Source organism: Symphalangus syndactylus, chromosome 10 (assembly GCF_028878055.3).
Source record: "Symphalangus syndactylus isolate Jambi chromosome 10, NHGRI_mSymSyn1-v2.1_pri, whole genome shotgun sequence".
NCBI classification, from domain to species: domain Eukaryota; kingdom Metazoa; phylum Chordata; class Mammalia; order Primates; family Hylobatidae; genus Symphalangus; species Symphalangus syndactylus.
Window position 1 is genome coordinate 71573608 of NC_072432.2, and position 72089 is coordinate 71645696.

Here is a 72089-nt window from a genome sequence, read left to right on the forward strand (position 1 = left end):
ATTTCTACACATCCTCTCCAGCACCTGTTGTTTCCTGATTTTTTAATGATGGCCATTCTAACTGGTGTGAGATGGTATCTCACTGTGGTTTTGATTTGCATTTCTCTGATGGCCAGTGATGATGAGCATTTCTTCATGTGTTTTTTGGCTGCATAAATGTCTTCTTTTGAGAAGTGTCTGTTCATGTCCTCGGCCCACTTTTTGATGGGGTTGTTTGTTTTTTTCTTGTAAATTTGTTTGAGTTCATTGTAGATTCTGGATATTAGCCCTTTGTCAGATGAGTAGGTTGCAAAAATTTTCTCCCATTGTGTAGGTTACCTGTTCACTCTGATGGTAGTTTCTTTTGCTGTGCAGAAGCTCTTTAGTTTAATGAGATCCCATTTGTCGATTTTGGCTTTTGTTGCCATTGCTTTTGGTGTTTTAGACATGAAGTCCTTGCCCACGCCTATGTCCTGAATGGTATTGCCTAGGTTTTCTTGTAGGATTTTAATGGTTTTAGGTCTAACATATAAGTCTTTAATCCATCTTGAATTAATTTTTGTATAAGGTGTAAGGAAGGGATCCAGTTGCAGCTTTCTACATATGGCTAGCCAGTTTTCCCAGCACCATTTATTAAATAGGGAATCCTTTCCCCATTTCTTGTTTTTGTCAGGTTTGTCAAAGATCAGATAGTTGTAGATATGCGGCATCATTTCTGAGGGCTCTGTTCTGTTCCATTGATCTATGTCTCTGTTGTGGTACCAGTACCATGCTGTTTTGGTTACTGTAGCCTTGTAGTATAGTTTGAAGTCAGGTAGCGTGATGCCTCCAGCTTTGTTCTTTTGGCTTAGGATTGACTTGGCAATGCGGGCTCTTTTTTGGTTCCATATGAACTTTAAAGTAGTTTTTTCCAATTCTGTGAAGAAAGTCATTGGTAGCTTGATGGGGATGGCATTGAATCTATAAGTTACTTTGGGCAGTATGGCCATTTTCACGATATTGATTCTTCCAACCCATGAGCATGGAATGTTCTTCCATTTGTTTGTATCCTCTTTTATTTCATTGAGCAGTGGTTTGTAGTGCTCCTTGAAGAGGTCCTTCACATCCCTTGTAAGTTGGATTCCTAGGTATTTTATTCTCTTTGAAGCAATTGTGAATGGGAGTTCACTCATGATTTGGCTCTCTGTTTGTCTGTTACTGGTGTACAAGAATGCTTGTGATTTTTGTACATTAATTTTGTATCCTGAGACTTTGCTGAAGTTGCTAATCAGCTTAAGGAGATTTTGGGCTGAGACAATGGGGTTTTCTAGATATACAATCATGTCATCTGCAAACAGGGACAATTTGACTTCCTCTTTTCCTAATTGAATACCCTTTATTTCCTTCTCCTGCCTGATTGCTCTGGCCAGAACTTCCAGCACTATGTTGAATAGGACACTGAGACTAGTTTTAAACGTACTTATATCCTTGCTTAAAATTCAAGGTTTTCCTCAATTTTGCTTTTTCCCAGAGCACTTTTTCAAATGAAACAAAAATAGCTTACGCAAAATATTTAACATACCAATTCATGTCAGTTTTCATATTTTTGCCAAGGGCCTACATGTTATCAGTTCATACGCCAATGTTATTCAGATCAATAAACTCAAATTTTTCCTGGCAATACTGGTTTTCAAGGTAATTATTGTACAATATAGAACTTATATGAGTAGCTATACGCAATGAGGACAGACTTGGTGAAATCTCACCATTAACATCCCATACATCATGGTACCAGTCCTAACTTCATTACGGTCTAGATTACTTGAAAGCTGTGTCTCTAACAGCTCAGTAATAATTTACCAAAACTAAAATCATGAAGGTGGCCAATATCATGATTTTACTGTTCATGTTTGTTATCCAGGCAGTTAGCCATTCAGTGTCACACTAGATGGAGCAGCGAAGCAGCTTCCAGGATATCTTCTCTATGATATCTTTCCATCTCCGCCCAGAGGAGTCTAACAGGACCATTAGCCATGCATGAACTGTAAACACAGCAGCAGGGGAAGAAAAATATCTGCAATCATCTCAGAATAGAGGTCTGAGCCCCAGTTTAGTTGCATCACTAGACTATACACTAACACCTGGATCTCATTCCCTTCAAGGATTTGCTGTTTGGGAAAGTCTTAGATGGATAAAACCTTTCCAGTCAATTGTTTGAACTCTTTGTTCCCTCCCATTCCACAACACAATTATTTTAGTACATAGGCATGCTGACTGTTTTTAAATTAATTTTCATCCTAGCCTCAAATTTTAAAATAATTTACAATAAATTGCATAGTAACATTTTTCCCATCTTCCCCTTCTTTGTGGATTATCATATCATAATGTCAAGCAAATGGGTGATTTATATTTTATTGTTATATGTTGACATCCTCAGTAACAATGTTAAATAAATATTTGCTTTAATTTGCTTAGAACAAGTACATTGCATGAAGTTTGTATAATTATAGGTCACAAAAAAACAGAATCTTCTTCACATTTATCATAGTAGTTGTTTGGAAATGAAAATAAAGATATATCTTGGCTTCTTTCTGGATTTCCTTAACTTAGTTCCCATACTTCTTAAATGACGAAGTGATTGGCATTCTGCTGTCTTTGCTTGATCATTTCCAATATTCCACTAAGAAAAAGAAAAACACCTAATACTTTTCTGTGCCAATAAAATGTAGGGGATGTTTTTCTTCTTATATTTTCTTTCACTCCTTGTTCTGCACCTTGCAAGTGGATATTTGCTGAAATTAGAGGAGCTGAGGAACTGAAGAAAAGGAGTGCTTTAAATTGTATATATGCATTACAAATTTACGTCAACAAGTCAAAATTCTGACGACAAAACTTCTAGAGAACAAATGAATACAAGCTGTAATGTAATATTGTATTATCTATTTCTCTATGTACATAAAGTTTCAACTATTGCTCACAGATGACAGAGTTGATCTGGCAGAAGCAGGATGCTTATGTGTGGAACAGAGCTGGGAAGAAAATATATGCATCAAGCAAACAGTTTAGTGAGATCCGTCAAATCTAGCTGTTTTGCAAGTCTTCTTCTCCAATTCCGTATCTCTAAAAATGGCCTCCACACCCAAAAAACAAAAAAATGTTGTCTGTTCCATTAGGCTTTTCTCTCTTAGATACCAGTTTTTGAAGTAATCCAGTCCCGCAAGGCCGTAACTCTAGTATAAACACCAGGCTTATTGGGTTTCACACATTCATCTCCCCAGCTCACTATTCCAGCAAGGTACCAGATATCTCTAGCATCTGAACTAACCAGTGGTCCTCCAGAGTCACCCTAAAGGAGAAGACAGAAATTAGTAATTCATAATTCGGTTCATTACAGAGGAATTGGCTATTTTTCTAACTTAAGAATGTAATGAAAGGGGTAATTTTCAGAAGTATTCAGTGTGTTCGCATGCATAAGTGATTTTCTCCATCTATGTCAGTTATCCACCTAAAAGAGGACCTCCAATACCTTGAAAACTGATGGAGCCTCAAGATTCAAAACAATGAGATTGAAGGCTCCATCTCTTTGGAGAACTGTGCTCTTAACTTATGTGATACATACTCTGTATTAGTGTAACATAACCCCCCAAAAAAAGGGAGTGAAGAGTCTATTACTGATTTAAAAAAACAAACAAACAAAATAACAGACATTAGAGTCAGACACCAGGGTTTCTATCTCAAGTTTGGCCTTTCCCTGCTGGCTAAGACCTTTAATTTATTTATCTGTAAATGCTCCTAATAATACCCACCTGTGATGAGTGCTACGAAGATGATGTAAGACAGTGAATGTAAAGTGCTTAGTCTAGCAAAAGGCAGAACTTAGGAAATGCATATATAAAATCACAAATTCTAATTATTTATATCCTGCAAACTCCAGAGTTTTTCTTCCTTATGTGGCTGGTAATAACGAGGTACTGGCTGATTATCCCTCAAGATCCTGGAGCCTCTAATTATCGACCACCCATCAAGTATTCATACTCTATGAAGTTCTTAATTGATTAAAGTATTATCTCGTTAATTCGTGTAATTCTTGTTTACAAAAAACGTAGAACTAGGTTAATTTTTTCTGGGTTATTAAGAAAACTGAAACTCGGAAACATTAAGTAATTTGCCTGAGATCACGTGCTAATCAGTGGTAGACCTTGAATTTGAATCCAGAGTGATCTAATTCAGAAGTCCATGCTTTTTTCCCTACATTATGTTAACTTCCTTGTGAATTTTCTTTTGTCCATTTAAAAAATTAACTAATATAATAGTAAATTTGAAATAATACATTTGTGATTTTAAATCAACTAACCAATAAGCATTTGCTGATACCCTCGTATGTAGGAGGAGATATAAAAAGAGTATTATAAACACATGGATCTTGTCCTCTAGGAACCCACAATCTGCTTATAGAAATAAGATATACCATATGAAGCTATTTGAAAATAAATAATTTTGATAATAAAATCCCAGAGAAAATCAGGATGGAGAAATAGAAGATACAAGAGAAAACAAAGCTTAAATCAGCATAAGAGACAGGAATAAATGAGTCTGAGAATAAATAATTATTTTAAAGAGATAGCAGTAAATAGTAAATAATATAAATAATAGTATATAAATAGCAGTAAATAGCATTACAAGCTGAAAAGTAAGGTGATGTCCAGCAAGTATCAAACAGAAAAAAATATAGAGTCTATTCTACCAGCACTAATGAGTTCACATTTGATTAGTGAATGGCAGAGTTATGTCAGTCGAAGATGGAAATTATGATGGTTTATATATGCTTTTTTTTAGGCAAGGGAGCCAGAATAATGGGAGTAGAATTATAAACTCCAGAAGAAAAGGAAAACTCTTTCAACTCAGCAATTACACAGGCAGACACCTTTGGGGCACTGTTTTTGTTTTGTTTTGTTTTGTTTTTCGTTTTTTGTTTTTTGTTTTTTTCAGAAACTCATGTTTATTTTCCATCGACCATTTTTCCATGTTGCTTAAGAGCCTGTGCAAGAACAGCTTAAGACCAGTCAGTGGTTGCTCCTACCCATTCAGTGGCCTGAGCAGTGGGAGCTGCAGACCAGTCTTCCGTGGCAGGCTGAGCGCTCCAGTCTTCAGTAGGGAACTGCTGAATAGGCACAGAGGGCACCTGTACACCTTCAGACCAGTATGCAACCTCAGGCTGAGTAGCAGTGAACTCAGGAGCTGGAGCAGTCCATTCACCCTGAAATTCCTCCTTGGTCACTGCCTTTTCAGCAGCAGCCTGCTCTTCTTTTTCAATCTCTTCAGGATCTCTGTAGAAGTAGAGATCAGGCATGACCTCCCATGGGTGTTCACGGGAAATGGTGCCACGCATGCGCAGAACTTCCCGAGCCAGCATCCACCACATCAAACCCACTGAGTGAGCTCCCTTGTTGTTGCATGGGATGGCAATGTCCACATAGCGCAGAGGAGAATCTGTGTTACACAGCGCCATGGTAGGTAGGTTAACATAAGATGCCTCCGTGAGAGGCTGGTGGTCAGCCCTGGGGTCAGTAACCACAAGAAGCCGTGGCTCCCGGAAGGCTGCCTGGATCTGGTTAGTGAAGGTTCCAGTGAAGCGGCCAGCAATTAGAGTGGCTCCAGTGGCAGCAGCAAACTTCAGCACAGCCCTCTGGCCAGTATTCCTGGAGGATATAACACTGACATCAGCAGGGTTTTCAATGGCAACAATAGCACGAGCTGCCAGCAGAAGCTTCTCTCAGGTCCTCTTCAGATTTATGATAAAGATGCCATCACTTTTCCTTTTATAGATGTACTGTTCCATCTGGAAGTCAAGATTGGTGCCACCTAAGTGGGTTCCTGCTGCAAGGAACTTAAGGACATCCTCCTCCTTCATTTGCAGGGCATCAAGGGCTCCGGACATTGTGTAAGTTTCCCTTTAAGTTACAACAGGAATCCAGAACAACGCCGTACGGACCCCTCTACAGGTAGTGTGGAAAGGCTGGGGCACTGTTTTAAGAAAATGCCTGAGTTCTAGGCCAGGCGCGGTGGCTGACGCTTGTAATCCCAGCACTTTGGGAGGCCGAGGCGGGCGGATCACGAGGTCAGGAGATCGAGACCACGGTGAAACCCCGTCTCTACTAAAAAAATACAAAAAGTTAGCTGGGCGTGGTGGCGGGCACCTGTAGTCCCAGCTACTCGGAGAGGCTGAGGTAGGATAATGGCATGAACCCGGGAGGCAGAGCTTGCAGTGAGCTGAGATCGCACCACTGCACTCCAGCCTGGGCAACAGAGTGAGACTCTGTCTCAAAAAAAAAAAAGAAAAAGAAAATGCCTGAGTTCCTGTACCCAAAACTCCCTCCCCAGAGAGATGTATCCTAGCTTTGTATCAGTTTTAGGTTGCATTTCCTCTTCTGCTCAGGACTACACTTCCCTGTGTATATTGCCTTAGCACCAGCAAACCTGTGTTTCCACATTATTTTTCTGTGCATTTTTAACATGCCCTGAGTAAGCCACCAGACTTTGGGCATTCTGCCTGCCTATGTTGTGCAAGCTATTTTTAAAGGTACCAATTATTATATTTGTTAATTCTTCAGTTATAAATTTGCACAGCTTTTGAGGGACCGGTCTGTCTCTATCCCTATTTGTCTCATTAATCCTGTTATTTTTAGTGAATGGTTTAGTGAGAAACAGAACAGGAAGTGTATTCGGGAATGTGCATATCGCAACAGAAACTTCTAAAATTGGAAGGAAGGAGCCAAACAGGAAGCCGTGGAAGTATTAAGACACAAAGAAATGAGGGAGTAGATTAGGGTGTTAACAGAAATAATAGGGGTATAAGAAATACACATAAAAGATATGGTAAAGTGGGAAAATAGTCTAGGACTTAACCGAATACATGTGGAGGAAACATAAGAGTAAAAAAAAACTCTAAGAATAGTGAACCCCAATAATATTAGCAAGAAACTTAAAAACCCAGGCAACATTTCATGATGCCTGTTGAGTTTCAAATGGCACATACACAGATTTTCATTTCATATTAAGAACTTAAAATATATAAATAGAAATCAGTTTGAAGTATGTAGAAATGTAAGACTAAATATGGGCAAGAGTTGAATTCTGGAGACATAGGTTTGGCACTCATTAAGGTGATAGCTGAGTTCAAAGAAAAGATGGCTTCTTTGAGTGAGAATATAGACAGCAGATAAAAATTTTATCTGAGATCTGAATCTTGAGGATAGCCAGGTTGAGAGAGAGAGAAAGAGTAATCAAAGGATAGAGCCAGAAATGAGTAGATGGAGGAGGAGGAAAGAAATCAGCAAATTTCAGAATTATGAAATTCGAACAAGGGATATGTTTTAAGAAAGACAAGGTGGCCAGATACCACTGAGATGAGAAACAGTAGGAGATTCGAGGAAAAACTTTTACATATGAGGTTATTAACGGTTTTTGTGATATTAAAATATAAAGAACAAGGCAAGTGGGAAAAATTGTGGATGCTAGACATGAACATTTTTTAAATGGAGGCTGGGCACAATGGCTTACACCTGTAATCCCAGCACCTTGGGAAGCTGAGGCAGGTGTATCTCCTGAGGTCAGGAGTTTGAGACCAGCCTGGAAGCTAGGAAGGAATTTTTCACCAACATAGTGAAACCTCATCTCTACTAAAAATACAAAAATTAGCCTGGTGTGGTGGTGGTTGCCTGTAATCTCAGCTACTCAGGAGGCTGAGGTAAGAGAATAGCTTAAACCCGGAAGGTGGAGGTTGCAGTGAGCTGAAATCGCACCACTGCACTCTAGCCTGGGTGACAAGCATGAAACTCCATACCTCCCCTCCAAAAAAATGGGTGCCATGTCTTTCCAGAGACAAGAAAGTAGAATATTGTAATCATAGGGCAAATTTGGCTTCACTTCTGTAGCTCACAAAGTTTGTAAAGAGTATATATCTCTAATGTCACCATCAAGATAGTATTTTTGAATGGGGACATTTTAGATGAAAGTATATAACATCTGGGATTAACTTCAAAATAGATTTGATACTTTGGTGGGGGAAGGGGATAAGGGGATTGTATCAGGGTATGTACGGATAACGTAGGGTTGGCCATGAGTTGTAAATTTTTGAACTAGGTGATGAGTACATGAAAGTTCATTATTTTATCCTCCCTATTTTTGCACACCATTGAAATTTTTACAATAAAAATTATAAAATAAAAGGTTAAGAGGGCATACATCTGTTTCTCTGAAATTTTTAGGAAGGACATTACTATAAAGACTATAGAAACCGAGATAGTTGAATAAAGAACATAATGGATGATCATAAATGTAAAAGTGCACGATGTTTTCAGCAGTTTCAGGAAAGTTGGAGGCAAGTAGGATGATGATGATTAGGACAAAAGAAGGTCTAGCATAATATCTAAACCATCAATGATTCCATGACCGTCAAGAAGACAAATACAATACAGGTTATTCTCATTATTCATGGTAGTTCTGCGAAGTCACCACAAACACTGAATTAATGACTGCTGAGTCCTTGTTCTTAGGAGAAATACAGAGTTGGTTTTCCAGGAGACTCTGGTCGCGTTTTTGTCAACTGCCCAATACATAAACAGATTTAGTGTGTGTTTCTGTTTAAAGACATTCTATTTAATATACATCGTTGATTCATTAACATTAAACTCACAGTAAACACCGCTAAAACTTATAACTAAACAAAGCTTACCAAACATACATATTTTCTCCATATGGCACATCACAACCTTCTTGCACTATACTTTGGCACTACACTTGGGGACTATTTTAAACAGCAAAATTGCCAGCAAAGATAATAAAAATGTGAAAAATGTAGCACTATGTAGACCAAGAAAAGGACACTTATTTACAGAATGAGAACTGAAACAAAAAGGCACAGTATCACATTTTTCAACCTCAGGTAAGAATATGCTCATTGAGTAATAAGATATTTTGCCACTCTGTGCATGCTTGTGAATGATCGTAAAAGTGCCTTGAGTATGGATTTGGGGGTTACAAATAAATTTTAGTGAGTAGGTGAATTTGCAAATATGGAATCTGCAAATAACAAGGATCAAGTATATTTTCAAGTCATCTTTTAAGTTGAATTCATTTCAGGAGATTGAATTACAGAATCAATTTCAATTGTTAGGAAGGAATTTTTAGTAGAGTGTGGTAATGAGACCAATCTACTTTGTTCCGTGTGTTCCTCCAGGAGCAATTAGGAAACACAGAAAAAGAAACACAATGAAGTGAGTCTAAACTTGGGCATTTGCCAGAGTATAAACAAAGGTCAACTGAATAAAAGAATTTAATGTAGCAAACTGAACATGGCTAAAATGACTAACCCAAAGGTAAAAGTTGGGAAAGAACTATAGTGACGCCAACAGTGAATTAAATGAGGTGGAGAAAATCAAGGCAATACAGATACAGTGTTCATGTGAAAGCATGAAGGGAATAACATTAAAAATTGTAAAAAAAAAACCTTAGAAATTAATGGTACTATTTTATGAATACAGATTAGAAAGCACACAGAGTAACATGGAATTCTGAAGAGAACTATAGGGCTTAGAAAGCACATTAAACAAAAATTCTGTCAAATCACAAAATGAAAATTATAATAGCATTTAGTGACACACAGAAGGAACCAGTTATTGGCCCCCTCCATGATTTTGTCGGCGATGCACATGAAGACATAGAGGTCAAAAGTTTTGTATCCACCAAAGGCACAAAATTGGTGGCAATAGCCAAGCACTGGGAAACAAAACCCAGCTTCAAAATATGTAAATGGTCCAGACCAATATGGAACAGACTTACTTATTCTTTTTTCCCCAGCTAAATACAGCTAAAACAAACAAAAAAATACGTGGGCATTACAAATAAAACAAACATAAAAAGACTCTGAAAATTAGAGAGAAGAAGACAGGTGGGCTCAGAAATGCAGGACAAAAGGAATGATACATCAGTGAATTCTCTCAATTTTTTTTTTTTTTTTTTTTTGCTTCATATATCACGGATTTGGAAGAAGCCAGCAACCTGGCAACCTGCCAACAGGTGCAAGTTTTTTAAAAGGCTCCAAGAAAATCCTGCTCTCCCTAGTAAAATAATCAATAAGAGGGCAACTTGGGAAAACAGCAAATCCAGGAAGATAATAAATGCCAACTGAAAAGACTTCCATGCTTACCAGTCTGTAACAAGGCCCAATTCCCTACTAGATTGGTGTCAGAATATGCTGAATAGGGAGCAGGTGCAGTGGCTCATGCTCATAATCCCAGCACGTTGGAAGGCTGAAGCAGGTGGATGATCTGAAATCAGGAGTTTGAGACCAGCCTAGCAAACATGGCAAAACCCCGTCTCTACTAAAAATACAAAATTAGTCGGGTGTCGTGGCACATGCCTTTAATCTCAGCTACTCGGGAGGCTGAGGCAGGAGAATCGCTTGAACCTAGGAGGCAGAGGTTGCAGTGAGCCGAGATGGCACCACTGCACTCCAGCCTGGGCAACAGAGTGAGACTCCAACTCAAAAAAAAAAAAAAAGAATATGCTGAGTGGGAAGCATGAATAACTCTCCCCATCTACTAGAACCATGTCTGAAGAGATGTAGTGGGAAGTCAAGTCTTTCACCACTGCCAAGCAGTAATGAAATCACTACCCCATGAAGTCAGTGGAGGCCAAAAGGGGAGCAGTAACAAAGTACCTTCAGCCAGAGTGTTATCAGAGGAGGCCTAACTTCCACGCAGTAGTAATGAGGCATTAGTCCCTCACCTGAGTATCAAAGGAAGCTGAGTGGGAAATGAGGCAATTCTTTCATACATCCCCCTCCCTCTGCATCACAATGTCTGCTGAGGCATCGTTAAATAGAAAATTTAAATAAGATATAGAGTTTTAAATAATAATAATTTAGTTTTTTCAAATTATTATTATTTCATTATTTAACAAATACTAAAACAAAATGGCTGACTAGTCACAGACAAGAAGACCTTCTCCCAGTGAGGGACCAGACCATCAAGAAGACTGGCACACTCTGAACAAATTTTCAGAAAGAAGGCATTGAGAGTTGATGGAAGGAGAATGCGGACCCCAGGCTGAAAGGGAAGGAAGCTGGTAACCCTGCACAGGGTTGCCAAGCACCAGAACTTGTTCCTGGCCTGGAGAGGCTCCTGGGGAAGGGGTAAGTTAAATGGTCATGGAGTGGCCAACTCACACCACAGACCTCCAGAATCTTAGCTGCAGGAGACCCCTCATCCCCCATGGACAGTTAAGGTGGCAGGGAGAATGGCCTGGAGAGTTGAAAGAGACAGAATTCTAGCCTGCACAGAGTCCACAGGGTTTGGCATGAGAATGGCTACAGCAGAGCATGGCATGGGTGCCTATCCCCCAAAGCTCATCATACATCTCTAGGTGGCTTTAGCCTTTGTTTATGGACAGACCTGGACATCACAGGGCTCTCTTACTTGTGGGATGGGAACAGTCTGATCCGAGCACTCGCTTGTCTGCTGGCCTATTCCAAAGCCCTTGCCTGGCTACGCAAACTTGCAGCACTGCCTCAGCTGCCCAGCCAAGGCATTTTTTGACAGCCGCAGCCATTGCTATTTTGGTGGCAGACCCTGCCTAACAGCTGGAAAGCTCCTGAAGGCAGGTCCCTGTCAGTGAGCACCCACCAGCATGCACTCACTGGCAGCCTCTACCTGCTGCTTTGCTATCACGCCTTTGCCTGCAGCCTCCAGCCACTGACTCACTGGTGTATGCATGCACACTGACCCCATCACCGCCCCACCACCAGCACACATGCCTGTGCAGGACTTGCCACTACCCCACCACCAGCACATATGTGAGCACAAGGACCCTCACTGACCCACTGCCACCCCGCCAAAGTGCCTTTGCCAGCACAGTTTTGTTGCCAGTGGACCAGGAACACCTCATTCCTTCCAACACAGGAGGTACTTAACTGCTAGGGGCTAGAGAAAACAGCCTCAGACCTGGTCCCAATTTCCCAAGGTTACAGCCTGCTACAGCATGCAGCCCAGGAGTGCTGAGCTAACCCTTGGACCCTGAAATCATCCAAAAATGAACAAAATTAACTAAGCACAACTAATACCACAATCAAACCACAAAAGGCATCAAAGAATTTAAAAGTAAAAAGCTCCATACAAAGGACAACGACTTCACACACACAGATGAGAAAGAACCAATACAAGAACTCTGGCAACTCTAAAAGCAAGAGTGTCTTCTTACCTCCAAATGACTGAACTGGCTCCCCAGCAATGGTTCTTAACCAGACTGAAATGACAGACATGGAATTCAGAATACGGATGTCAATGAAGATCATCATGATTCGGAGAAAGCTGAAACACAATCTAAGGAACTTATGGAATCAATAAAATAATACAAGAGCTGAAAGATGAAATTGCCATTTTAAGAAAGAATCAGGGTCAGGCGCGGTGGCTCATGCCTGTAATCCCAACACTTTGGGAGGCCAAGGCGGGTGGATCATGAGGTCAGGAGATCGAAACCATCCTGGCTAACACAATGAAACCCTGTCTCTACTAAAAATACAAAAAAACTAGCCGGGGGTGGTGGCGGGCCCCTGTAATCCCAGCTACTCGGGAGGCTGAGGCAGGAGAATGGCGTGAACCTGGGAGGTGGAGCTTGCAGTGAGCCGATATCGTGCCACTGTACTCCAGCCTGGGCAACAGTGAGACTCTGAGAGAAAAGAAAAAAAGAGAAGAGAAGAGAAGAGAGAAAAAACTGATCTCCTAGAGCTGAAAAACTCACTACAAGAATTTCATAATACAATGAGCAGTATTAGCAGAACAGATCAAACTGGAAAACAGTTTTAGAACTTGAAGGCCAGTTCTTCAAATCAACTCAGTCAGATAAAGAAAAAGATATTTTTTAATGAACAAAATCTCCAAGAAATATGGAATTATATAAATATACCAAATCTACAATCCACAGGCATCCCCAAAAAGAGGAAAGAGAGAGCGATGGCAACTTGGAAAACTCATTTATGAATATTGTTCATGAAAATTTCCCCAACCTTGCTGCAGAAGTCAACATACAAATTCAAGAAATTCAGAGAACCCCAGAGATATAATATACAAGACACCCATCCTCCAGACACCTTGTCATCAGATTCTCCAAGGTCAACATGAAAGAAAAAAATCTTAAAAGCAGTAGAGAGAAGGCACAGGTCACATACAAAGGGGGTGCTATCAGGATAACAGCAGAACCTTCAACAGAAACCTTATAAGCCAAAAGAGATTGGGGACCTATACTCAGCCAGCATTCTTTTTTTTTTTTTTTTTTTTTTGAGACAGAGTCTCACCCTTGTCACCCAGGCTGGAGTGCAATGATATGATCTCAGCTCACTGCAACCTCTGCCTCCCAGGTTCAAGCAATTCTCCTGCCTCAGCCTCCCGACTAGCTGGGATTACAGGCACCCATTAGCATGCCCGGCTAATTTTTGTATTTTTAGTAGAGATGGGGTTTCACCATGTTGGCCAGGCTGGTATTTTCAGCATTCTCAAAGAAAAAAATTCCAATCAAGAATTTCACATCCAGCCAAACTAAGCTTCATAAGCGAAGGAGAAACAGAATCTTTTTCAGACAAGCAAATGTTAAGGGAATTTATTACCACCAGACTTGCCTTGCAAAAAGTCCTTAAGAGAGTGCTAAATGTGGCAAGAAAAGCCCATTACCTGGCCAGGCATGGTGGCTTACGCCTATAATCCCAGCACTTTGGAAGGCCGAGGTGGGCAGATCACCTGAGGCCAGGAGTTCAAGACCAGCCTGGCCAACATAGCGAAATCCCATCTCTACTAAAAATACAAAATTAGCCAGGTGTAATGGCATGCACTTGTAATCCCAGGTACTCAGGAGGCTAAGGCAGAAGAATTGCTTGAACCCAGGAGGTAGAGGATGTAGTGAGCTCAGATTGCGCCTTTGCACTCCAGCCTGAGCAACAAGAGCAAAATGCGGTCTCAAAAAAAAAAAAAAGAAAAACCATTACCTGACACCACAGAAGAGACAATTACATAGCCCACTGACACTGTAAGCAACTATACAATCAAGCCTATGGAATAACCAGCTAGCAACATGATGGCAGGATCAAATCTTCACATATCAATATTATAACTTGAATATAAACAGGCTTAATGCCCCACTTACAAGGGACGGAGTAGCACATTGCATAAAGAAGCAAGACCCAACTGTATGCTATCATCAGGAGACCCATCTCAAATGCAATGACACTCATACTCTCAAAGTAAAGGCATAAGGAAAGATCTACCAAGCAAATGAAAAACAAAAAAGAACAGGGGTTGCTACTCTTATTTCAGACAAAACAGACTTTAAAACAACAATAATTGAAAAGGACAAAAAACGGTGTAACAAAGTGATAAAGTGTTCAATTCAACAGGAAGATTAACTATCTAAACGTACATGCATTCAACACTGGAGCATCCAGACTCAGAAAATAAGTTCTTAGAGCCTACAAAAAAGACTTAGATAAATACAAAATTATAGTGGAGATTTCAACACCCCTCTAAAGGTGTTACAAAGACAGAAAACTAACAAAGATATTCTGAACCTAAACTCAACATTTGACCAAATGAACCTAAGAGATATCTATAGAACACTCCACCTAACGACAAGAAAATATACATTCTTTTCATCTGCGTGTGTATGGCACATACTCTAAGATCAACCATGCACTTGGCCATAAAGCAATTCTAAACAAATTTTAAAAATCATACCAATCACACTCTCAGACCACAATGCAATAAAAATAGAAATCAATACCAAGATCTCTCAAAATTATACAATTACATGGAAATTAAACAGCCTGCTCCTGAATGACTTTCGAGTAAGGAATGAAACTAAGACAGAAAGCAAGAAATTCTTTGAAACTAATGAAAATAAAGTACAACATACCGGAATTTCTGGGACACAGGTAAAGCAGTATTAAGAGGAAAGTTTATGGGGCAAAATGCCAACATCGAAAGATGTAAATATCTTAAATTAACAATGTAGCATCACACCTGGAGGAACTAGAAAAACAAGAGTAAGTGAACCCCTAAACTAGCACAAGACAAAAAATAACCAAAATTAGAGCTGAACTGAATGAAATAGAGACACAAAAATCCATATAAAAGATCAATGAAACCAAACAGCTTGTTCTTTGAAAGAATAAATAAGATTGATACACTGCTAGCAAGACTAACAAAGAAAAAAAAGAGAGAACTTTCAAATAAGCACAATCAGAAATGCCAGAGGGAAGAGAAATATATTTTACCAAAAATTTCAAAGATGATTGTAAACACCTCTATGCTCACAAACTAGAAAATCTAGAAGGAATGGATAAATTCTTGGAAACACAAACTCCCAATATTGAACCAGGAAGAAATTGAATACCTGAGAAGAACAATAATGAGTTCCAAAATTGAACCAGTAATTTTAAAAAAGCAACCAACAAGGAAGGCCCTGGAACAGAGAGATTCACAGCCAAATTCTACCAGATATGTAAGGAAGAGCTGGTGCCGATTTTACGGAAAATACTCCCAAAATTCTAGAAAAAGAGCTGCCTCCCTAACGCATTTTATGAAGGCAGTGTTTTTCTGATACCAAAACCTGGAAGAGACACAACAAAAAGAGAAAACTTCAGGACAATATCCTTGATGAACATTGATGCAAAAATCCTCAACAAAATACTTGCAAACCAAATCCAGCAGCACATCAAAAAGCTAATCCACCACAGTAATGTAGGCTTATTTCTAGGATGCAAAGCTGGTTCAACATATGAAAATAAATAAATATGGCTGGGCGCAGTGGCTCATGCCTGTAATCCCAGCACTTTGGGAGGCCGAAATGTGTGGATCACCTGAGGTCAAGTGTTCAAGACCAGCCTGACCAACATGGCGAAACCCCATCTCTACTAAAAATACAAAAATTAGCCAGGCATGGTGGTGGGCACCTGTAATCCCAGCTACTAAGGAGGCTAAGGCAGGAGAATCACTAGAACCTGGGGGACAGAGGTTGCAGTGAGCTGAGATCGTACCACTGCACTCCAGCCTGGGTGACAAAGCGAGACTCTGTCTCAAAAAGAAGAAGAAAAAAAAAAAAACCTTGAACTAACTAGGCATTAGAGGTACATACTCAAAATAATAAAAGCCTTCTATGACAACCCCATAACCAACATCATAATGAATGGGCAAAAGCTAGAAGCATCCCCCTGTGAACCAGAAAAGACAAGGATGTGTACGCTCACCACTGTTATTCAACGTAGTACTGGAAGTTTTAACCACAGCAATTAGACAACAGAAAGACATAAAAGGCAACCAAATAGAAGAGAGGAAGTCAAACTATCTCTCTTCACAAATGATATGATTCTACACCCAGAAAACTCCATAGTCTCTGCCCAAAGGCTCCTAGAACTGATAAACAACTTCAGTAAAGTTTCTGAATACAAAATCAATGTGCTAAAATGAGGAGCACTTCTATACAACAATAACATCTTAGCCGACAGCCAAATAAAGAGGGCAGTCCCATTGACAATTGCCACAAGAAGAATAAAATACATAGACATAAGGCTAACTAGGAAGGTGAAGGACCTCTACAATGAGAATTAAAAACACTGATGAAAGAAATCATAGTTGAAGGCCAGGTACAGTGGCTGATGCCCATCATCCCAGCACTTTAGGAGGCAGAGGCAGGAGGATTGCTTGAGCTCAGGAGTTGAAGACCAGCATGAGCAACATGGCAAGACTCCATCGCTACCAAAAATCTAAAAAATTAGCCATGTGTGGTGGTGCATGCCTATAGTCCCAGCTACTCAGGAGACTGAGGTGCGAGGATTGCTTGAGCCCAGGAGTTCAAGGTTGCAGTGAACTACAGTTGTGGCACTGCACTCCAGCCTGGTCAACAGGGTAAGACCTTGATTCAAGAAAAAAAAGGAAGGAAACCATAGTTGACACAAACAAATGGTAAAACAGTTTGTGCTCATGAATAGAAAGAATCAGTATTGTTAAAATGGCCATACTGCTCAAAGAAATTTACAGATTAAATGTTATTCCTATAAAACTACCAATGTCATTTTTCATAGAATTAGTAAAAACTGTTGTAATATTTATATGGAACCAAAAAAGAGCCTGAATAGCCAAAGCAATCCTAAACAAAAAAAAACAAAGCTGGTGGCATCACACTACCAGACTTCAAACTATACTACAAAGCTATAGTAACCAAAAGATCATAGTGCTAGTACAAAAAAATAGACACATAGATCAATGGAACCAAATAGAGAAGCCAGAAGTAAAGCTGCATGTCTACAACCATCTCATCTTTGACAAAGCTGACAATAACAAGAAATGGGGAAAGGACTCCCTACTCAATAAATGGTGCTGGGGATAACGGGCTAGCCATATGCAAAAAATTAAAACCAAACCCCTTTCTTTCACCATATACAAAAATCAACTTGAGATGGTTGAAATACTTAAGTGTAAAACCTAAAACTATAAAAACTCTAGAAGAAAACCTAGGAACTACCATTCTGGACATCAGCCTTAGCAAAGCTTTTATAACAAAGACTCTAAAAGCAACTGCAACTAAAACAAAAATTGACAACTGGGATCTAATTAAACTGAAAGGCTTCGCACAGCAAAATAAACTATTAACAGAGTAAACAGACAACCTACAGAATAGGAAAAAATATTTGCAAACTATGCACCTGACAAAGGTCTAATATCCAGAATCTATAAGAAATCTTAAATCAACAAGCAAAAAACAAACAACTCCATTTAAAAATGGGGAAAAAAAACACAGATACAGTTTGAATATTTGTCCCCTCTCAAATCTCATGTTGAAGTTTAATCTACGTTGCTGGAGGTGAGGCTGGCGGGAGTTGTTTGGGTAACGGATCCCTGATGGCATAGTGCTGTCTTTGCGATAGCGAGTGAACTGTCACAGTATCTGGTTGTTTAACAGTGTGTGGCACCTCCTCCCACTCTCTTTCTCTCTTGCTCCTGCTTTCACCACATGATGTTCCTGCTCCCCTTTCACCTCCCACCATGATTATAAGCTTCCTGATGCCTCCCTAGGAGCCAAGCTAATGCCAGCATCAGGTTTACTATAAAGTCTGAAAAGCCATGAGCCAATTAAACATCTTTTCTAATAAATTACCCAGCCTCAGATATTTTTTAATAGCAATGCAAGAACAGCCTAACACAGAAAATTGGTAACTATGCGTGTGGCATTACTATAAAGATATTGGAAAATGTGAAAGCAACTTGGCAACTGGGTAACAGGTAAAGGATGGAAGAATTTTGAAGGCTCAGAAGACAGAAAGATAAGAACAAATCTGAAATTTCTTAGAAACTGGTTAAATGATTGTGACCAAAATGCTGATAGTTATATCGACAGTGAAATCCAGGTTGATGAGGTGGAAGGGAATTGCCTTATCTCAGATGAGACTTTGGACTTCAGACTTTTTTTTTTTCCCAAGATGAAGTCTTTCTATGTCACCCAAGCTGGACTGCAGTGGTGTGATCACAGCTCACTGCAGCCTCAACCTCCCACGATCAATCAATCTTCCCTCCTCAGCCTCCCAAATAGCTGGAACTACAGGCATATGCCACAAAGCCCAGCTAATTTTTTTTTTTTTTGTAAAGATGTAGTTTTGTCATGTTTCCCAGGCTGGTCTCAAACTCCTGGGCTCAAGAAATCCACCCACCTTGGCCTTCCAAAATGCTGGGATTATAGGTGTAAGCCACTGCATCTGGCCAACTTTGAACTTTTGAGTTACAGCTGGAATGACTTAAGACTTTGGGGGACTGTTAGAAAGGCATAATTGTATTTTGCAATGTGAGAAGACATGAGATTTGGGAGAGGCCAGGAGCAGAATGATATAATTTGGATATTTATCCCCGCCCAAATCTCACGTTGCATTGTCACCCCCAATGCTGAAGGTAGGACCTGGTGGGAGGTGTTCAGGTCATGGGAGCCAGTCACTCATGGCTTGGAGCTGTCTTTGCAATAGTGAGTGAGCTCTTGTGAGATCTGATTGTTTAAAAGTGTATGGCACCTCTCCTACCACTCTATCCCTCTTGCTCCTGCTTTCACCATGTGATGTACCTGCTCCCTCCCATTTCACACTTCACTTTCTGCCATGATTGTAAGCTTCCTCCCTAGAAACCGAGCAGATGCCAGCACCATGCTGCCCATAAAGCCTGCAGAATCATGAGCCAATTAAACCTTTTTTCTTTATACATTACCTAATATTGGCTTTTTGTTTACTTGGTTTTGTTAGTTTGTTAGTTTGTTTTTGGAGACAGGGTTTCACTCTGTTACCCAAGCTGGAGTGCAGTGGGTGCACTGCAGCCTCGACCTCCTGGGTTCAAGCAATCCTCCTGCCTCATAATTTCCAAGTAGCTGGGACTACAGGCATACACTACCACACTGGCTAATGTTTGTATTTCTAGCAGAGACAGGATTTCCCCATGTTGCCCAAGCTGGTCTTGAACTTCTGAGCTCTAGTGCTGAGATTACCTGCATGTGCCACCATGCCCGACCCAGGTATTTTTTTATAGCAGTGTAAGAACATCCTAATACAGACAGGAACAGACACTTCTCAAAAGAAGACACACAAGCAGCCAACAAACATATGGACAAATGCTCAACATGACTAATCAGGGAAATGGGACATTAAAAACCACAATAAGATACCATCTCAAACCAGTCAGAATGGCTATTACTAAAAAGTCAAAAAAAAACAGATGTTGTTGAGGTTGTGGAGAAAAGGGGATGCTTATACACTGCTCGTGAGAATGTAAATTAGGTCAGCCACTGTGGGAAGCAGTTTGGAGATTTCTCAAAGAAATTAAAAAAGAACTACAATTTGACCCAGCAATCCCATTACTGGGTATATTATACCCAAAGGAATACAAATCATTCTGCCATAAAGACATGTGCATGCATATGTTCATTGCAGCAATTTTCACAATAGTCATGGAATCAACCTAGATGTCCATCAACAGTGGACTGGATATAGAAAATATGGTAAATATACACCATGGAATGCTATGGAGCCAGAAAGCAAAATGAAACCATGGTTTTTGCAGCAATATGGATGCAACCACAGGCCATCATACTGAGCAAATGAATGCAGGAACAGAAAAGCAAATACCTCATGTTCTCACTTATAAGCGGAAGCTAAACATTGAGTACATATGGACACAAAGAGAGGAACAACACATACTGGGGCTTACTTGAGGGTTGAGGGTGGGAGGAGGATGAGAACCAAAAACTACCTATTGGTTATTATGCTTACTACCTGCATGATGAAATAATCTGTACACCAAACCCCAGCAACACACAATTTACCCATGTAACAATCCTGCAGATGTAACCACTGAACCTAAAATAAAAGTTGGAAGAAACAAACAAAGTAATTAATTAAATAAAATAATATAAATTTAAAAGCATGATATAACAACAATAACAAAACAGAATAAATAATAATTAGATGCTCAAGATATATCTGAATATCAGTCATCATACAATGAAATATAAAAATTTTTAACTCGAATGAGAAAAGGCAATCAACAGATACCAACACTGAGATAACACAAATGTTGAAATTATTTGACAAAGATTTTAAAGCAGCCATCATAAATACATCTCAATGAGCAATTATCATCATGTTTAAAACAAAGGAAAAGAAATAGGAAGTGTCAACAAAGAAATAGTAAATATAAAAAGAAGAAACAAAGAAAAACCCTGGAACTAAAAAATATGATAAGCAAAATTCAAAACTCACTGGATGGGCTTAACATAGAATAGAGAAGACAGAGAAAAGAATCAGTAAACTTGAAGATACATTGAAATTACTCAATCTCAACAACGGAGAGAAACTAGGGTGGAAAAAAAGATAAACAGAAGCTTAGGAAACTCTGGGACTATAATAAAAGAGTAAACATTGCTGTGGTTAGAGTTCCAGAAGGAAAGAAGAAAGAAGGTGGGACTGAAAGAGTATTTTAAGAAATAATGACTGAAAATTTCTCAAACTTGACAAAGGATATAAGTCTACATATTCAAAAAGCTGAGCAAACCTCAAACAGGATAAGCCCAAAGAAATCCATGCCAAGATACATAATCAACCTTCTGAAAACTAAAGACAAACTCTTGAACACAGCAAGAAATAACACCTCATCTATTGGAAAAAAATAATTCTAATAGCAGCAAATTCCTTGCAGAAATCACAGAGGCAATGATTTAAATGCTGAAAGAAAAGAACGGTCAGTGCTAAATTATGCTCCAGTAATGAAGAAGAAATAAAGACTTTTAGAGACAAAGAAAACCTAAGAGAATTTTTCACCAGCATACCTGTACTAAAAGAGTGGCTAAAAGAAGTCCCTAAAACAGAAATGACTGTTTCTAAAAAAGGAATCAGGAAAGAGGAAAGAAGAAATCTATAGGTAAATAGTCTTTCCTTTTCCTCTTATGTTTTCTAAATTACATTTGACAGTCGAAGCAAAACATTGTCTTCTGTGGTTCTCAAAATATAAAGTAAATATTTAATATTTATATTTATTAATATTTAATGTTTATGTTTATTAATGCTTAATATTAAAGAGGGAAAAGCAAAGGGATTTAAGGAGAAGTAAGTTTTTTATTCTATACTCCACCAAAACTAGTAAAATTTCAATACACGTAGACAGTGATAAGTTATGTATGTATATATAAATAAATATATATTTATATACACATATATATAACTTAGAGGAACCACTAAAATTTTTCTACAAAAAAAGCCAAAAATATCAATAGATGATCCAAAATTAAATTCTGTTTAAAAAGCTACTGTTACTCTATTTATATAACATTCTGAAAATCGAAAAATTATAGAGATGGAGAATAAATTAGTGATTGCCAGATGTTAGGGATAGTAGGAGGAGGGAAAGAGGTAGATCTTTGTGGTGATAGAATAGTTCTTCATCTTAACTGTGGTGGTGGTTACACAAATCTACAGATGTGATAAAATGCCATAGAATTAGACACATACTTTGTACCACTGTCAATTTCCCAGATCTTATATTGAACTATAGTTATGTGAGATGTAATCATTGGAGAAAACTGGGTGAGATGTTGTGACTCCTCTGTACTAGCTTTGCAACTTCCTGTAGATATATAATTATTTCAAAGAAAAGTAAACAAAAAATTACACAACATACTAACGGGCAAAACCGTTTACCTGGCATGCATCTGTTTTTCCTTTTAAGGAGCCAGCACATAACATTCTAGGAGTTATGGCGTCATTGTAAGCTTGAGGTTCATTTCAAGTTGCAGTGTCTATGAGAGTCACCTGTGCTTGTCGAAGATGATTTTGACTGTTACCTAAAAGAAAAAAAAAGCTTTGTATTTGTAGACATACATGTATTTTATAAACTTGAAGAAAATGTTTCATGATTAGGAATAAGATGGTGATACAGGCCAGCCACGGTGACTAACGCCAGTAATCCCAGCACTTTGAGAGGCCGAGGTTGGAGGATCACTTGAGGCCAGGAGTTCAAGACCAGCTTGGCCAACATGGTGAAATCCTGTCTCTACTAAAAATACAAAAATTAGCCAGGGGTGGTGGCATGCACCTGTAATCCCAGCTACTCAGGAGGCTGAGGCAGGTAAATCTCTTGAACCCGGGAGGCAGAGGTTGCGGTGAGCCAAGATCGAGCCACTGAACTCCAGCCTGGGGGACAGAGAGAAGCCCCGTCTCAAAAAAAAAAAAAAAAAAGCAGGGGGTACCGGGTACGGTGGCTTACGCCTGTAATCCCGGCACTTTCGGAGGCCGAGTAGGGCAGATCACCTGAGGTCAAGAGTTTGAGACCAGCCTGGCCAACATGGTGAAACCTTGTCTCTACTAAAAATAGAAAAATTAGGTGGGTGCCTGTAGTCCTGACCACTGGGGAGGCTGAGGCAGGAGAATCGCTTGAACCTGTGAGCGAGAGGTTGCAGTGAGCCAAGATCGCACCATTGCACTTCAGCCTGGAGACTCTGTCTCAAAAAAAAAAAAAAAAAAGATAGTGATGCAGAATCTTAGAATACATATGTTTAGAACAATAATATTTGGGAAGATAATTTGTTCCTAACTACTTTGAGCAAAAGGTTGGGTGCCTAGAACCACAAGTTATCTAAATAACGTCATTCCATTGTTAAGATTAGAAGGAAGTTTCAGTAAGGGAGAATGGTGGCTTTATGATTCTCCAGTCTTCAGAATTGGGTATATTATTGATTGCTAATCTCTAAACTGGTTAATTCTCTAAAGAAAAGTTCATGGCTAGGAGACATACTTGCTTTTTCAGACATCTTAGCAGTACTATGACTGTAGTATACAGTAGTAGCAATTTGCTTGATATTAACTTAGGGAGGAAGGAATTTTTGTGTCTTCCAAGTTATTTACTTCACTTTTAGGGCCTTACTTGGTCCAGGTCATATGACCACACAGCTGACATCTTTTGGCATAATGGCATTTCATTGTTTAAATGCCATAACATACCAATTTAACTTTTACTTGAGTTTCTCTTCCGATGCTCACCATCATTTTTCAGTGCTCCAAATCCTGTCACAAACATCACATCACCTGGTTGAAACTCATAGGATGCATCAGGGAGACAAACTCTATGTACTGCATTTGTGTAGGGAACAGGGCTAGAAAGCTCTGCAAGAGAAATATCATAGTCATGTGATGGGTGTTTGTATTCTTCATGGACAATTATTCTCCGGAGACCGCGTTTCATTTTCGAAGGTTTTATTCTTACTCCAAAGGAAGCAGTCCATCTGGCAGGGTCCTTATATCTGGGGAGAAAAAAATGAAGAATAAATTTCTTTTTACCATGCTACCAGTCGAATAATTTATATTAAATAATTTAGTCTACAGGTGTAGATTTTTTTTCTTTTTATAGTTTTGATGTATAGAACTCTTTCCAATTTGAGAATGAGGCTCAGGGTTCCGACCAGGTGAAAAAGCCACCATTTCCTATAAGATACATGCCACTACATAGGCCAGGTCATCCGCTCCAAATGCTAGGGCTTTTTGATTTTTCTGTATATTAATGACTCCAAGGGACCTATGGAAAGTACCCTGTACAGAATAAGAGAAATTAATATATTCTATGTGCCTCATGTACCCCACCCAGAAATATACACATTTCTCTGAAAACCAAAAAGTCCACACAATAATTAAAGGATTACTATTTTATGTACTACAGACATTTTGACAATCGATCGAAGGGTCCTCCATTTCTTGCAATATAATTAGTCAATCTATTCATTTGTACAACTTGCTACTTCCAAATTCTTCATATCTTCATTATATAATTCTTCGTATTTAATTGTTTTTCTTACCATGTGAAATTTCCCCCTTAGGATCAAACCTACAACCTATCCAGACTCCATGTCTGATTAAGATACTCAGCAGAGAGATAGAGCACTCCTGTTTGACAGCAAATTCAAATCCAAAAATGACTTTAAAATCCCTGCTTTCTTTGAGAAACTATTGTGTATTTATCAAAAGATTATTTGTTTACATATACTTCGACTCCATTTCCATTTCCAGACTTTAAAACCTCTTACTAATGTTTACAAGTGTTCCAGTCTTTTGTAATACACACATTATTTTTAATTTATGCTAAACTCATATCTCCCAAAATTCATGAGGTATTTTCCCACCAAAACCCAGTGCACTTTGTTCATTCCCAGTCATTCTCGAGCTTCAAGACTTACGTGGTGAAACAGTGAGCAGCACTCACAAGCCACGTGGCATTAATTAAGGTTGCTCCACAGCGATGGCTCCCGTCCCACTGCAGGCTAGCCTGCCAGGGCCATTCACCCTCTTCTGCTTCTGTCCCACCAACGATCCTCAGACTCTGATCTAGAGTTTTCCTTCTTCGTGTTCCGCAGCCTGCAAAAGAGAGAGAGTGGGTGCATTGGTGGGTGCATTAATTAGCAGTTGTTTTAAGCATCAAATTGTGTTACTATGTTCCATATTTCTTCTACTTTGTGCTCCAAAAGGATCAAATGTTTTCTCATGCTCTTACCTTTCTGTAAACTGTAATGTTTTATTTAGCTAACTCCTGTTCATTTAGTAAAATTTAAATCAGTTGTTACCTCTCTAGGATGCTTTCTCTAACTCCCCTGTCTCCAATCTGGATTAGTTACTACTTTCTTGGTGCTTCCAAAATAATAATAGTAACAAATACACTCTGTGTGTGTGCTTATGTGTATAACAAACACTCTGTATGTGTGCTTATGTGTATGTATACATACTGACATTGTTTATGACAGGGTTCCTCAACCTTGGCACCACTAACATGTTGAACCATTTAATTCTTTGTTGTAGGGGGCTGCCCTGTGCATCATAAGATCTTGGCCTATATATACTAGATGCCAGTAGCCCTCCCCCTATATTCATGACGAAAATGCCACAGTGGGGCATGATAGGTTGGTCAACAATATTTCCCTTGGTTGAGAAGTGTTGTTTAAGAATGATGTGTTCATGAATTTGTCTCATGCATCTAGTCCCATTAGAGTATGAGGTGCTTTAGGTAGAGATTATATCTTATCCATTTTGAATGCCTGTTGTCTAACACAGTGCTAACACTTGGTAGGTTCCCAATAAATATTGGTGGTGAGAATATATGCTATTTAGGTAATGAGACTGTCTTTTGGTTTTGTGTTTAGTTGATTTTAGAAATTAACCAACTATATGAGCTGGTGAGTAGCACATATTTTTCCACCTTTTAAGAGAAATGTAATGTGCAACAACCCCATGACTATTGAATGTATACCGTAAATCACGGTGGCGTACTTGGCTATAGGAGAAGAAAAGTGCTAGGCCTAGACTCAGCACTTTTAAAATATAGGCGAAGATATTATCTATGTGTCTTCAGTAATTTTATTAAAATATACCCCATAATTTCCTGCACTTTCTGTGACTTTTCCACGACCCGATAATTTCCTGCACTTCCGTATAATCCATAGGATTAATAACATCAGAAAGATTTTATCTAGGATATAGTGACAATAAGTTTCTGCCTCTAGCTGAAAAACACAATGTAGAGATTTGTTTTATCTTACAGATATCTACAAACAGAACATGGATAAGTAAACATTTCTTGCCTCTTCTTTAACAGCTGTACAACTCAATTCCACTACACATCTGCCACAGGCACCCATACATCCACTCCAAAGTTATCTCAATTTTGCTACCCTTTACTAATAAAATGTATCTCCGAGATATGATAAAGCACCATGAACTGTACACAAATTAATCCAACTTTATCTGTGCTGTCCCCATGATATCAACACAAAGTAAACCTAAATGACCTATAGTGTTAGCTTTTTACCCTCAGGTAATGCTATTTTAATAAATATGTTAAACTTACAATGGTTCAGATAGCTGTCTGTTTCTGTCTTGTTGATTTCTGAAACACACAGAAATGGTAAATAGGGTCAGCACATCAGAATTACACTATGCCTCCGAGTATTTCAAACACTAAAAGACTGCTTAATTTTGTTATAAAACAGTATCTCTAGATTATAAAGAAGGCAACGTAGCTTGTCGTAGACATAGGATGATCATCGCATTGCAGAGAATGTGAACGGTGTGTTATACTTTAATGTGGGTAAGAGTCACATAGGGAGCATATTTATAATGTAAACTCCTGTTCCCCTTCCCAGTAACTCTAATTCAGAAGCTTGTAATGAAGCCCAAGAATCTGGATTTTATACCAGTAAATAAGATGCAGAGAGTTCACAGCCCCTCCATCGGAAATACTACTCTAAACCATAGTATTGATTCCCCAAATATAACAATACCTTTATTAACCATTATTTCAGATGGTATCATTGAGCTCATAAGCATAGTCCCATTTGTATAACACACCTGAGTAGCATCTCCATAAATTTGTACTCACTCACAGTTAAAAACAATGTTACCCCTTTTGAAGTCAAATTTGAAAAGACAGTCTGCCCTCAAATTGTCATTTAGCTCCAGCCAATGACTTCTTAGCTTGCTGACTTCTCACTAGTCAGTCTCAAACCCTATGCAAACACTAACCCAGCCAATAGATACGTAAAACTCTAAACTCAAACTTCCTGACTCAGCAGAGTTCTAATGACCAAAACTATTCTTTGTACATGGAAGGATGGATGCTCTAAATGCAAAAATATTAGTGTTAATTTTTTTCTTTAGTATTTAATAGTATGAATGAAGTGGAAATCTATATGCTAGAAAGCCTTCTTTCTGACTTTATTTATTCTGGCTACTTGTGGGAAAATGGCAAAAATAAGGAAGAATTTACAATTTAGTCTCAGTTAATATTAAAAGGACCACCTCTGATCTCTTTGTTTCAAATAACCTGTTCTCCATCTCAAGCTTTTCCTAGGAAAATGTCAAGCTTTGTGTATTGATAGCACTGACAAGTCTGGCTTCATATGCGACTTATACATCTGCACTGGGTCTCACACTCACAATGGCCTTGTGCCTGGTACAATGCTCTGCTATTGCTCACTTGACATTCTTAATAATTTTATCCTGTAACTTGTGTTTTGAAAATGAAGTTCAATAGGATAATAGATCATAGTGTTGGCAGACAACATATGTGCAATAAGTGTGTCCATAGTTTCTTCCCACCCCATTTGCATATATCATCCACAATTCCCTATGGAATCAGAATTCTAGTGAACCCACAATCCACAGGGGTTCAGCAAGACTCAAAGCAAGTACAAGGTAAGTGTGCTATCCCTTCCATTAAGTAAGCAGAGGTGGACTGACATGCCTTGGAGGCCATGTTTTCTGTCTGAACCAAAACTTGCTAAGAACCCATAGAAAAGACAATCGCATTCTAATTAACACAAATGAACCACAGATCCTGTCATATCCTTTCTTGCTTCTGTTACTTCTGTGTATCAGCCAACAGCTTTTGCTGAAAACTACAACGTAGAAAGAGAAAGATAGGGAAACCCAGATCTCCTTTTCCTTCTAGTTCTTCCTCGCTCCTCAATAAGCTGAAGGTAGAGAGTGTTGGTAGAATTTTCTCATATTAACCAGGAAAATAAAAAGAGTCATTAGCCTTTTGTACTATTTCCATTGAGGCAAAAATGAAAAACATGTATGTATAAGCTACAAAATATAGTTGCATAATTTCCATGATTTGAAATACAAGTTAAATGTTCTTATATATGCATTTATATCGACATTGCATGATATAAACAATTAAACCCATATTAGTAATCTACAAATTTAATTTTTTTCTCTTAGAATGACAATAATCAGCAAATGAAAACACCATGGAAAGTCGAGAGCGAGACCAGGGAAGAAAGAAAAGTCTTATCTTTGTACTTTTAACAGCACTTTTTTCTTGCTTTTTGAAAACAGGTCTAGCATTTTCATGTTGTGCTAAGGTGAACAAATTATGTATCTGTCACTGACTACTGAAGCCTCCTTCCTAAGCAAGTGGGTTGGCTGGCCATCAATTTAGGCATCTACTTAGATCTATCAGATTTTATATTAGCAGTTTGTATTCATTCTCTCTACTTGTCCCCTATTCTGTAGTTTCCAGTGCTGCCACATCCACTACTGTATCCACTATAGCCACATGTGGCCAGTGAGCACTTGCAGTGTGGCTAGTCTAAATGGAAATGTACTATCAACATAAAACGTACACTAGATTTCAGAGCCTTACTACAAAAAAAGTGAAATATTCGATGAATAATTTTTACATTGACTATTTGTTTAAATGATAATACTTTGGACATATTGGGTTGAATATACAAATTATTGAAAATTAATTTTACTTGTTTATTTTTATTTTTAATGTAACTTCTGGAAAATGTAACATTATACTTGTGCCCACATAGTATTTCTATAGACCTTCATTGTTCTGTAACATATGACCCAGCCCTTAGCCAGACCTTAATTTCCACTAAGGATCTCATATTTCTTATTTTCTAAATGTGAGGACCTATCATCACTTGTTTTGTCCCATGTGGCCCTACAAACAATAACAACAAGAACAACAAAAATCTACCTAAATTTTTCATTTATAGTTGTAAATATACCAAAAATAAGTTTATTATAAATGTTTCACTGGTGAAAAGTTTAAGGGAAGAAAGTATAGCAAGGTATATTAATGACATTTGAAAACAAATGTGTAAATGGCATGAACATTTCCATACACCATACCCTCAGAACATACAATGAAAGCAACAAGAAAAAGAAGAAAATGCAAAGCCATTTTCTTCACTTATAATTGGATTCTATAGCCAAAGTATAAAGTGTAATATAAAGAAAACTGCTAAGGAGTTAATAAAAAGCTTGCATGGGAGGCCTAAGTTTAGGGTAGTTTTAAAAATTAAAATACTTCATTAGGACCAATTTAGTTCCAAAGAAATGTACTGTTGGTGGCAAGACCCCAGAATTAAAGGACATCAAAAAAATTCCAAGATCAAACCTAACATGAAGCTGTTCTATGAAAGAAAAATAAGAGAAATTAACTTACTTTTAATTTTAACTGACTGAGGATCCACTTTAGGGGGTCCTACAGCATCTTGCAGCTTTTCATGTAAAACAAGTTGAACAATTTTATTTACAGTTTCAGGATCCTCAGTAGAGTGAAATCTACAAATCAACAGCATATGAGCCAACACTCCATGCTTCTGTTGACTGTGGGCCAAAAAAGAAGAAAATGAAAGAAAGAAAAGAAAAGAAAGAAAAGCAGGAAGGGAGGGAGGGAGGGAGGAAGTGAAGAAAGGAGGGAGGGAGGAAAGAAAGAAAAGAGGAAAGAAAGAAAAGAGAAAAGGAAGGAAGGAAGGAAAGAAGGAAGGAAGGATGGAAGGAAGGAGAAGGGAAAGGAAGGGAAGATAAGGGAATGGAGGGGAGGAAGGAGAGAGAGGGAGAGAGAGAAAGAAAAGAAAAGAAAAAGAAAAGAAAGAAGAGTAATATCTTTATCACTTACATGAAATGCACACATAAAATACATCCATAAATGTTTCCTTCTGTATTGCTACTGTTTACTATGTGAAGAACCACAAATTCAGCCTCTCATATAGTGAGTCAGTCTGTTCATGGTCTCCCTTACCATCAAAAGGTCTAGTTAAGTATACGGCTATTAATATAAAAAGACACCTTGTCAAAAACCATTCAAAATTATCAAATACAATGTGTCTTAAATATGAAATCAACTGTGGTTTTGAATTTCAGGTTTTATTCTTGTGACTTAAGTCTACTAACCTCCCCTAAACAATCTTCAGGCTATCCTAAGCAACTCCTAATCCTAAAGATATAAGACTGCTTTACCAAATTGTACTGACTTCATGTGACTGTATTTTCAACACAGAGCATTAATTAGTCTTAATACTATTTGTATGAATTACTACCTTGGAATCATCCTGCTGGCTACTTTACCCACTCCTTTTCATAGTCACTTCTGAAAGAATCTAACCCTTCACTATATATTGCACCAACCACTACTCTCATCTTTTGATGAGATACACTCATACATTTGTGCAAGGACACACCTATAAACATGTTAACTGTAACACTATTTTCAAGACAGGAAAATAAGTAACAACCCAAGTATCCTAGTTGACAAAGCCAGTGGATTCTTTTCAGTATTTATATTACTCAGTCAGGAATATTTGTCAGTGCCGACCACACTCTCTTTGAAACTTCTTATCTTTTGCATCAGTGGTGCTTCTGTCATGATTTTTCTATTTTCCTGCCCTTCCCTATATCTAAGGTTCCTATATTCCTTCCATCACCTTAAATATTGTTCTTCAAGCTTTCTTCATCATCCTTTTTATTCCCTTTTATTATTCTTTTTCTGAGAAATTTACGCCCATGCTTCCAAATTTTTGAGTTGGTCATGAGCAAATTTCTATCTTCTGCTCAGTTCCATTTCCCTCTACCAAGTCACACTCATTTTTCAGGTTCATATGGTCCCTTAGTATGTAAATTCAGCATCTCCAAAATTGACTTCATCTTTCCAATAAACTTGCTCTTCTCACTATTGCAGTAACAGAAGACAGAATAATGAGTAGCAGTAGCAAGATTACTGGAATAAAGAGGTGAGCAAATTAGAAAGTTATTGGGAAAATTGAATTAGTAGAACTTAGTTATTCATAAAGTATGAGGGGACCAGGAAAGGAAGGAGTGTTTGATGACTTCTAGGTTTCTCATTTATGTGATTGGATTCTTCTTGAGTTAGAGAATTTTCTGTGGTGCTTCCACATGGGGATGTGTATATAGTTATAGAAATCAGAAAAATAGTTCAGACTGGAGATAGAAACTTGTATTTCAATAGCATATGAGGCCATGTGGGTGAATGAGGTCCCTTTGAGAAAGTGAAACTTAAAGATGACAGAATTAGTTGCAGATCCAAGAAAGGGCACTGTCTCAAACACCAGAGAGTACAGAATTTTTAGAAGACAGTGATCAAAGTAATGCCTTAGAGATATCAGCTAAGTAATAGAATGGCAGGAAACTTTTAAAGTTTTGTCATTGGAATAATACTGGAAATAGTTCTTGTTCTGTTTTTTAATAAAAATAATTTGTATTATGTCAATATCTAATTGAAAATTCTTATAATATTTTCCTTAACATTATGTTCTAAACTCATTTATCAATGGTTAGTTGACAGATGAGATCTTCTCAGCTGCATATTTTGAGAATAGAGGGATGGAATAGAAGGTAAAGAAGATTGATTAATAGGAGGAAGAAGAGCTAAAGACAAACCTGATCTACTATATTGTCTTACGTGGGGCACTACTTGCCATTAAACCAAGGATGTATGTTAGGTCTATCTGTATTTAGTACTATCTGTACTTGGTAAGTTTCCCAGAAAACAATTTTATAACATAGGCACCAATTATATCTCTGTCTCCAGCAATCATCTTGCAAATGCTTTCTTTGGGATTTAAGGAACGAATAAGGGACTTTGTAACCCATGACTTACACAGAACAAGTGTCAAATGTTTGTTGGATTGAATCATATCTTTAACACTTCAAAACATATTTATTGCTGAGCAGATTAACAGCTTCAACTTTAAATTCAGAAGTCAGCAATTCAGATTTACATACCTGAACTTGATAACCTGAGACTTGACAAATTCTTCCCTTAATGGAGATTTATAAAATGCATTTTTCACCTGTTTGAAAAATATTCAAAATATATCAGCAAGAACAACTTTCTGAAATTCCACAAATTAATTCAAAGCTTTTTAGAAAATTAAAAAGCAAAACAGAGCAAAAAACATTGACGTTTCAGTGAGTGGAACTTGAGGAAGCTTGAGGAATCTATTGTGGTTTTCTCAGTGATTTCAGCTGAACTCTGTCTTAGGGATGATAGGAGTAGGCAACCGCGGTGGGGCCAGAAGTGACATCTGCTATACTAATGCTCAGAGAGAGACCAAAGAAAATGAACATGCTGTTTCTTGAAAATTAAGAGTGAGAAAGTTTACACTGAAATAAGGACTTTTACTGCCCATAGACAAAGGAAATGAAATAATTCTGCCACATAATACTTGGATTCTAGAAATGAGTGCATGACCATGTCAAATGCTTCCCAAACCTAGTGACAAAGTTGTCAGGTATCCTGGCATAATGTACACCAAGTTCAGCACTCCGAGTGCTCTTAGAAAAGGCCCAGGTGAACTGGGATACTTAGCCTAACACACCTATGAGTTTTACTCTACTAAAGTGATAGAACCTATTTTTGTAGAGACGTTAGTTATTATTCTAAATAAGAATTCTAGGCAACTTAATTTTTTAGTTAGGAGTTTATGTAAGGAAACACTTCAAAGATTTCTTGTTTCCAGTATGTGGATATTTAGTAAACACGACTTGCTGGTGACTAACAGGAGCAATGAGCCTTTTAATTCTTTCTTACGTCTTATTAATTCTGAATTTTTTTACCTAAGGACAGTTCTTGCAATTATGAGACAAAGCTGAATAGCACAAGTCCTCTGAATAGGGTGGCAGTATTCACAAGAAAGTTTCTATTTAAGGGTTAATTTTTGTCAAGTAACCTCAAAACTATTATTAATTTTGAAGGCATTAAAGAGCCTTATGTATATTCCTTTAGATTTAAATCTGTCTGGATTTTATTTACTTAAATAAAATTTATTTGAATGAATGGCACAAAGTGGCATCTCTTTTTGATCTTTTTAATTCAATTTCATTTCCTTCATTTTGCATATGTATTTAGCCTTAGAGGAGAGCCTGGTCAAATATTTCCCTGATTTGGTGTTTCCAAGTACAAATGTAACCAGGATTCAACCACTATCTCAACAAGGTGGCCAAATCCCCAGGCTTCTGTCTACTGGGCGGTTTCCAGGGTCCCACTTCCATTCTTATTCAGGTTATTGGAACTGGAAGACAATTTGGAAATTATCTAATCTAATGCCTTAATTTTCATATACGGAACTTTGTCCAGAATGATAAACTAATATTCCAAGTGATGTATCATTAGCTAGTAGATACCATTGGAGCTACATGTGCCTCCCAGCTCCTAGCTCAGTGTTCTTTCCATCACATTATACCACGAGTTACCTCACAGGTTGCCAGGAAAAGTTAAATTATTCTTTAATTAATCTGATAATGATAAGAAGTTACCACTTAGGCCCTTGTTCTTTTGGCCCTGCTGCTAATTTTTCCAGTTTCTTAAGTATTTAATTGATCCCTCAAGATGAATGTTGATGCGTTAAGGGTAGAGTTGCTTATCTGTGGATTTACATACCAAAAGCTTGTTGAAGGTTAAATGTTTTTAAAAACTGGGTAGAGTAGGCCGGGCACCGTGGCTCACGCTTGTAATCCCAGCACTTTGGGAGGCCGAGGCGGGCGGATCACGAGGTCAGGAGATCGAGACCCCGTCTCTATTAAAAAAATACAAAAAATTAGCCAGGCGTGGTGGCGGGTGCCTGTAGTCCCAGCTACTCGGGAGGCTGAGGCAGGAGAATGGCATGAACCCGGGAGGCGGAGCTTGCAGTGAGCCGAGATTGTGCCACTGCACTCCAGCCTGGGGGACAGAGAAAGACTCCGTCTCAAAAAAAAAAAAAAGTCTAATCTGAGACTCCGTCTCAAAAAAAAAAAAAAAAAAAAAAAACTGGGTAGAGTTGCATATCTGTGGATTTACTACAGATTTATATACCAAAAGCTGGTTGAAGGTTAGATATTTTTAAAAACTAACAGACTATTTAGGTATGTGCCTAGTTTCAATCTTGGAAATCTTCTGCTCAGGGTTTCTTTTTTAGGAAGTCTAGGATACAACAAATGTATTTTAAGCCACACTCAAGAGTATAGCACTAGCTAAGGAAAGGTGAGTAAGAAGGACCTGACTGAATGGCTAAAGTTTCTTTGGTTCAGCCCTGCCAGTCATATTGTGCTAAGTGATGTATTGTCCGTTTTGTTTTATATTCCTTGGGTTAGGGCCTCTTTTCATTTTGCAAATACACAGGGATCCGTTAGTTGAATGGATCTTTTAGAAGCTAGGATGCTAAAAATATGGTAAAAAGTGACAGCAAATGCACTAGAAGTGGAGGACAAGTTGCTTACCATTGATTCAAGTCTCTGGCTCATTTCTGTAAAATTGTTAGAAGCCTCTCTGCCAAACTCAGCATATAGCTTGTCAGTTGTAAATGACAATGTGCTATAGTAATTGTAGGTCTTCTTTTGATCTACAAGGAAAGAAGCAAAACACTATCATAATTTTTATCAGATGTGTGTAAAGCATCATTATTTCCCCGCTTGGTGGTTGCTGGGAGACTGAAACAGGAAGGAGTGCTCTTAGCACAGGTCACCATCATCATCCTGCCCCAGGCCTCATAGTTATCTCAGGATAAAAAAAAACAACATTTATCATCATGTGATTTAGAGTATAAAAGCTGTAAGAAATGCCTGGTGTTCCCGGAGTACTGTCCAAGTAGCTCATTGGAAGAGTGGGCTGATTATTCATGTGTTACTCATTCCTAAGTAAGCCACAAGAGACAGCAAGTCATGCCATCTGAGCATACAAACAGGGATGGATTCAGAAGCCTCCCAAGGGTCACTGCATTTTTATATTCCAAACATAGGTTTTCTTTTCCCTTCCATCAACTATACATCAATTCTGGCCACAAGAACTCTAGTTTGAGAAAATTTATTTTGGCTGAAAAGGAAGATGAGGTTAGGAATTAAAATGCAAGGGATTCAGTAAATAGAAGTTTAGGGAGCTAAAGTTGCCACCTGGCATAACCTTCCAAGGACACTATTTCATTTCACCTGGTCCCTTGTCACTGCATGTATGTTTTTCCCACCAACTACAGGGGTTGACTTGTCTGCTTTAGCCACTGTCTCTACATTTTGCATTCAATTTAAGCAACCCACATTTTTGACCTGCTGAAAAGTTAATGTCATATAACTTTTCCTCCACCCTCCAGTGCATAAAGCAAGCACACAGCCCTCAGAAAATTAATGTATTCATTCAACAAATATTAATGCCAACCACTTTTCAGCAAGAGACACTGTGTCAAGCATTAGAAATACACTGGTGATCAAGACAGTTGTATATAGTTACTATAGGAAATCAGAGTGTGGCTCATCCAGTCACAGTCTCTCTCCTCCTTTCTCTTCCTCCCTATTCTTTCCCTCTTCACTCAAACCACAGAAGAAAAGGAAACGAACACTGAACACCAGTGTCCCCAGCACATTCACATATCTCATTTAATTTACAATAACTCCGTGAAAAGGCAATGTCATCCACATTTAATAGATTACAGTCTTGGAAATGTAAATAACTTGCCCAAGGCCAGCAGGACATAGCCAAGACTAACTTCCAAAGTACCCACTTATTTCACATGCTGCTTCTTAGAGTAGGGAAAAAAGCCACTTTTTGAAGCTAGAGGACAAGTCTTTTGTTGTATAAAAGTTATGCAAAAAACTACTGGTATATTTCAAAAAAAACACCCTGGCCATCCAGAGGATTTGATGGGACAGAGAGGGAAGCAGCCATCAGACTCTGACAAGGGCTGGGGTGTGGTTGGTGATGAATAAAAGAGATGAATGGCAGGCAGGAGACACTGAAAGTTGAGTCGCCAGAGTACAAGAGACCTAAGTGAAGGACTTGGGAGGTTTTACTCTTCCTCCATCCTTCCTCACCTCCCTTTCTCTGAATGGCCAGGGTGACATGAAATTCAGGCAGGTACCTGGAAATATACATAACTTCAAGTAAGATTTTAAATTTATTGAAATACTGGGAATTAACTCATAACTATTTCTGTAAACTACTGTTCTATTACATTTGTATTTTTTAACATCTGCCTCATGGTTAACTATAACTCTCTGTGGAGTTGTATCCATTCTTCTAGAATCCCGCTTCAAATTTTAATGTAAAAGTGAACTGCCTAGGGCGCCTGTTAAAATGCAGATTCTGGTACATGAGGTCTAAAGTTAGACTCAAGATTTTGCATTTCTAACAAGCTAGCAAGTGATGTTGATGCTTCTGGTAGCTAATCATATGTTAAATAGCAAGATTCTAGACAGAATGGTAACAGACCCTTCTATACCCTTAAATGTAGTTTTTTGACTTATTAGATTGAATGATTTAAAATTGCCATTAGTACAGGTCAAAAATAGTCAAATATTGGCAATTTCATATGGCTCAAGCAAGTTAACAATTTATTATCTGTGCTCAATATTTTACTTTACCCTGTAGACTTAAGCATGCCACTGTTAAAACATATTACCAGTTGCCATAAATCTATGGTATGAGTAGTTACTAAAATATGTTGGGAATATTAAAAGAAAAGTTAAAAATAAGGATAAACATGAGTTCGTTGGTAATTTTCTAGCAGGTTTGTGATTCTATAATCTGCAATGATGTTGCTTATAACAGATTCATCTTCTGACATCCAAATCACACAGGGTCAGAAATGCACACCCAAAGGCCCCAGACACGAACTATACACAGAATTCTACATTGTCCTGGGCTTTATGAAATGAGAACCAAAATGATGTTTTTGCAAATCTAATTACCTTTATCTGTATCTGTCTATTTCTGTAACAGATCTTTTTGGTTTGGTTTGGTTTGGTTGTTTTGCCATGTCAGCTTCTAAATATTCATCTGCCAAAACCACTCTGTTAGTTTACATCCCAAAACAGAAAGCAGGTCACAAATAGAAGGCAGTAACACACATCACAACAATCACTGTTTATTCAGGTGTACTGTGTGGGCAGTAGAAGCTGTGTGTTCAGTATTACTCAGTTGATCATCCAAACAACAGGATTCAGGAACAGGTTACTGAAAAAGTTCTTGCCAAGTTTTCACTGTATACATATGAGTAAGATTTATGAATCTTATAAAACTTGGCTTGGAAAGAGGCAAATGAGAAGTAGAAAGGGACATTTTCTCTCACTGAGGTGATTAGCCCCTAGTGTTACTAGGAATTCCTTGTGAAGTCAGACGAGCCGAAGTATGGCCCAAGAAAATATTGTAGGTATGATTCATTTGATATTATCATTCAGTATTTAATAAATACTTACAAAGCACCTAACATGTGCCAAGATTTTGATAAATTCTAGACACACAAAAGTGTGTAAAACAGTCCTAGGCATCCATGGGGATGAATAATGATGCTTACAACAAAGTAGGACTCAATATGCTCCGCATAACTGTAGAGCTATAAAGTTATTCCAGCAATTCATTTTTATTTAAAGTATGCTCCAGGCCCAGCACAGTGGCTCACGCCTGTAATCGCAGCACTTTGGGATGCCAAGGCAGGCAGATCATTTGAGGTCAGAAGTTCAAGACCAGCCTGACGAACATGGTGAAACCCTGTCTCTGCTAAAAATAGAAAAAATTAGCCAGGTGTGGTGGCGCACGCCTGTAATCTCAGATACTCAGGAGGCTGAGGCACAAAAAATCACTTGAACCCAGGGGGCAGGGGTTGCAGTGAGCCAAGATCAAGCCACTGCACTCCAGCCTGGGAAAAGACCAAGACTCCGTCTCAAAAAGTAAAAAAAAAAATAAAGTATGCTACAGAAAAATCTGTTATTAATATGCAGATACTCCAAATTTAAAGACCTGCCTGTATGCAAATTCTACCCAAAAAAAAATCTTTGTTTTAAATATTTTTTTAAACTCTCCAGAAATGATCCACCTTGCTTTGGAAATTGAGATTACACTTGCGTGGATAGTAGAGAAAGATAACCAGGTTACAGAGTACTCTTTCTCGTTACTGGAAAGCAACTTCAACAAGGTCCCAATTAAATTAGAATCAAGTTATTAGCTTCTATGGTTACGGTGCCTTGAACATCCAAGTATAATCTAGTAACAGAGGAAGATATTAAACTAACAGGTCATGGTTGAGTCAAGTAATTAAAACCCTAGGCAGAGTAGGAGGGAACTTCAGAAAGGTTGTTACATCCCAGAAGAACAGTTCTGAAGTACCCTGGAGACCTTTCTAATAACATAGCAACTCACAGTTCATCTAGCAATGAGGTACCTGATAACCGCAGGGTGAACGTCTTTATAATTAGCTTTCTTGGCATACCCTATCCTCTTTAATCACCTACAATATATCCTAAGATGAGATTTTAATAACAGAAATAGGCACTTACTCAACAATACATCACTATGACTATTTTTGTAACTTACTGGTACAGAATAGAGCCTACTTCTTTATGACTCCAGATTGTGTCATAGATTTATTGGGATGTCAGGATTTCAACGAGTTGGATTTTTTTTTTTCTTTTTGAGACCGAGTCTCTCTCTGTTGCCCAGGCTGGAGTGCAGTGGTGTGATCTCCGCTCACTGAAACCTCCGCCTCCTGGGTTCAAGTGATTCTCCTGCCTCAGCCTCCCCAGGAACTGGGACTGCAGGTGTACACCATCACACCTGGCTATTTTTTTTTTTTTTTTTTTTTTTTTAGTAGAGACGGGGTTTCACCATGTTGGCCAGCCTGGTCTCAAACTCCTGACCTCAAGTGATCCACCCGCCTCAGCCTCCCAAAGTGCTGAGATTACAGGTGTGAGCCACTGCGCCCGGTCAGAATTATTTTAAGTCAAGATGCTTGCCCTGTGACCTCAAACAACTCAAGACATTGGTTCTAGCTATCCTGTAGTTTTCCCTTGATTAATATTCACTTATTGCTTATTAAGGAAGATGCAAATAAGCATGCTATTCCCAGCAGAAAGCATCACTACATCAAAGATAGAAAAAAGAATCCTCCTTGACTTATGAGGACTAAATAAGAGACAAAGCAGGTAAAGATTCCTTTGTACAGGCGATGCAAATGAATCATAGTAATGAATGAATAAGCCTGAGGCAAATCAAAACAGCAAGGTATGAGGAAATATTTGGGGTAAATCACATGATGCCAAGGCAGCTTACACTTACTATATCTCACATAATGAACAGTGAGTCCAATGCACACTGCCAGGACGATGAGGGATATGAAGATGACGAGGCCGATGACCCAGGGCTCCCAGCAAACTCTTTTCCTAGCCCTCACCACATCTGGCCTAAGGAAGAAAGTAAATAGATAGATTATTTCAGAGCATGCAACACATCCACTCCTTAGACAAAACAGATATTTTTGGGGAATAAAGGACATTCAGTTGGAGGGTCGTGTACTGTCTGGGTTTAGAGCACACCCTGGTTCTAGGCTGCTGAGGCCAATCCTGATTCTGACTCCTGTTTCTGGGCAAGTAGTTTGACTTTTCTGTGCTTCAGTTTCCTCATCCATAAAAGGAAGATGATAATGATAGTACCTATTTCATAAGATTAGGGTTAGGGTTAGGGTTAGGGCTAACAGTGCCTGACATGTAGAAAGTGCAATATTAAATGTTAGCTATCACTTGTTGAGCCAGCCATGTACTTGATATAGAGTTAGACACTCAGGAGCTACAGAAATATTTTAAGCCTTTTCTCTAGCACTCTAGAATCTTAAATAGCCTTTGAAATGTGTTATAGCTTGAAGCATACCAGGTTTCACATAGAGTTGCTAATTCTATTCTTCTAATTTTCTGATCTATTACCAAACCAAACTTTGAGGATACATAGAACAGACAACCAGAGGCCGCTTCCTAAAGAACCTGAGGTTTTGAGCTAATATTTACCTCTAAGCTTTAATGATGCTACAGGAGGCTGGGCGTGGTGGCTCACGCATGTAATCCCAGCACTTTGGGAGGTCGAGGCGGGCAGATCACGAGGTCAGGAGATCAAGACCATCCTGGCTAACACCGTGAAACCCCATGTCTACTAAAAATACAAAAAAAATTATCCGGGCGTGGTGGTGGGTGCCTGTGGTCCCAGCTACTCGGGAGGCTGATGCAGGAGAATGGCATGAACCTAGGAGGCAGAGCTTGCAGTGAGCTGAGATCGCGCCACTGCACTCCAGCCTGGGCAACAGAGCGAGACTCCGTCTCAAAAAAAAAGATGCCACCGGAAATTATTTTTGCATGAGATTCCCTCAACTTCTTCTATTTGCTCTGCCTTCAAAAATACAAGTTACTGAAAAACATTGGTCCACATGATTTTTGTTTGATTGGTAAAGTTGCTGTCCCATTGGGTTATAATATTTGGTAAGCAAACTCTAAAGCCAGAAATGTGAAATAATAAGTCAGAGATGACTAAGGAGTTTGAATATGATACTCTTATTTTAGATTTCTTGAGGCATTTACTATGCCAGTGTGTGCTGTGCTTTTTTTTTCTAGAGTGCTGTCTGCTACATGAGGACTTGAGGAAAACATAATATTCTCCTGGAGGACTACTGGGTGTTGAATCAGAAAAAGGAGAATTCTAAGTGCAGCCCTTTCCATAACAGATCTGTGACTTGGACAAATCATTTAAACTTCGAGCTCAATTTCTCCATGTATCGGTAAAGAGTGGGATACCGTTCCATCTAAAGCACTTTGGGACCTAAAATTAGATGATGAATGTGTAAACAGCAAAGCATTTCACAAAAAATACTTTTCGTTTACAAAAATCAAGAACACTCTGTTTCCTGATGATATGGGATCAGGAAGTGATGATATTATCACGTTGGCCCCTGTCACACCATCATTACATCCTGGCTCTGGCTGGACACAAAATAAAGAGCATTGGCACAGAAGTCAATGGTGTTATCATCGCTATACAATCCTGTCCCTGGGAAAGGCACTGAGATGTAGTGGAAGGCTCCAGGGACTCTGCTTGTTCTCCTGCCTTGTTCCTGTGAGTTTTCCACAGGGCCGTAACCAGGGAAGCTTTATCTTACTCTTCCCAACCTTTCCCATCTCCAGTTTTCCCTTGAGTGGAATTCCAAACACCTGTTCCTAGAATGGCAATTACTGCAATATAAAAAGGCTTCTCCACAATGAGGTTACGTTTTACGTGCAACTGTGCCTAAGAAACCCGCAAAACTGCCTCCTGTTCCTTCATCCCTGAATGCTTGCTATTAATCTGTTGCAGAAGAAAGGAGATGCCTGTAACAGACGTAAGCAAAACTTTGAGGAGGAATACAGGGAGAGGAGGGTTTCTCAACTAATATCAAAACATGTCAGATGAAGAATATGAATGTGTGCTTGTAGAAAACATGAAATCATCAAAAGTATATGATTGTTATGTAGAATTGTGAAATATTAGACGTGTTCTATTTGTTCTGCAGTAAGTTTTTTTTTTTTTTTTTTGAGACGGAGGCCCGCTCTGTCGCCCAGGCTGGAGTGCAGTGGCGCAATCTCGGCTCACTGCAAGCTCCGCCTCCCGGGTTCACGCCATTCTCCTGCCTCAGCCTCTCCGAGTAGCTGGGACTACAGGCGCCCGCCACCACGCCCGGCTAATTTTTTGTATTTTTAGTAGAGACGGGGTTTCACCGTGGTCTCGATCTCCTGACCTCGTGATCCACCCGCCTCGGCCTCCCAAAGTGCTGGGATTACAAGCGTGAGCCACCGCGCCCGGCTACAGTAAGTTTTAATCAAGACAAAAATGTAGACAATGCACCCATTCTATTGATGAGGTAGGTTTCATGTATTAACATTAAAAAGGTTAATGATAAGTTTTAATTTTAAAAAGTTATAGAATAATATGCATTCCATGTTTCAGTTTTTATAAATAAAACTATATACATGTGTGCATAACAAAATATATAGAAGACACAACAAATATTTATTAGTAAGAAGCAAAATAACAAATAAGCAAGAAATTTTAATTTTAATTTACGGTTTTGTTTGTTTTATGGTGGATTTTTTAAGAACAACATTATGGCTTTTGAATTAAAAAAGATAGAGACATAGGACGTTCTTAAAATATGAAAAAAAAACTAAGGAAGATTATATATGTATTTTCATGGAATTTACATCACTGCAGTGTCCAAGGTACCACTGTGATGCCTTTTCTGACCCCCACCTTCCCACATTACTCACAACTATTTTAGTGACATGCTGTCCTGGTTGGATAGAAGAAGACAAAAGGGATAACATGGGACAAAGAAAAAAGAGAATCCAGTCAAAAGTACTTTGAATAAACAATTAAGAGATTATATTTCTGAGCCCTGCCACCAACTCATTTATTATATAGTCTTGTACGCACAGATTCAATCATCTGTCTTAATTTCTCCATATGAAAAACAAGGATAATAAGTCCAGACCCCTCTTAACCTAATGAGCTAGGTAGAGATAAAAATGATAAGGCCGTTTGTACTTTGAGCTCCCAAGTGGAAAAATCATTGTACAAATAACAAGGATGATAATTATCATCATCATTATTTTAATTATTCGTAATAGTGGTAGTGACCACATTACTAAGATGTTTGTCATTTGAAACATTATTTGTTCTTTTCGCAGTCTGTATAGCATTGTTTTTCAAACTGATTCACACTATTTTTTTAGCTTTTTTGAGATATGATTGACCCTATTTCTTAATTACTTTTTTATTTTCTCAGTAAGTGATTCAATACTGAATTCCTTCAAATTAGATGTGAAAAAAGTATGCTCAAAGAAAGTAGTAAAGTGAAGGAATAAATTTATTTTACATATCAACAGACATTTGTATAATTAACCTCCTCCTGAACATACATAAACACTTGTCCAGTCATTTTCATCTATCAAAACTTATGTGCACCTATTCATGTAAAATCACCTTCAGATAGACTGATTGAATTCTAATAGCTTTAGTAATATCAAATTGCTTTCTTTATATGATTTTCTTTTCAATCTGGAGACATGTATAATTAGTGACAAGTCAAGTGAATATAACAGTTAAAGTATGCTTATGTTTTTTTAGCCCCAAATTACCAGAAAACAAGCAATATGTTTAGAGCTGCATTATTATTATCACTTATTAATGTGTCATTTTTACAATAGTGCTAAAAAAGAAAAGCAGCAGCAACAGCAAAAAGACAAGGGGAAAAAGGTACTAAAGGTAATAATGACAAGTCAAGGCTCAGTGTTTCAAAGAAAAATTTACCAGAAGAAGCCTCTTCACAGCAATACCACCAATCAACAGTGGGTCTTTTAAAAAAAGAAAAATTATACTTTAAGCTCTGGGGTACATGTGCAGAATGTGCAGGTTTGTTACATAGGTATACACGTGCCATGGTGGTTTGCTGCACCCATCAACCCGTCATCTACATTAGGTATTTCTCCTAATGCTATCTCTCCCCTAGCCCCCCACCCACTGATAGGCCCCAGTGTATGATGTTCCATTCCTTGTGTCCATGTGTTCTCATTGTTTAACTCCCACTTATGGGTGAGAATATGCAGTGCTTGGTTTTCTGTTCTTGTGTTAGTTTGCTGAGAATGATGGTTTCCAGCTTCATTCGTGTCCCTGCAAAGAACATGAACTCATCCTTTTTTATGGCTGCATAGTATTCCCTGGTGTATATATGCCACATTTTCTTTATCCAGTCTATCATTGAAGAAGAAAGGAGATGCGTATAACAGACATCACTGATGGGCATTTAGGTTGGTTCCAAGTCTTTGCTATTGTGAATAGTGCCGCAATAAACATACGTGTGCGTGTGTCTTTATAGCAGCATGATTTATATTCCTTTGGGTATATACCCAGTAATGGGATCGCTGGGTCAAACAGTATTTCTGGTTCTAGATCCCTGAGGAATCGCCACACTGTCTTCCACAATGGTTGAACTAATTTACACTCCCACCAACAGTGTAAAAATGTTCCTATTTCTCCACATCCTCTCCAGCATCTGTTGTTTCCTGACTTTTTAATGATCGCCATTCTAACTGGCATGAGATGGTATCTCATTGTGGTTTTGATTTGCATTTCTCTAATGACCAGTGATGATGAGCTTTTTTTCATGTTTGTTGGCTGCATAAATGTCTTCTTTTGAGAAGTGTCTATTCATATCCTTTGCCTACTTTTTTATGGGCTTGTTTTTTTCTTGTAAATTTAAGTTCTTTGTAGATTCTGCATATTAGCCCTTTCTCAGATAAACAGATTGCAAAAATTTTCTCCCATTCTTCCGGTTGCCTGTTCACTCTGATGATAGTTTCTTTTGCTGTGCAGAGGCTCTTTAGTTTAATTAGATCCCATTTGTCAATTTTGGCTTTTGTTGCCATTGCTTTTGGCGTTTTAGTCATGAAGTCTTTGCCCATGCCTATGTCCTGAATGGTATTGCCGGGGTTTTCTTCTAGGGTTTTTATGATTTTAGGCCTTACATTTTAGTTTAATCCATCTTGAGTTAATTTTTGTATAAGGTGTAAGGAAGAGGTCCACTTTCAGTTTTCTGCATATGACTAGCCAGTTTTCTCAACACCATTTATTAAATAGGGAATCCTTTCCTCATTGCTTGTTTTTGTCAGGTTTGTCAAAGATCAGATGGTTGCAGATGTGTGGCATTATTTCTGAGGCCTCTGTTCTGTTCCATTGGTCTATATATCTGTTTTGGCATATGTTACGTATTTGACAGTAGCTTAGCTCATAGGATTGTGCCTGCTTATCCTATCAACAAAAGTATTTGAGATGCGTTTCACTTTGTGAAAAGCCCAAACCAGCAAGCATTGGTAACATCATTCATCCTTCTCACACTTTCTAGAACAAGACTATAAAAATATCCACAGTAGAATTAAAAAAGAATATTATATATATGTACATGGATTATATATTTTCATTGCTGTTTTTTTAAAGAAGAAATACAAGCAAATTATTCCATATAAAATTACAAATAACATATTTCTGCCTTATCCACTGGAAGATAAAACACATCTATAAGTATCTAATAGCATCAGCCAGGCCCTTGGGCTGAATTAAAATGTTTGCATTCCCTACCATAGTAATTATGGCTAGTTCTCATAGAGAAGTTACAAAACCCAGAGTTTAACTACTTCTATTTAACCAACCATAAAACTTAAGTGACAGTATCTTTCCCCTACCTTTAAAAGGAGGTTGTGAAGATTGCATATGATATCAACAGACTTTGTTAGATAGGTGTACTACATAAATATTAGTGGCAACTCAACAGTAAGGAATGTCTCTGACCTCCACTGTGATTATCATCAAGGTCTTTATTAAGTTCCCAGCTAGATATGGTACAGCACAGGTGACTACAAACTGATATTTAAGTTGACACTTGGCCTAATCTCTAGAAATTTGCAGCTACGTACAGATAGGTGGGTTGCAAAAAAATTAAAGATATTATTAAGTAATTAGTTATGGGTTTATAGACTTAAATTAAGCTACTGAAGTTTGAATTCTACTGATATAATTGCTTTCTTCTCCTCAAACTCTTTTTAGTTCAAGATAATAAATTGGCATTATCTGAGTCAGCAACTTTATACGCAACAATATCCCACAGCAAAGTTAATGAGGGATGCCATTGCAGACAATCATAGGGAATTCTACACACTTCAAAGTGTGAAAGAAAAACAAGAATTAACAAGCAGTGTGCTGATATCATGGCAAGTGTATCAGAAGAAAATGATTGGGAAACCTGAGCTAGAGACACTCTTGTGGCTGCTGATAGATAGCTTGAGACTTTCAGAAACTACCGAATCTTCCTCTTGACATTGTCTAGATGACTCCAAGAAAGTTTGCATGATACAATGGAAGTATATCTAAACTGGAAAACCAGTAACCTATGTCTTAGTGTTAGTTCAAACAGATGAGAAATCTGAGAGCATATTCCACATCACACGAGTTCTAGCATCCCCTGAGCCCCAACTTGTATGATGTTGAGAGCTCTCCTTTTCTTCACATGTTAAAAAATCAGTGGAAATTTAAATTGATCTAAATGTTCTTCAATTTCCATCCAAGCTAATGTTCCATGCCTCACATAACACGAAAATATTAAATATCCTAATTAAAATTCAGCATTTATTGCCGGGTTCGGTGGCTCATGCCTGTAATCCCAGCACTTTGGGAGGCCGAAGTGGGCGGATCATGAGGTCAGGAGATCGAGACCACGGTGAAACCCCGTCTCTACTAAAAATACAAAAAAATTAGCCGGGCGTGGTGGCGGGCACCTGTAGTCCCAGCTACTCAGAGAGGCTGGGGCAGAAGAATGGCGTGAACCCGGGAGGCAGAGCTGGCAGTGAGCCGAGATTGCGCCACTGCACTCCAGCCTGGGCCACAGAGTGAGACTCCGTCTCAAAAAAAAAAAAAAAAAAATTCAGCATTTATTAAACAATCAGACTTCAGGTAATTTTTCAAATGCCTCATTTTTCTGTTGACTACAATGTCAGATAATTTGAAATAATCTGCAGTCAAACTAAGAGATTACAAGTTATTTGAAACGATCTAAGTACCATACCTGAGAAAGCCAGATTTTGAAAATCATACTTTACTACTTGCATTGAGAAGTTGGTTAAGGGGTACAAAAGTATGGATAGAAGGAATAAGTTCTACTATTCAGTACAGTAGAGAACTTTTAGTTAACAATATCTTGTTGTGCATTTCAAAACAGCTAGAAGAGAACTGTAATATTTCCAACACAAGATGGTGATAGACATCCCAGTTACCTTGATTTGATCATTACACATTGCATACAAGCATCAAAATATCACAGATACCCCCAAAATATGTATAACTACTATACACCAATTTTTTAAAATCTCTAGACCCTGATTAAATTGTGCCTGAATGTGACAGTTGGGCCACATGCTAACACCCTGTTGTGTCCTCTGGCTTGCTGTTTCCTTAGAAAGCACTCTAAACCATACACTAAGAATTCTTTAGACAATCTAGAAATTTCTACATGTAACAAAATTCTATCTGAATTAATTCAGCAATGAAGAGAAATTGAAAAATGTATAGACCCTGTCAATGTTTAAATAATTCTTCCAAAATGAAAAGTGAGTTTTCTTGATTAAAGAATTTTCTGCCTGAGTTACCGACCTGAAATATATGTAAGAATTCAGTTTTAATTTTTGGATGGTACACAAAATTTATGAAATTTTTTATTATATACTCACCTTGACAATTATGTTCTAATATATTGGCATTTAATAATAACATAGTAAAATAAGCTCAGGTTCATATTAGAATAAAGTAGGATTTCTGTGCAAATTAATACCATAAAAATTATAAGAAATGCATTATTTTACCCAAAAGAACAAATACTTTTAGTTACCAATGTCCATGTGTTTAATTCATATCTATATACTGATGACTACCAAATCCACAACTGCAGCTCAGCTCACTTGCCTACACTTCAGAACTATATATCGACCAGCCTATGTTCATCACAATGGGCTATACCTCTTACCGTTCAAACTTAATACAGCTATACTAGAAACTCCTAGACGCCTATCCCAAATATTTATTATTTTTTTCCTAATAACAGAAACCTTGATCTTTGGTTAGGCACACAGCCACCAGAAAAATCAAATAGTGCCCATTGTCCGTAAGAGTCAGCATGTGAATACTTTCTTTCCAATGGAGTCTCTATTTTGTCAGCTAGAATTCTAATGTGCATTTCACAGTTAGAATACATATGTGCTGGTGGAAGCACAGGTTGCCACAGTAGACCAGGATTTGGAAGACACATAATCAAGCTGGTAGAACAGCACAACAGTAGGAGCCTAGGCTCCTGATTATTTTGTGAACCTCCCTACTAGCTCCTCCCTGCCTATCTCCAGAATTGTTTTGCATTAAACAGAACAAAATTCCATTTCATGTAATCCACTGTTACTCTGGGTTTCCTGTCACTCATAGCTAAATCTGATACTATTATAATATGCAAATCAGATTGTTGCAATCAAGGGAAATTGCCATTTTCACATAATGATCTTTGGGAAAAGAGGACATGAAGACACATATTTACTAATTCTCTTGCGAATTCTGTATATATGAAAGATGGTAAACTATTTTAACTTAATTTTCTCTAGCAGCATAATTTTGAGATACGATTAACTATAATATTAATATATCAGAAGACCAAGGTTCTAGTCAAGAGCCTCCTTGTCTATGACTTCAAGCAAATGACTTCCATTTTCTTGCTTAGTGGATAAAGACTTGGGCTTAGGCATCCAACAGCTTGGGATTAGTCCTAACTGCCTGTTACTAGCTAGGTGGCACTAGGAAAGTTACTCACCCTCTCTAAATCTACATTTCCCCACCCACAAATGGAGATAATGATAGGATCTAACTCAGAAGATTCTTCTGAAGATTAAATAAAGTAACACAAGGCAGATGGCACCATGCCAGGCACACAGTAAATACACCACAAAAGTTGGCCATTGTCATTACTCCCTCTTTCATAATGAAAAATTAGTTTTAAGGTGGGTTGAAAAATCCACGCAGATGCCTCACATATGCCTAAGGGAATAAAAGGAAGGTAGAGGAAGCTTCTAGCCTCTATCCCACTCCACCCACAGCAATTCTGCTCCAAACATCAAGGGTCTGCATTAAGCTTCCAGTGCAAAAAGGGATTCAACTAGTAAAGAAAACTTTAAAAAGCATTCCTCTTCGGACCCACACAATTCAGATACTTGAGTCAGGCAGCTGCCAGTTGTCCTACAGTTTAGTACAAGAATTCAGTGCCCTGTTTTTAAAAGGCCAAATATAGCTTTATTGTTGAATCAAATAATGTATCCCCAAATGCCTAATAATGACTTGAATGTACTATATAATTAAAAGATTGGTTTGAAATATTTTTAAAGTGTTCATTTATTATCTTTGGTATTTTCTGAATTAGGAAAGTTGAAACACTAAGATAAAGTAATTTTTTGAAAGCCAAGGTAAGTTATCTGTGCTTCACCAAAGAAGCACTTCTGATCCCAGAATCATGACCTGGCAGAAGACAGGACTAGAAAGCACAGGGCTGATGTGAGAACAGGTGTGCTCGGATTCCAGCTCTACCAGTCATTTAGCAGACACTTGGAAGTCTCAGTCTTCCTAATTTTTGGTTTCCCTAGCGGTAAAGTCATGGTAATATTAAAATTATCTGATTCTCAGGGTTGTAAAGTACTAAATGAGAAAACATATGTTGAAATTATATATGTAGCACATTTATGTCAAATAATATTTTTATTTTTACATTATGTACCCTCCCTAAATTTTACTAACTGTGACCTGACAAGATTTAATGTGAAGTAACTAATTTTAAATGGGCCATATATTTTCATACAAGCTTAAATGGTAATAGTAATAAAAATAACAATAATACGTCTTGGGTCATGTAGTCACCAGTGTTAATTTAACTCTTCTATTTGACTGTATTGACATCAGTATACAGGTGAAGTGGGAGGACAGACTCTATCTCTGTCTTGACTGACTCACCCATTCCTGTGGCCACAAGCAAATTATCTCATCTTTGAGCATTTTGTTCCCTTCCTTTAGAGAATGCATAGCGCAATGCTTCCTATCCGCTGGCCTTAGAGGCCTACTTCAAAGATCATCCATAACAATGTTTCTTGAAAATGTAAATTTTTCATCTTTTAAGACAGTAAGTCAGTTCAATCAAAGTAGTAAAAGAACCACTTAGGCAGACAAAGGAGACATTGTGAGGGTGGTATAGCATTGTGATTAAGAGCATAGGCTTTGAAGTCAGATTGACCCTGGTTAACCATCAGTTCTGCCTTTTATTATTACCCCTGGGCAAAAAAAAATAATTACCTGTCTGAGCCTCATGTTTCTCATCTGTGAAATGAGTATGATAATCTAACCATAGGTTGATATACAGTTTAAATGCATACGATGTTTTAAGACAGTAGTTGGCAGATAGTACATGTGAAACTAAAGACAGCAATTATTATTTTGTCCTGCACTGACTCACAGTTCAACTTTAAACAAAGTGCTAAATCCCTCTGTGTCTGCTTTTGCAGCTTCAAAACAGAGATATCATCTGACATCTTCAGATAAAAGGTTGCAAAATAGAATTTAAATATGCCTGTATGGTACTTTGGATCCCCCTAAGATTAGTTCTATCATCTTAGAATTACAATTCTAAAAATCTCAGAAATTGCCCTACCACACAGGCCATGTGTGTACATGGGAGAAGAAGGTTGGGCTCACAGGTTCTGGCATGACTCAGTGTTTCTGCAGCCCATTTTTCTTTCTCAACCTCTTAAAACCTTCCTTCTCTCTAATCCAGTCATTTTAAACCTATTAAAACCTGAAAATGTGAAAGTATTCTTCACAGTTCTTATCTATTGTCTTCAATGAGAGCAGATCCAAAGGAGTGCACTTGAAGAACTTCTCTGTGCAGTTTCTCTAAACTCTAACCCTGATAGAGTCATAAAACAAGCCAGAGAACCCATTTCACCTCTTACCCTTCCAGAAGACCTGCCTCACGACTGTTCAATCTACCTTATTCACAAGCACTAAAACCATCAGGCATGCTTGTAAATCTCAGTGCTAATACGGAAACACACGATACTGCTATTTTTCATATTTTTCTAGATTGTTTCTATTTATTTTCTCTTTAAGTTGAAGCAATGACATATTTTTGGAGGAAAGCAGACAATGAGAGAACAACAAAGATTCATTAAGCAGACAGCTACTGCAGACCAGTGAATTAGTTCCATGAAATGTTGCTCTAAGATACACATGATTTTCACAATATAGCAAATGTAATCCTTTTTAGAAAACAGAGATGATGTAGTTAAAGTGCTAAAGCCTGATCACCTTTGAAACAGTGCAGAAAAGATAAATCACTGCTTAATTAGTTTAAATACAAAGTCGGTTGCATTAGGGCAGGCAGTGCATTTTTAAAAATGTTTTTAACACTTATAAATGAAAGTAAAATTATACCTCCACACTTCTTTCCTCAGCATAAATGTGCATGATTTCATATTAGTCTTTACATCTTCTGGTTTTTTAAATCTATGCACCGACATTTTCTCCATGTGTGGATATGTGTGGGTTTATTTTCTATTTCTCTGTTGCCATCTATTTTCTCTGTAAACTTTCCAAAGATTCTACTTTTAGCTTCCTACACGTGGTAGACAATATGTTATGGGGAAAAAAGTATAGATTTTAAAATCAGAAAGATCAGGGTTAGATTCTAGATTCAAAACTTACTAACCGCCTAGACAATCTGAGCCACAGGTATTTCATCTTTTAAAAGGAATGAAAGCAATAACCACTTATCAAAGCATTATCAAAATTTAATGAAATTGCATTTTATAAAATACACAATATATAGTAGATGCTCAACAGATAGTCTCTTCCACACAGGACTCAGTATGCAATGAGAACACACTAGAAGTTGTTATATGGATCAGGGCTGATTCTAGCTGAAGGAGAAGTATGAGCACATGTTAAATACTTACAGAACAATCACATAGCACCTCTGGGCCTAAGCCTCAAAGGAGTTTCCCTTCAGTATCCCTACTGACTAATGTCACAGGGTAACACTGCTAGATTAATTTTATACCATGGTTTTTCCTGTAAACAAATAGATTTTTATGATCCAAATAAAGTCATCCTCCTTATCAGACACAAATTAACCAAAAAATGTCTATGTTCTCCCCTCTCAGTTTCCCATCCTTCCTGAAATTATCCTCTCTTTCTTAATCATCACCATGTTGCATAAATGAGTACTCTTCTCCCTTGAAGGGAAAGGTGACTGGGAAAGAGCACCTCCCATTAAGATGTAATTACACCAATTTAAATAAAACAAAGAACTACTTTTAACAACTGGCCTATTTCATTTATGGTTTAATTTTTTTCAGGCTTACACGTTTCTTTTGCTTTTTCTATGTCTTTAGACTATTAGTGCTTGTCAAACTTTAGGGTAAATAAGAATTACATTGTGTAAATGTTTTAAATATGATTTCCATGTCTCAACCAGAGATTCATTAGAATTTCTGGGATGAGAGCTGGACTTTCCTATTTTTAATAAGCTCTGTAATGCACGGGTCTATGGACCACACTTTTAGAGACAGTGCTTACCCTATTAAGTAAAAATTAAAGTTGTCCATTTTGTCTTATTTGAATATTACTCATTTCACCTTCAGCCATCTCAATATGTGTGGATGTCAATGCCTATAAATTCAGTCTGCTTATTTTTACTTCTCAGTGGTTGCTGATAAATATAGTTAGTATACACCCCTATCACCAATAAGTATATTTAATGGATACATTCTTCTCTTCCCAAATCTGTTTTCTATAAGCTTATGCCTGATAAAGTTTTCTTTAACTTTCTGTTGTGTGTTTATAAAATTCATGTGTTGATCTCTTCATGCTCAAAGAATAGTCCAAAATAAGAGTTTGGAGAAAATGGCAGTACAAGAAGAATAATGTTTACCTAGTTTAAATTTTTTCCTACCCTTAAATTCTAAAAAAAAAAAAAAAAAAAAAATTGATTCTTATTCAGGTAGAGTCAGGGAGAAGGCGATCCAAAATCTGACTATTTAATAAAATTCCCCACCTGTTTCTTATATTCTTTCTGAGTTACAACCAATGACCTTAAAAAGAAATTCTCTGCTTATATCCTAGGATTTCAATTATCCCTCTTCCTCGATAACACTCCTGTTGGCACATTTACGACAGCAAATGTGAATAATAAACTTAATCCCTTTTCGCTCTAGTACATGCTCTTAACATTTTATCTCATCTAGACCCACTCAAACATAGATGTGCTTCATCTGTTACACAATCTTCAGATCAGGAAGATGTATTTGTTTGTTGGATGTTTAGTTTTGGTTTTTGTTTTTTTCCTTGAGAGATTACTTGCATCTATTCTGCAGCAGGATTTTTAAAAATAGTCACATCTTTTGCTTCAAATTAGACACTACACTCAGAAAAATTGACTCCAGTATTCCCACATTATACCTCTTCTACACATTTATAACCAAATTCCAAATATCTGACATATACCATAGATAAGGCTTGGAATCTATTTAGTATGTTAAGTTTATTGGAAGCTTTCTTGAAGCACCGTTTTCTATAGTAAAGTTAATGAGAAAAAGAGAATAGGATCCAAAACCATCATTGGTCGTAAAGAAATATTTGCGAAAGGCAGGGAGCCTTGATAAGCCTGACAAAATTTTTAGTATCTGTAGCTTTCAGTTGCGTCATGGATATGTACAGAAGAGTATTAAACTTCTAATAACAAGTATGTAGAACTTTCAACTGATGACAGAACCTGTTTTTCCATGTTAAATGAAGACCACAGATTTCATTCAAAGTTTAACATTTTCAAACTGTTCTCAAAGTAAAAACTAATAAAAAATGATAGGTCAATATGTGAATCAGAGAAAAGAAACTTCCATCAGAAGATAAAATTATTTTCAAAGGCAAAACTAGTACCCCAAAACCTTGTTACTGATTAGTTCCTAACTTTGAAAGAAAACCTCAAAAGGATCATGACTTATCTTTGGAGAAGTTGACTGTGACCAGGCGTATCAGTGGATTTATTTTTAAATCAGGCTATAATAATTTAGTCATATTATTTTCTTCAGTTGTTTCTGATTCTTTCAAAACATCTAGAATTTTTGAATTTTTAACTACTTACAGAAATAAACATATTTTTATCTGCATTATTTCAGACTTTTTTTCATGTACACCTTCTAAAATAAAAGTATTTCTCAATAAGACAAACAAAGCCCAAGCTAAAAATACGTTATATCTTTCTTGAAACATATGGGCAAACGAACTAAAAGACAGCTGTCAAACACCATGTACCTTTACATTGTGTAGAAACCTTCTAAAAGTAACAGGAAAACACTGGGATACAACACGAGAGGACAGGAAACACTAATGCAGAAAGAATAGAAGTCTTTTTCTTGACATAATTTTATGTAAAATCTCAAAAATATGTTTCTATATTTAAAAAAATAATAAACTGTAGATCTACACATTCGTTGGTGTGGCTCATGCTGTTTTAAACTAAAAGTTACCTTAAGATTTCTAGAAAGAAAAAGAAACTCACCGATACATCATTGCTGACCAGCAATGAAGAGTGCTGCGAAGATTGAGGTCTACATCCAAGTGTGTGCATCCAGCTCTATCAGTGACTTTGTGGGCTGAATTGAAGTGAGGAAATAAGTCACTGATGATCTCAACAGAACCAGTCTGACAGTCTTCGCTGGTGTAGTGGGGACTATATGTGACGAGCAGGACAAGGACAAATTTTACAGGGAGCTAGAGCAAAAACTAATTTATAAGCACTTCCTAGGAGTGGGAACTTAAAAACTATGTCTTAAGATAATTTATTTTAACTATTAGTGTAAATCAGATTTTTAGAAAAGTCAGATATATAAATTTGGAAAGAAATGTTAAAACTATCTTGCTTGACCTTCTCTTGTTTCCAGAGAAGAAACTGAGGTTTAATTAAGTTAAATGACTTGGTCAAAAACCAAATAGTTATTAAACTGCCAAGCCAGGACGGACATTCATATTTTTTAAACTAGCCTGACACATTTTGCATTCAATTATGTACATAATAAAAGTTTCCCTTTGGTTTTAACTATGTTAGCCATTGAAAATACATTGGAGATTAGAAAAGCCTTAATATTTTTAAATTATGTGGCATCATTCTTCTAGAAAAATCAGGTAGTTTGCAAATGTCAACTCACCCTTGAGACATTATATTTCTTTCATTATAGTGGAGACAGGCATATCAGCTCACACTGAGTCCCTACTGTCTTATTTCTGGGATGTAAATAACATTTTTTTAAATGTGTGCTCACATACTATGCAATTATCTGTGTGTTTGTGTTAGGTATAATCTCTAAATTGCTTTCCCTAATCCTCACAAAACAGAGTAGGTGTTTCTCCTCTGTGCTTTGATGGTATCATAATACTTACCTCATTATACTAGAATTTTTTATTAATTGTATCTCAACTCCACAAGGTTGTGAATTCTTAACAGACTGAAACCCTGTTCCTAGCATATTCAGGCTCTCTAAAATATGCATAAAAAGAATGAGTAGAGGGCGGATTGCAAGGAAACGAGGAGAAAAAGAGGGGGTATAACCCATCCTAAAAATCACCTTAAAAAATATTGTTTAATTTCATTACACATCCATTTAGCCAACAGCTCACCTAAACAGATGCAGGAGTTGGAATGTATATAATGTGTGGGATCAGACTGCCAAGAATTGGAATCACTCTCTAGCAGTAACCTAAGAAACCTCTGTGCGGAGGCATACTGTGCTAGGGGCTAGCAACATATGTCCTTTTTATTCTGGTCACTTACCCTGATGAATAGCATGGATATTTATTTACTTAAAGTCATTCAATATATAGCATTGTGTTTCTGTATACTCATTTAAAAATTACAATTTAGCCAAAAATAAAGAAGCAACAATAGCAGTAAAAACTTCTGGGTTGTGAGATTAAGCTGTTCTTATACAGCCTCTAACAAAGTGAAATCTCTGACAATGAAATGTTAATATGGTTTAATAACACTATATTCTATTTTATACTCACATTTTATAAAAATATTGACTATACTTTTGTTTTCAAAGGAAACAGATTCCCTCTCAGTGTAACTTTGCACCAAGACTTGCCAGACTTATTTTAACGAAATCTCAAGACGTTTGTTTCTTTCACAAAATCAAGATTTCAAATTCAAGTAAATTCTTTATATAGCCCTATGGACCGTATACTTAGGTTTATGTATAACCTAGAATTGTAGATACAGAAAATGAGAGGGCTCTCATGAATTTTTTAAACTCTGTGAGTATAAGCTACAACTTGTGGAAAATTAAGAGAGTGAGCATATGTAAATGAAGGATGAGTGAATGTCAGACTAAAGATATTAAACATACATCTTCCTTGCTGTACTAATGGCCTTTGTCTTATTTCTGGGACGGCCATCTGCTCAATGGGCATTGCAGTGTATATTATCAAATCTTATGATATATCTTACCCTTTAGTAGAAATTTGAATGGCAAGGAAAGAAGGAATGAAACACTAGAGTCATAATTTTGTCTTCCAAAAGTTCAAAAAAGCAAAAGTTTGTCTTTCATTCAAATTTTTGTTGCTGTTTTTTCTAAAACCATAAATTTTATTCTGCAATACTTTTGTCCTAAACTACATGTGAAGAAAGTGTTTTCAGAGACTTACTCTTCTTTTTTTGTGTTGGTCTGTGTTACCTGTGCCATTCTGTGCAATGTCAGGAACAGTCAGGAGAAATATATTTGTGGACTTGAGTCTCTTAGAAATCCACAGTAGATATCTTACACTGCATAATAAATAAAACAGCAATGTGACCACAGACATTTTTATCGCCAGCAAATTATTCCACAGTCCTGTTTATACTTAGCAAGGTCAAAGCAATGAGGCATCTTATGGCCTTAAACTACAGAAGTATAGTTCCCAGGTGGCTGGTCATAGATGATTTTTATCATTGTTTGAATATCTCCTAGCTTGAACAAAGTTCTTTTATACCTGATAATACATAAATGCCTATCTGATTCATTTATGGAAGCCCTTAAACTTATACTTTAGTTATATTTGAAAAATGCTAAGGCAATCCTTTTGTTGGCCAGTTTATTGGGACGTACATTACAGACTGGCCAATATTGTTAAACTAGTGAATTAACTAGGTGTCCAGGTAAACACAGCTATTGTCATTTGTGAATCCGTTCCCTTCTATCATGTGTTCTTTTGAAGGTTCACATGCACTTTATTTTGTTTAAGTTGAGAAAACAAAGAGGATCAATATAAGTAATTAGCATTTAGAGATAAGCTGTCACTACTCTGTCACTGACTCTCCTTTTCCTTGTGCTACATTCTTACCCAAAATATTACTGGCCGGGCGCGGTGGCTCACGCCTGTAATCCTAGCACTTTGGGAGGCCAAGGCAGGCAGATCATGAGGTCAGGAGATCAAGACCATCCTGGCTAACACGGTGAAACCCCGTCTCTACTAAAAATACAAAAAATGAGCCGGGCATGGTGGCAAGCACCTATAGTCCCAGCTACTCGGGAGGCTGAGGCAGGAGAATGGCCTGAACCCGGGAGGCGGAGCTTGCGGTGAGCCGAGATTGCGCCACTGCACTCCAGCCTGGGAGACAGAGCCAGACACCATCTCAAAAAAAAAAAAAAAAAAAATTACCTCTCTTCCCTATTCTTCTATAAGATGTTCTACAACTGATATAAGTGTCTTCATAAGGCTGGAGATAATTTTTCTGGGCATTGATGTGAGGATCTGCTAAGCTTTTCAATATATAATGGTACATATAATAAAAACCAGAGGTAAGGTTTTTGGAATTAACTGACAGTAATAATGTTAAAATAATCCTATTATTGTTCAATTTATTAGAATATACAGTATAGCCTGGTTAATGTTATTAAACTAATGAATGAAGATAACATTTTGGGAGCCATTTTAAGTCTCTTTTTTTTTTTTTTTTTTTTGCAAGTAGTGTTTGAAAAACACCTCAAAGATTAATCAATTTCATGTTAGGAGATTAACTTTCAGTCATCTGAACCAACTTTTCCTAGCACACGAACCAAATTTATTTACCTATGCTCCATTTCTTTACAGATAGACACCGCCCCTAAAATATAAAATATACTGATAAAATAAGGATCAAATTCAAGAAAAAACAGAAGTGCAATACATTGTACATATTGTTTAAGAGACTTGCTCTGACAGAGCTGCAAATTTGGCTTTGAACTTGCTGATAGCAAGAATTACAAGGGAAACTTGTTTCACAATTCTCATTATTTAAAAGAAAGAAACAAATCAAGAGAGAATTTTTCCTGCCACTAAGTTGATGGAGAAATTTCTCATATGGAGATGACACTGAGCAACACGTTGAATAATATCAGCAATATTTTTACCAACAAAAAGAAGAGAATTTTATAAACTTTCTTATGATAATTCAAAGAAGCCTAAGAATAAAATTTTGAAGTTAAAGTTGGTGACAGATTTTTAAAGGAGATATATTTTTGTGGTCAGGTGCATATACTTCCAGTGGTCTAGCTTGATTCAAATGCAGAATTCAAAGTACTTAGACAAAGGGCACAATGTTCCTTAGATGAACTTTCTTAAATATTACTTCTCTCAGAAGAACTTTTTAGAAACGGAATAGGAGAAAATATGAGTTTATGTTCCTGACAATGGCCTGAAGAATTTGTATTATATGTTGCTGATGGAAGGAAGATTGACTCACTTTATTATAAGAAAGAAGCAACTGGCAGAATCTTTATCAAAACTGAGAAGCCAGGTGAAATTTTACATTTAAATAAACTGTCCCATGAAATTATAATTTTCAATTATTGCATTTTGATCTCTCCATAGATGTGCTGTGGCTTATAGTGTTATGTTTCATCGTTTGGTTACTCATGTAATGTGTCTCAACAACAGCATAGCCGGGCGCGGTGGCTCACGCTTGTAATCCCAGCACTTTGGGAGGCCGAGGCGGGCGGATCACAAGGTCAGGAGATCGAGACCACGGTGAAACCCCGTCTCTACTAAAAATACAAAAAATTAGCCGGGCGTGGTGGCGGGCGCCTGTAGTCCCAGCTACTCGGAGAGGCTGAGGCAGGAGAATGGCGTGAACCCGGGAGGCGGAGCTTGCAGTGAGCCGAGATTGCGCCACTGCACTCCAGCCTGGGTGACAGAGCGAGACTCCGTCTCAAAAAAAAAAAAAAAAAAAAAAAAAAAAAACAACAGCATAAATACAAACTAGTTATATTTTTTATTCTAATCAAGGCTTCCAATCATGATTGCCAAATCTTGTTCTCGTGTCCTTTAATGAAATCCTAGCAAATCTTCTAACTTTCTTTTTTTTTTTTTTGAGATGGAGTCTCCCTCTGTCCCCCAGGCTGGAGTGCAGTGGCTCGATCTCTGCTCACTGCAATCTCTGCCTCCCGGGTTCATGCCATTCTCCTGCCTCAGCCTCTCAAGTAGCTGGGACTACAGGCGCCCGCCAACACGCCTGGCTAATTTTTGTATTTTTAGTAGAGACAGGGTTTCACCGTCTTAGCCAGGATGGTCTTGATCTCCTGACCTCGTGATCCGCCCGCCTCGGCCTCCCAAAGTGCAAATCTTCTAACTTTCTACCAGTTTCAGTTATTTGAATTTTATTTTTGTCCAATTTAAAACTTGGATTGTGAAACTAACATAAATATGATTACCTTTCTTTCCCTTCAACACAAACTGTGAGGCTGACTGCTTGGAGTAGAGAAGTTGGAAGGAGGCCTGACTCTGAGACAACCACCCTCCCCGCTGCTGAGCTCCTCTAGTTTTGGGGTCAGAGAGAGAAGACAAGGGTGGTAGAGATCTTACATAATCAGTTATATGTCTGCGTGAGAAAGTGTCCTGGGTTTTTCTCTGGTTCAATCTAGTTGTGTCTGTTGCTAACAGATGGTGGTGTTGAGAAATCTGTGCTGGTGGTGTGCTTGGTTTTCTATAGACACTGTTCGTCTTTGCTTTGCCCCCTCACTCATTGAGGAATCCCTCAGAGAAAAGCCTGGACCCTGACACCAGACCATGCCCCTAACTGCTTTCCCAGCTGGAGTGTCTCCTCACTACCAGCTATTCTGCTCCCTTCCTTACCACCGTGCTGCTTTGCATTGAGCCACAATAACCTCTGAGACCATCTTCTAAATGCTCCAAGGGCCACAAAAGAGCAGGATGGGGATAAAGGAGGGAATTTAACCCCTCTCAAGAACAAACTGTAAACCACAGTTCCTTCTAACTCTGTTACCATAGGCTACTCCAGCAATTTCCTCTCCTTCAGAAATGTTAAGACTAGCAGCTGTTTTGGATTCACGGGTGATTCCTAAACTTCAGGTAGCAAATACACAACTCCGCGGAGACATTCGCCCCTGCTCCGCCACAGTCGCTGCAGATGGACAGGTGTGTTTAGTAAATTACCATCCAGCCACCTGAGAAATGAATTGCCAATCTTCCTTCCCACAAACTCGCACACAATCTCTAAACATTCTCTGATGGACTCCCATTAATTGGTTTCAGCAAGAAAAAAATAATAATCCTTCTGTTCCCCTTGGGAAGAGGAGTAACCTTTCCCTGTGAGCACTGTCTGCTGACTTGCACTGATTCTCTCTCTCTAGTTTTCTCTTTATGCGTAACCAGAGCTGGGTGCTAACTGCTGGTAGGAGAGAATTTTTTTCGCCTCGTAGCATACCCTTTAGTACGTGGGGACAGTGTCTGGCCTCAATATTTGGCATCTGTTAGGAGCTTCTCATAGAAAGGGGGGTTACTTAGCTCTTCTTATTTTCAATTATGGGCAACAAAAAAAGTCCCACTCAACATCTTCTAATCGTGTTTACAAATGTATCTTAAGCTTCCTTTCGGCATGATGTCTCATCATTTTGATTGAGTCATTAAATGTATCTATTATTAATCCAAAATTATTTGACTACTTCTACCTTATCTTCGAATACTAGATCTTACTTCACGCCACGATGGGCCTTCTGTTTACTCTTGAACCCCTGAATCCACTTCTGCCTCCTGGCCTTTATTCTGCTGTTCCCACTTTCTAGAATTCTTTTCCTGTTGATTTTCCCAGCATTCACTCTCATTTCATTCATATCTCTACTCAAATATCATCTCCTCAAAAGAGTGTAAATCCCCCCATCTATAACAGCTTGTCCATTATTATTCCTTATTAGTCTCTATCCCTTTAGCCTGCTTTCTTTTTCTTCAAAGTAGGTATTAATGCTTAATATGTTTATATATGTTTGTTCCTCTTGTTTATCGTCAGTTTACTTCATTCAGATGAAAGTCCCTTAAAACTGAGAACTTCGGCTTGTCTTCCTTGGCTCTATCCCGAGAATCTAGAATTTAGGCTCTCAAAAATACTTGTTTGAATGAATGAATTATTTATTAGGCATTTCTTTGTATGCAATCCTTTTGTGTCAACAGTGGGAGACTACTGATGTCATTGGATAGCAGGTCCCACACTGATACAAAAATGATAATAGGTGACACTCTATGGAATGTTTGCCTATGCCATACCTTTTTTCAAGCACTTCACATATATTTATTGATTTAATGCCCACAACATCTTACAAACATTATTGTTATCAGCATTTTAAAAATAAGAGAACTGAGATAAAAGGACTTATTTAACTTAACCTAAGTCTCATACTAGTAGGTGGCTAAGCTTTGAACCCAGTCAATCTAGTTCTAGTTCATAGGCTGGACTGTTTACTGCCATATTCTAATATTTCATCTCTAACTTCTAGACTGGTGGTCTTCAAGTCTTAAAGTATTTTTGATAAGTCACTCAACTTAAAACTTAAAAGGCCACCATTTTTTAATCTGTAAGGCTAACCAGAAAAAGAATATATGTAAATTATCTAAATTGTCTGGGAAGAGACATTCACTGTTCAACATCTAATCAGAGATACAAAGTCTTATTTGCACTTGCTTGCTTTTTTTGGGGGGGTGGGGGTGCAGAGTCTTGCTCTGTCACCCAGGCTGGAGTGCAGTGGCGCAGTACAGTGGCACGATCTCAGCTTACTGCAACCTCCACCTCCTGAGTTCAAGCAATTCTCCTGCCTCAGCCTCCCAAGTAATGGAGATTACTGGTGCATGCCAACACACCCAATTTTTTGTATTTTTAGTAGAGTTGGATTTTCACCATGTTGGCCAGGCTGGTCTCGAACTCCTGACCTCAAGTGATCCACCTGCCTCGACCTCCCAAAGAGCTAAGATTACAGGCATAAGCCACTGCACTCAGCCTTACTTGCTTTCTTTTTCAAATTTATTTATCTATAGTTTTATGTAACACTTCATTATTAAAAAGAGAGATGGAAGTGAATCTTTAAAAATATTAATGATTTAATGGATGATAGCAAAAAAAGATATTTTTCTAATACTAGAAGTGTCCAAATTAAATGAAGTTAACTGAACTTGAACTGCAGAACCTTGGCATGGTTATTTAAATATGACCGTATTTGACACATATGTTGCCCTGTTTGGAAGTCATCAAATGATTTTGGTTACAATATAGAGAAAAGCAGGCCGGGTGCGGTGGCTCACGCCTGTAATCCCAGCACTTTGAGAGGCCGAGGCGGGCAGATCACGAGGTCAGGAGATCGAGACCATCCTGGCTAACACGGTGAAACCCTGTCTCTACTAAAAATACAAAAAATTAGCCGGGGGCGGTGGTGGGCACCTGTAGTCCCAGCTACTCAGGAGGCTGAGGCAGGAGAATGGTGTGAACCCGGGAGGCAGAGCTTGCAGTGAGCCGAGATCACGCCACTGCACTCCAGCCTGGGCGACAGAGCGAGACTCCGTCTCAAAAATAAATAAATAAATAAATAAAATAAAATAAAATAAAATAAAATAAATAAATAGAAAAGCTAACTTAGATGGTATTCCCTCCTAAGAAGGAAACTTTGTTCTTATTCATCTTTAATTCTTCATACCATCTAGCACAATGCCTAGAACAGCAGAGGCACTACAAAGGAGCTGCAAAATTACCAGAAATATTACTTTAAAATATGTTGTTCTGCCTGTTTAAAACCGGACCTAAATGAGCACCTTTTGGGTTTCCTCTAAGATCACAAACAAAACTATTTTAATCTCTGGAAGCCACAATTTCCTGTTCAACACCTAGCTTACTACAGTCGTATGTTTTCCTGCCTATTCATGACTCATTTTGTTTGGGCCAAATAAGGTTATAATGAAATACACAAGAAATAATAAGACCTGCCCTATGTGTGGAATATCTGGAAGTATGAGACACAAATTATTAAAAGTAGAACTCTTGAACAGGCTGTTGGAACGGACACGCTGTTTCCTTATCATCTAAAAAGACTTAAGGGAGAATATCCCATATTAAGAATCACTGTATTTAATGTTTCATGCCTAAAAAGAACAAAAGAAATGGCTGAAGTTGGAAAAGAAAAAAATCCAGACAAAAACAATCCTTTGCTTAAATAACTTGACATGCAGAAAAAACACATCCAGGGGAGGGCATGGAAAAGTCAGCACAGGCCTTTCTTCATCTGTTTTCCCATTCTTCTCCATTCCTCAGCCCTGATGAACTGTGTGTCCTCTATCCCCACCTTAGAGGACTTCAATAATGGTTGGGTGTGTCTCTTTCTTTTTTTTTTATTCTTTTAATTTTTTTATTATACTTTCAGTACTAGGGTACATGCACGCAACGTGCAGGTTTGTTACGTATGTATACATGTGCCATGTTGGTGTGCTGCACCCATTAACTCATCATTTACATTAGGTATATCTCCTAATGCTATCCCTCCCCCCTTCCCCCCACCCCACAACAGGCCCCGGTGTGTGATGTTCCCCACCCTGTGACCATGTGTTCTCATTGTTCAATTCCCATTTATGAGTGAGAACATGCGGTGTTTGGTTTTCTGTCCTTGCGAGAGTTTGCTCAGAATGATGGTTTCCAGCTTCATCCATGTCCCTACAAAGGACATGAACTCATCCTTCTCTATGGCTGCATAGCATTCCATGGTGTATATGTGCCACATTTTCTTAATCCAGTCTATCATTGATGAACATTTGGGTTGGTTCCAAGTCTTTGCTATTGTGAATAGTGCCACAATAAATACACGTGTGCATGTGTCTTTATAGCAGCATGATTTATACTCCTTTGGGTATATACCCAGTAATGCGACGGCTGGGTCAAATGGTATTTCTGGTTCTAGATCCTTGAGGAATATCCACACTGTCTTCCACTATGGTTGAACTAGTTTACAGTCCCACCAACAGTGTGAAAGTGTTCCTATTTCTCCACATCCTCTCCAGCACCTGTTGTTTCCTGACTTTTTAATGATTGCCATTCTAACTGGTGTGAGATGGTATCTCATTGTGGTTTTGGCTGGCGTTTCTCTGATGGCCAGTGATGATGAGCATTTTTTCATGTGTCTGTTGGCTGCATAAATGTCTTCTTTTGAGAAGTGTCTATTCATATCCTTTGCCCACTTTTTGATGGGCTTGTTTGATTTTTTCTTGTAAATTTGTTTAAGTTCTTTGTAGATTCTGGATATTAGCCCTTTGTCAGATGGGTAGATTGCAAAAATTTTCTCCCATTCTGTAGGTTGCCTGTTCACTCTGATGATAGTTTCTTTTGCTGTGCAGAAGCTCTTTAGTTTAATTAGATCCCATTTGTCAATTTTGGCTTTTGTTGCCATTGCTTTTGGTGTTTTAGTCATGAAGTCCTTGCCCATTCCAATGACCAATGGAACAGAACAGAGCCCTCAGAAATAATACCACGGCTGGGCACAGTGGCTCAAGCCTGTAATCCTAGCACTTTGGGAGGCCGAGGTGGGCGGATCACGAGGTCAGGAGTTTGAGACCATCCTGGCCAACATAGTGAAACCCTGTCTCTACTAAAAATACAAAAAAATTACCCAGGCGTGGTGGCGGGCGCCTGTAGTCCCAGCTACTCGGGAGGCTGAGGCAGGAGAATGGCATGAACCCAGGAGGCAGAGCTTGCAGTGAGCCGAGATGGTGCCACTGCACTCCAGCCTGGGGGACAGAGCCAGACTCTATCTCAAAAAAAAAAAAAAAAAAAAATTTTAAAAAAAATAAAAAAATAATAAAAAAAAAGAAATAATACCACACATCTACAACCATCTGATCTTTGACAAACCTGACAAAAACAAGAAATTAGGAAAGGATTCCCTATTTAATAAATGGTGCTGGGTGAGGTCAGGAGATCGAGACCATCCTGGCTAACACGGTGAAACCCCATCTCTACTAAAAATACAAAAAATTAGCCGGGTGCGGTGGCAGGCGCCTGTAGTCCCAGCTACTCAGGAGGCTGAGGCAGGAGAATGGCATGAACCCGGGAGGCGGAGCTTGCAGTGAGCCGAGGTCGCGCCACTGCACTCTAGCCTGGGCGACAGAGCGAGACTCCGTCTCAAAAAAAAAAAAAAAAAAATCTTGTAACCCTGTAATGACTGCAACCAACTCTGCTTTTCGAGCTGATTGATATTGAGTTTTGATTACTCGCTCTTTTGGTCCTGTGTAAGCCACTTTTCCATTGCTGGAACCATCAGTAAATACTGTCAGAGCATTTTCTAAAGGTTCACGTATGGTAATTTTAGGTAGAATCCAAGTAGTCAATTTTAAAAACTGGAAGATTTTTGTTTTTGGGTAATGATGATCAATAAGTCCCACAAAATTAGCAAGACCAATCTGCCATGCATCAGAATCAATAAAGGCTTGTGTAACTTTTTCCTTGGTTCAAGGGAAAAAATAAAAAATAAAAAAAAAAATAAATGGTGCTGGGAAAACTGGCTAGCCATATGTAGAAAGCTGAAACTGGATCCCTTCCTTACACCTTATACAAAAATTAATTCAAGATGGATTACAGACTTAAATGTTAGACCTAAAACCATACAAACCCTAGAAGAAAACCTAGGCAATACCATTCAGGGTGTGTCTCTTTCTGAATTACTCAATGGGAAATGAGTCTCTTTATTTATTTATGTATTTATTTATTTATTTATTTTGAGGCCAGGTTATGAGACTGGCTAATTTTTTTTGTACTTTTTTTTTAGAGATGCGGTCTTGCTATGTTGCCCAGGCTGATCTCGAATTCCTGGGCTCAAGCGATCCACCTTCCTCAGCCTCCCAAAGTGCTGCAATTACAGATGTGAGCCACCGCGCCAGGCAGGAAATGAGTATCATGTCACATTTATCTTTCAGAACAAATGCCGACATCACTACCACCACTACCCATTTCTTTTATTGAGAAACAAAGAAAAAAATGAGCCCAAACTTTCTGAATACTGAACAGTATCGTTTTTAATGATTAAGTAATCAAAATAATCAGTTGAATCTAAAAATAAAATAAAATTTGAATCAATTTAATTCTTAAATTTTTTAAAGTATCACTGTGTTTCAGTATAATACACAGTTCATAGATTAGAAGGGAAAATGATTAATTTATTTCTTCAGGTAGGAAGGCATAGGAGAAGCAGGTAGGGATGTTCCACATGTGATATGAAAACAAAGGGCTGGGCCAGGCGTGGTGGCTCACACCTGTAATCCCAGCACTTTGGTTGGCCCAGGCAGGCGAATCACCTGAGGTCAGGAGTTTGAGACCAGCCTGGCCAACATGGTAAAACCCCCGTCTCTATTAATAATACAAAAATTAGCTTGGTGTGGTGGCATGTGCCTGTAATCTCAGCTACTTAGGAGGCTGAGGCAGGAGAATAGCTTGAGCCCGGGAGGCAGAGGTTGCAGTGAGCAGAGATCGCGCCATTGCACTCCAGCCTGGGTTACAGAGTGAGACTCCATCTCAAAAAAGAAAAAAGAAAAAGAAAAAAATAGAAAAGAAAACAAAGGACTAAGGGAAGAGAGAAAAGGAAGCAATGACTCCGCTGGCAGAACACTTCCTTTCTGTGAAGGAAACAGTTATTTTCTGAACTGCTTCTCGAGTAATCAAACTCTTCATGCTTGTCCCCTCTAGATACATCACTGTAAGCTCCCATACTGAATGCTGTTTTTGACAATCCCTTTATTTCTAAGGAAACATCCTTCGTTGTTGAGCAAGAGTAAGTTTTCATGCAAATATAGAAAATTACCACCACTTACTTTTCTTTCCTATTGTTATACTGCATCTCTTTCCTGGAAGACTTCCCTCATCTACTTAGGAGACTGCTTTGTGCTTTATAGGATGCAGTACTTCATCCAATGTTGCACTTATTTGCCCATTTTATAATTGCCTAAATATTTTTTGTGTTCCTGATGTCTTTAGTCTTCTTAAACACTGAGATTTTATCCTTTTTAACCACAGTATCCCCAAGGACTAGCTAAGTGCCAGAAACATGGTTGGTATTCAATAAAGATTTAGTAAATGAATGAGTACATTAATATTTGTGACTTACGGGTCTAAGATCCTCTTGCAGGGTACTGGGCCAGGCCTGGCCAGGACATGAGTCTACAGGACTGGAAAGTGAGTATTAGTCCTAAGATAGGGTATACAGGCTGAGGAGGTCTAAAATGGAAAAAACAAGAGGACTGAATTGAAAGCAAAGTCCTCAAAGAGAATGAAGTTTAAAAGTCAAGGAAATATGGTCAAAGGTCAAAAGGGGAGTCTTAAAAGGGAAGAAAACTATCATCTATGACTCTTAAATTGGGGACCTTGTGTTCACAGGGGTATTTGTCAGGGTGCCTCAGAGGACAAGAAGCCAAAAGACCAACATGGACCATCTTCCAACAGTGTCAAGTTTATTCAATGGTGAGTAATTTGAAATATTTTATTTCTATTAAACATTGGTAGATAGAGTAAAACAAAAAAAATACAGACTTTAAAAATAAAAATGAGATTTCAAAATAACTATGCTTTTAGTGAGCCACTTTGTTTCATACACACAAGCTCCTAGAGTTTTGTGCTTTTCTCCTGATCTTGGGGTACTGCGGTCCAAATTTTTGAGATGAATATGTAGGATAAGAAACTGAGAAAAACTAAATTTTCAAAAATTACTTGGGGTATAATTTAAGAGAGATCTTGGGCAATTGACAGGAAAAATATTGGGCTATCCTTAGCTAAACTTTACTGATTTGCTTTAAGGTATATTCTATGGACAAGAGAAAATATTAAGCAGATCTTAACCTCTTTTTTTTTTTTTTTTTTTTTTTTGAGACAGAGTCTCACTCTGTCACCCAGGCTGGAGTGCAGTGGCGCGATCTCGGCTCACTGCAAGCTCCGCCTCTTGGGTTCACGCCATTCTCCTGCCTCAGCCTCCCGAGTAGCTGGGACTACAGGCGACCGCCACCGCGCCCGGCTAATTTTTTGTATTTTTAGTAGAGATGGGGTTTCACCGTGGTCTCGATCTCCTGACCTCGTGATCCGCCCGCCTCGGCCTCCCAAAGTGCTGGGATTACAAGCGTGAGCCACCGCGCCCAGCCCTTAACTTCTTTTTTAACTAAAATCAACTTTTTTTTTCTTATTACAAACAGTGCATAAAACAGGGTTTTCCAGAAGTTGATAATTGTTGAAGCTGGATGATGGATACTTGAGGTTTCATTTTATTACTGTCTTTATTTTTGGCTTTATTTGAAATTTTCTGTACTAAAAGGTTAAAGAGACAAAAAAAATGTATGCTTATTTACAGAAGAATGTTATATACATGTGAGTGAAAGGAAGAAAATTAAAAAGAAATGTAAGTCATTGTCCAGATACTATTATATGACAATATTGTCTAGGATATCCATGGAGAGAGATTAGATATTTTTTTTAACTGTGTCCAAATCCCCAAATGCATTCCACTCTATTATCCATGAAATGGCAGTACTCTGATTTTAGAAATTGCCTTTAACTCAATGTGTGAGCCTGACTGGTCTAAAGATAATCACATTCTTTCTGCCAGCTATCAGTTCAGAAATCAGCAGTTCTAGCCAATGAGAAATGAAGAGATGGTGGCTACAGACTTCTAAAAATTTCCTCTTTGGTCTTTGCAGAAAACAATAGCAAGCCATTCTCTCTTTCTTCAGCATATGAATGAGAAAGCAAGTAGTAATATCCAATTGCACCTGGAATCTATCTTACAATTATTTGGGGAACCAGCTGTGAGATAAAGCAGATATTTTGGATTACAGAGCAGAGAGACAGAATATTGTTTTTTAATAATATTGTTGGGTCACTGAATCAGTCTACCCTGAAGCCTATTTTACCTCTGCACTAGAACAATTAGATTAATAAATGTAATTATGATATTTATAAAAATAAATATATTTAATTCATTTTGAATTAGATGTTCTTTTGCTTGCTGCTCAAACTATCCTTCAGCATATAGTTTACCCTTTTTGTGCACTTAATGATGATACATTATAAACATCTTTCTTTGTCAATAAATTCAATTCTATGGCTTCATTTTGGATGTGTAGTATTCCATTGTTTACCTGTACCTTTCCAACATCTCCAACATTTATTGTGCAATCTTGTGCTGTCAAATGAGTGAATTCTTTTAGTGCCAAGTCTACTAAGGACACAGTCCCAATATTCATAGCCTTCCTGAAGGCAGAACTTCCCCTCCATTAAATGATCACTATAAATAATATAGAACTATATGTTCAAAATCATTTCATTGGCAGGCACGGTGGCTCATGCCTGTAATCCCAGCACTTTGGGAGGCCGAGACAGGCGGATCACCCGAGGCTGGGAGTTCGAGACCAGCCTGACCAACATAGAGAAACCCCATCTCTACTAAAAATACAAAATTAACCGGGCATGGTGGCTCACACCTGTAATCCCAGTTACTCAAGGGGCTGAGGCAGGAGAATCGCTTAAACCTGGGAGGCGGAAGTTGCAGTGAGCCGAGATTGAGCCATTGCACTCCAGCCTGGACAACAAGAACAAAACTCCATCTCAGAAAAAAAAAGAAAAAGAAAACACGATCATTTTATCTAAGTCTGGGATCTGAACACAAGGTAACACTTCATTTTTGTGAACCCACAGAAAGTTTTACATAATATTGTCTTCCTTTCCACTCCTAATTTGGGAAAAGTTTACTACAAACTAATACCAGAACAATTTTGCCACCTCATGGAGGATGCTCACTGAGTTCCAGGCAAAGGTAGGGCTCAGTGGCAAGAAATGTTTTCATTGTTTTCCTGGCATTCTCAAGTATCACTCAGATGAATCAGAAAGTAATGACGCACAAAGAAACTCTGGCTATTAGAAGGAAGGACAGGTTTTTAAAACAACTCATTTGGGGATTTTTAAGCGTAATATGTCACGTTAACCAATTAACCTTTAGCTGAAATCTTCTCAAAAAGGATACAGTATTACTAGATTAAGATTAGGGTTATCTAAGGAGAATAGGTAATAATTTTCTTTTTGTTGTTGTTGTTGTTGTTGAGATGGAGATTCGCTCTTGTCACCCAGGCTGGAGTGCAATAACGCAATCTCAGTTTATGGTAACCCCTGCCTCCCAGGTTCAAGCGATTCTCCTGCCTCAGCCGCCTGAGTAGGTGGGATTACAGGCGCCTGCCACCACTCCCAGTAATTTTTTTGTATTTTTAGTAGAGACGGAGTTTCACCATGTTGGTCAGGCTTGTCTCAAACTCCTGACCTCAGGTGATCCACCCCTTCGGCCCCCCAAAGTGCTGGGATTACAGGTTGAGCCACTGAACCCAGCCAGACAATAATTTTCTTTTTTTTTTTTTTGAGACAGAGTCTCACTCTGTCATCCAGGCTCAAGTGCAGTGGTACGATCTTGGCTTACTGCAACCTCCACCTCCCAGGTTCAAGCGATTCTCCTGCCTCAGCCTCCCAAGTAGCTGAGATTACAGGCATGTCCTGCCACACTTGGCTAATTTTTTGGATTTTTAGTAAGACGGGGCTTCACAGTGTTAGCCAGGATGGTCTCAATCTCCTGACTTTGTGATACGCCCGCCTTGGCCTCCCAAAGTGCTGTGATTACAGGAGTGAGACACCGCATCTGGCCAATAATTTTCTTTTTAACTATAACATTTCTATCTGTTATTGAGGAGCCCAAATATGGGCAGAGAAAATGTGAAAAATGTTAGTAGTTTATATGCGTTTAGTCTCTTAAGTAAATAACTATATAAAATACCATATTATGACAAAAAGAACCATGATTATGTCATAAATATCTCAAGTATCAGTGTTCTACCAAACCTAACTGTATTTGTATTAGTTCCCTGCTTGTTTGCCTCTTCTTAAGGTGAATGCTTTGTCAAAATTGTGAATACTCATATTATTTTGGATTTCATGCACGGGCAAGCCAATGGTAAAAGTCCTAATGCAGATTATTTTATGAATAGAAAAAAGAAAAATTGTTGGCATAAAACAGAACCACAGTGGATGTTCACTATAATCTACTCTTCAATTTTACCTCGTACATACTCAAAGACATGCTTACATTCCAAAAATGCCCCTGCCAGTCATAATCTACATACCATCAAAAACACCCACCTCCTCTCCACTGGAAAATTACATAAAATCATGTCTACTAGACCTTCTCAGGTAGTGTCTGGAGGTCAGTGCTCAAGTCCAAGCTTTCTGTGAGATGTACAATCTCCTTCAGTGTAATTCAGTCAGGCTTTTAATGCCAAGTTCCAAAATACTGCAATCTTCAGTTAGATGGTGAATTTCACTGCTCTATCCATCAGGGTCCCAAGAAAAAACAGAAAGCACAACTAAAGAGAAAAATTTTTGTTTCTATGTTTAAGTTTTTATTTAAACCTTGAGCAAACAGCTGAGAACACTGATGCACTTTCTGCTCTCGTGAAACTTACATTCTGTGAGAGGAAGGGAGAATTCAAACTAATCATTTAATTAATAGTAAAAATTAATCAAGAATTTAAGGAAGCTACAAAAGCTTATATTTGGAGGCCTGGTTTGGTCAGGGAGGAGAAAATTCACTTGTCCATGTAGAGAGTAGATTTCAAGAAGGAAATTAAGTGTGGACGTAGGGTAATTCTGATTTACAATTCAAGAACCCGGGGTTTTGTAGTAGCTGAGCTATTGCCCCTCGGCCAGTAGTTACTAAAGAAGGGAGAGTCCCATGAATCCATCTGGCCTGAAATGAGCAGTGACCTTCAGCAGAGGGACACAGGAATGGAGGCTTAAGATAACTACCCTTATCCTAGGCTCCCACCTCCTTCTTTTTTTTTTTTTGAGACGGAGTCTCGCTCTGTCCCCCAGGCTGGAGTGCAGTGGCGCAATCTCGGCTCACTGCAAGCTCCGCCTCCCGGGTTCACTCCATTCTCCTGCCTCAGCCTCTCCGAGTAGCTGGGACTACAGGCGCCCGCCACCACGCC

General features: G+C 38.2%; 1 protein-coding gene and 1 pseudogene across 1 annotated transcript; both read right to left on the reverse strand.

Annotated features, from left to right (window-relative positions):
- Positions 1-3142: 3142 nt before the first annotated feature.
- On the reverse strand, positions 3143-55198 carry TMPRSS11E (transmembrane serine protease 11E). The gene is given in 11 exon segments (XM_055296155.2): positions 3143-3304; positions 22226-22368; positions 23564-23823; positions 24751-24928; positions 26412-26450; positions 29529-29692; positions 32108-32175; positions 34580-34701; positions 39399-39523; positions 54316-54486; positions 55194-55198. Coding segments are annotated over 11 exon segments (1437 nt in total).
- LOC129492300 (small ribosomal subunit protein uS2-like) lies at positions 4896-5926 on the reverse strand (annotated as a pseudogene).
- Positions 55199-72089: the final 16891 nt, after the last annotated feature.